General features: G+C 51.0%; 3 protein-coding genes, 1 long non-coding RNA gene and 2 pseudogenes across 5 annotated transcripts; 3 read left to right on the plus strand and 3 right to left on the minus strand.

Annotated features, from left to right (window-relative positions):
• LOC115830473 overlaps positions 1-5,825 on the minus strand; it is a 7,334-nt pseudogene extending 1,509 nt beyond the window's left edge.
• A 7,767-nt stretch (positions 5,826-13,592) lies between these two features.
• Positions 13,593-17,686, plus strand: LOC115834296 (putative POM121-like protein 1). The gene is given in 4 exon segments (XM_030809064.1): positions 13,593-13,812; positions 13,815-14,015; positions 14,018-14,903; positions 17,650-17,686. Coding segments are annotated over 4 exon segments (1,344 nt in total).
• Positions 17,687-19,766: 2,080 nt separating this feature from the next.
• LOC100594425 (breakpoint cluster region protein-like) lies at positions 19,767-30,579 on the minus strand. Its single transcript, XM_030809065.1, has 7 exons — positions 30,341-30,579; positions 27,729-27,838; positions 26,320-26,459; positions 25,129-25,263; positions 24,117-24,222; positions 23,462-23,624; positions 19,767-19,790 (listed from the first exon to the last, which is right to left on the minus strand). Exons 1-7 carry the CDS (start codon positions 30,488-30,490, stop codon positions 19,767-19,769), a joined length of 828 nt encoding a protein of 275 aa, XP_030664925.1. The 5' UTR covers positions 30,491-30,579.
• A 540-nt stretch (positions 30,580-31,119) lies between these two features.
• LOC100584006 lies at positions 31,120-41,319 on the plus strand (annotated as a pseudogene). The gene is made up of 4 exons (XR_004029252.1): positions 31,120-31,128; positions 31,531-31,595; positions 40,531-40,649; positions 40,951-41,319. The product of XR_004029252.1 is annotated as a 40S ribosomal protein S10-like (transcript).
• On the minus strand, positions 34,565-39,894 carry LOC115834295. Its single transcript, XR_004029251.1, has 2 exons — positions 39,728-39,894; positions 34,565-34,732 (listed from the first exon to the last, which is right to left on the minus strand). It is a non-coding gene; the product is annotated as an uncharacterized LOC115834295 (long non-coding RNA).
• A 5,149-nt stretch (positions 41,320-46,468) lies between the features above and the next one.
• Positions 46,469-50,443, plus strand: LOC100594780 (breakpoint cluster region protein-like). The gene is made up of 5 exons (XM_003278353.4): positions 46,469-46,757; positions 47,813-47,947; positions 48,901-49,006; positions 49,473-49,635; positions 50,354-50,443. Exons 1-5 carry the CDS (start codon positions 46,469-46,471, stop codon positions 50,441-50,443), a joined length of 783 nt encoding a protein of 260 aa, XP_003278401.3.
• The last annotated feature ends 6,391 nt before the right edge of the window (positions 50,444-56,834 follow it).

Genomic DNA, 56,834 nt, shown 5'->3' on the forward strand with positions numbered 1-56,834 from the left:
CCCAGACCATGGCAGGTGCAGGCGCCCAGGGTGCAGCCTGACTCCTCTGCAGAGCACCTGCCTGGCGCCCCCACGCCTGAGCCCCGCCCAGGGGCCGCTCCATGATGGGCTCCTGGGCCGCTTCTTCTTTGCAAATGCCCTGCTGTTGAGAGGGCACCGCCTTCAGCTCCCATTCTGTAAGATATTGAAAATGATTTTCTGTCAGGAAGCAGAAATCTGGCCTAGAATTCAGATTTGAGCATTGACCTGGAGATGCAGATACGCCCAGAAAAGAGAGGAGAGGCCACGAGGGCCAAGGCTGGAAGGCGCAGGCAGAGAGAAGGGAGAGCCCAGGATGAGATGGGCAAGCAAGAGCGGGAAGAAGGGAGAGGAGGAACACGGAAGGAGCTACCAGAGAGCGAAGACCAGGAGAGGCGGAGAAGCCAAGGGAATCCCCGAAGGAGCAGCTACAAGCACCAAGGGGGCTGAGAAAGGGGCAAGCTTGGGAGCTGGTGATGAGGATTCCATTCATTCACAGACACGTCGGCTGACCGACTGCTCTGTGTCAATACCATGGCAGGTGCTCGCAATACACAGGACAAATACATGTTTTTTCTTTGTTTGTTTTGAGACCGAATCTCGCTCTGTCGCCCAGGCCGGAGTGCAGTGGCGCGATCTCGGCTCACTGCAAGCTCCGCCTCCCGGGTTCACGCCATTCTCCGGCCTCAGTCTCCCGAGTAGCTAGGACTAATAAATGAATTAAAAATTGTCTGTGGTGCCAAAAGGAAAAAAGGGCCCCCCACACCCCAGCGCTTCCCTTTAGAACACTGGGAATTGCAAATGCTTTCTCCGTCTCAAGGCCCATGCAAACCTTTTCAGAAGCAAAATGAGCCTAGTCCAAGAGTCGAGTCCAAGATGTAACTTCCTGCTTGTCAAAAAGATACAAGAGGCTGGGCGCGGCGGCTCATGCCTGTAATCCCAGCACTTTGGGAGGTCAAGGTGGGCAGATCACTTGAGCCCAGACCAAGACCAGCCTGGGCAACACAGTGAGACCCCTCTACAAAAAATACAAAATTGGCCGGGCGCGGTGGCTCACGCTTGTAATCCCAGCACTTTGGGAGGCCGAGGCGGGTGGATCACGAGGCCAGGAGATCGAAACCACGGTGAAACCCCGTCTCTACTAAAAAAAATACAAAAAATTAGCCGGGCGTGGTGGCGGGCGCCTGTAGTCCCAGCTACTCGGCGAGGCTGAGGCAGGAGAATGGCGTGAACCCGGGAGGCGGAGCTTGCAGTGAGCGGAGATCACACCACTGCACTCCAGCCTGGGTGACAGAGCAAGACTCCGTCTCATAAAAAAAAAAAAACAAAATTAGCCAGGAATGATGGCACCTGTCTATAGTCCCAGCTACTCAGGAGGCTGAGGTGGGAGGATCACCTGAGCCTAGGGAGGTTGAGGCTTCGAGCTATGATCATGCAACCGCACCCCAGCCTGAGCAATAGAGGGAGACCCTGTCTCAAAAAACAAACAAACAAACAAAAAACCCAAAAAGCTGTACTCTTCCTTTAGGTGAAGACAGCTGCCCTGTGTGCTGGGTTGGATCTGTCTCCTCTGTCAAAGGGGGAGGTTTCTTTCTCTCCTGCACGCCACATCTGGTTAAACACTTATTCAATAAGAAGGCTTTCTTTCTTTTCTATCTCTATAGCAAGGTTTTCTGAGCTGGCAGGAGATTTTATTTCTAATTCTGTCCTCCCGAGGCTTAAAAGGGAGCAGTGTAGCGCAGTGGGCAGAGCTGCATGGTGGTGCTGCCTGTGGCCCCAACCCATCCAGAAGAGCAGGGCAAATGGAACTGGCCAAGGCACACATGGCAGGTAGCCAGGTGGAGAGCGAACAGCATGTGCAGAAGCTCAGAGGTGAGACAGTAAGATGAAGACAAGACACGCAGAGGCAGGAAGGCTGAGAAGTGACCCTGGCAAGGTGGATGGGTTCGAGGTGACCAGATGCCTGACTCAGAGGGCAGCTGGGGAAGAAAGGCCTTTTGCACAGAGGCTGACGTGATCATATGGTGTCTTGGTGGGGGGTGGGGGAAGCAGAGGGTGGGGACAGAGTCTCGCTGTGTTGTCCAGGCTGCAGTGCAGGGGTGCAATCACGGCTCACTGCAGCCTCCAACTCCTGGGCTCAAGCGATCCTCCCGCCTTGGCCTCCCAAACTGCTGGGATTAGATGTGTGAGTCCCTGTGCCTGGCATAATGGTTTGTCTTGAAGGTGGCTTTGGTGGTGTGTAAGGAGGTTGGAGCGAGCAGTTAGGGAGGCCAGTTAGGGAGGCCATCTGAATAATTCAGGTGAAAAAATGGCAACTTCAGACAGGAACCAAGGCTATGAAAATGAACAGGAAGCAGCAGATCTGAGAGCCATTTAGGTGCTAAAACTGACGGCCCTAGCTGTTGACTGAAGATGGCAAGAGAGGAAATGGGGGAGAGGATGAGACCTCAGCAAACACCCAAGCCTGGGTGGATGGTGGAAGCTTTTACAAAGACAGGGACGGGAGGAGGAAGGGCCAGTTCCAAGTCTGGCTTTAGACACGCAAGCAGAGGCCCACGAGATGGTCAATGACACAGGGCTGCAGCTCAGCTGGTGTCACTATAGTGTAGACCACGTGCACACCAAGTGAGAGGTAAGAGTCTAGGGAAGGTGCACAGAGCAGAGAGAAGAGGCCCAGGCCAGAAAAAAGTTGTTTTGGCAGCAATAGGGCCAACAACACAGCAGAGCACATTCATCTAAGGGATACTGTGCAATCAGTAAACATCACGTGAGGACACTCACTATGCCATGGCCAGTGCGGTAGCCAGACTCCGGCGTGAGTGCTGTGCTTCCGAGGGTGCATAAGGCTTTATTTATTTATTTTTTTGAGATGGAGTTTAGCTCTGTCACACAGGCTGGAGTGCAATGGTGCAATCATGGCTCACTGCAACCTCTGCCTCCCGGGTTCAAGCAATTCTCCTGCCTAAGCCTCCAGAGTAGCTGGGATGACAGGCACCCACCACTGCGCCCAGCTAATTTTTTTTTTTTTTTTGAGATGGGGTTTTACTCTTGTTACCCAGGCTGGAGTGCAATAGCGTGATCTCAGCTCACCACAACCTCTACCTCCCGGGTTCAAGCGATTCTCCTGCCTTAGCCTCCCAAATAGCTGGGATTACAGGCATGCGCCACCATGCCCAGCTAGTTTTGTAATTTTAGTAGAGACGGGGTTTCTCTATGTTTGGTCAGGCTGGTCTCGAACTCCTGACCTCAGGTGATCTGCCTGCCTTGGCCTCCCAAAGTGTTGGGATTACAGGTGTGAGCCATCACGCCTGGCCACGTGTAGCTTTACAAAAGTCTATCCGCACACAGAGGAAGGGCCCAGAGGAATCAGTGACATGGTCAGTTATTAGAGAACAGTTATCTCTAGGTGGAAAGATTATGCAGGATTTCAATAACCTTTCAGCCTCATTTTCAGTATATTCATCTACGAATCAAACAAAAATAGGAATTTTTTGAAACCTGTAATTTTGTTAAAGAGGACAAAGCAAGCATCAGAGGCTGGGGTGAGAAATACAGACCAGAAAGCTGGGGCTGCAGCCGCTGTTGCAGGTTGGGGCTGGGTGGTGTGTGGCAGCGGAAGGGGATGGAGGAGGGGCTGCCTTCCCCGACCCCCGTGTTCTGTGCTCCACAGCTTATCGGCTGCCTTTCCCACAGAAAGGTGTTTCTCAAGCTTTCTAGACACCTAACATGCTCAGCAGTCACTGTCCAATAAATTAAGCCGAAATAATTTAATTCACTTATTCATCAACCAACTCAGAAGAGAAGTCTACAAAAAGAATGTTGGAGAAGAAAAACAGACTACCTTCTGCTCGAGACCCACCCCAGTCCCCTTTCCCTCATGGAGGGCTGCCATCTTGGCCACAGCCCGGAAGCCCTCGCTGACATTGACCCTGACCCTGACGCTGGCCCCGACCCTGACGCTGATGCTGACCCTGATGCTGATGCTGACTCTGACCCTGACGCTGATGATGGCCCTGACGCTGATGCTGACACTGGCCCTGATGCTGATGATTGCCCTGACCCTGACACTGATCAATGCCAGCTGCCCCTCCCCTGGTGGCCCCCTGCCCCGAATCCCACACCCCCAGCTGCCTAGCCAACACCACTGGCTCAATATTTCTATTCCTGCCTCCCCACCCCCATCAGCAAGTGGCCATTTGGTCCCAGTGGCCAGGTTTGTTCCCTGTTGTATCCCAGAATAGGTCTCAGCACACAGGCAGTGCTCAGTATGTGCTGAAGGGAGGCGGGTGGGAGGGTCTGGCGGGGGACCTGAAAAGGACAGATGGAGCCAGGGCAAACTGAGGGAGGAAAATAGGGGCCATAGGAGGAGGTGCCGCCAGGGGTGCTAGGGCTGGCACCCTTCCACCTGTGCCTCTGCTCACCTGGACAGGGCCCTCCAGGGACTTCCCTCTGCATGCTCCATGGCTCCTCGCCTCGTTCCAGATGAGAGATCACATCTGGCTTGTGCAGTGGAGGTCCTGCTCCTGGAGAGAAAGTGGGCTGGGCATGCTGCGGCTCTCCAGGCCCAGTCGACCTTACAGGCCACCCCCTAACAAGGACCATGCCTGTGAAGTGGACACCCTCTCTGGGAACAGGAGGTCCTCTAGGCCAAAAGCGGTGAGGGTCTCAGATTGGAACCCAAATCCCAGTGTACACTCTGAAGACCCCACGTGTGCTGACGTCCTTACTTCATTGCTGGAGGACCGTTCCAGAGCCAGCTGGGCTCCAGGGTCCCACCTTCTTCTCTTCTCTCCCTGCCCCCATCCCAGGACCAGGGGAAACACCAAGCAAGGATGCTACCAGCTCCCACGCTGTCCCCTGGGGACTTCTGGCGTGGTCGAGGCCCCTGGCCATGAGTGCCCCAAGGCACAGGCCTTGCTTCCCACCCCATGACATATCTGACACCAGGGCCGGCACTGAAGGGATCCTCCTTAATATCTACCATGCAGAAGAAGGCTGACAGCAGACCCCAGCCTGGGGCTGGGGGATTTACCTAGGGCAAGAAGGTTCTGGTGGTTCTCCAACATCACATCCCGGTACAAGGCCCTCTGAGCGGAGTCTAGTTGACCCCACTCCTCCTGGGTGAAGTCCACAGCCACATCCTTGAAACTCACCGATTCCTGAAATGACATATAGGTTCTCACTCACCCAGGACTGATTCTGTGTCCATGGTTCCAAAGGAGCCAGAGATTGATTAAGGATCCTACAAGTAAAGGGTTAACCTCAGGTGACCTTCTCCCATGCCAGAAGGTTGTGCTGTAGACACTGACCATGACTGAATTTGGGGACCAGGGGCAGGGAGGGGGCTGGGAATTGGCATGCATTCCCACACCACCTTCTAGACTGGGAAAGCAGGTCTGAATAGACACCACTGGACCCTGGCAACTTGAGGTGGGACCCAGGGACTGTACATGGCTGTTGTATCAGGCTCTAAGTCCTGGGAGAGAGGCTATGCTTCCTGGGGCCAAGAATTTCAAACTTAAAAATTTGAGAGAATATTAATAGTACAAAAATCCCATCAACTCTATTCAAAGCTCACTAATGCAAAAGGATCCGAACCCAGACTAGAAACGTTATTACACTCTAAGGAAGGAAACCTTGTATATATCAGCAAGTTCTGTGCCCCAAGGGACCAAGAGAGCCTACCTGCAGTCCTCACCTGACTGCCTTCCAATCCTTCCTGCCTGCTCCCCCTGGGCCTGGGCATCCTGGCCACCACCCAACTCCAGACTTGCTTTGATCCTTGAAAGGATCAAATAGATGCCAAGTAATTTCACTACATCCCAGAACAAATCCCAGAAACACGGAATTCCAAAAACCTACTCAACCAAGTAAAATTCACAATGTCCAGCATCCAATCAAATAACTAAAAGGTGAAAAATATTAATGAAATCAGAGGAATTAAGAGTATATTAGAACAGTATGTGTTTACCTCAAAAGAAGTCATTCAGGGAGGAAACGAGAAACAAAAAAGACATAAGACATAGAAAACTAACAGCAAGGCCGGGTGGGGTGGCTCACACCTATAATCCCAGCACTTGGGAGGCCAAGGCAGCAGGTCACCTGAGGTCAGGAGAATTGCTTGAACCCAGGAGGTGGAGGTTGCAGTGAGCCAAGATTGCGCCACTGCACTCCAGCCTGGGTGACAAGAGTGAAACTCTGTCAAAAAAAAAAAAAAGGGACATGTAAATCCAACCATATTAATAATTACACTAAATGCAAATAGTTTAAACACTCTAATTAAAAGGTGGAGATTGTCAAACTGAATTAAAAGAGCAAGCTCCAGAAACCCACTTTACATACAAAGATCGGTTAAAAGTGAAAGGATAGAAAAAGATAAACCCTACAAATACTAATTAAAAAAAAAAAGCTGAAGTGCCTATAGTAATAGCAAAGTAGATTTCAGAGAGAGGACTATCAGAGATAAAGAGAATATTACATAATGATAAAACAGTTAATTCATTAAGAACTCATAGCAATCCTGAATATAAATGTATCTACTCAAAGAGCTTCAAAATACATAATGCAAAAACTGACAGAACAATTAAAAAACACCATCATTCAACTTGACTTAACTGATATTTACATAACACTCTAACCAACAAAGGCAGAATACATATTTTTTCAAGGGCATGTGGAGCATTTACCAAGATAAACCACACTCTGGGAAATAAAATAAATCTTGGTAGGTTTGAAAGACTTTAAATCATACAAAATTCGTTCTTTGACGACAATAGAATTAAATCAGAAATCCATAATAGAAAGTTATCTGGAAAATGCCCTCAATATTAGGAAATGAAACAACACATTCTGAAATAACATATGGCTGAAGAATAAATCACTAGGGAAATCAGAAGCTATTTTGAGCTGAATAAAAGTGAAAATGTAACATAACAAAAGTTGTAGGATATAGATGAGGCAGTGCTTAGAAATTTACAGCGCTGAATGCTATATGAGGAAAAAAAGGTATCAAATCAATATCTATGTTTCAATCTTAAGACACTAAAGTAAGTAAAGTAAGTTTCAATCTTAAGACACCAAGGAGATAATAAGGATCAGAAATCTATGAAATGGAAAACAGAAAATAGAGAAAAATCAACAGAGCAAAAAAATTGTTTTTTGAAAAGATCAATAAAATTGATAAACATATATTTACTATATGGCTCAGCAATTTCACACCTAGGTATTTATGCAAGAGAAATTAAAATGCACAGCCGTACGTGTACTCAAATATTTATAGCGGGTTGATTTGTAATAGCAAAAGCCTACGAGTAACTTAAGTGTCCATCAGCTGATGAATGGATAAGCAAACTGTGGAATATACATCCAATGGCACAATGGGATGAACTGTATACCCCTCACCTCAAATTCCCATGTCTCAACCCTCGGTAACTCCGAGAGAGGTTTTTTTTTTTTTTTTTTTGAGACATGGTCTCAGTCTGTCACCCAGGCTGGAGTACAGCGTTGCAATCTCAGCTCACTGCAACCTCTGCCTCCTGGGTCCAAGAATTCTCCTGCCTCAGCCTCCCAAGTAGCTAGGACTACAGGCATGCACCACTACGCCCAGCTAAAGTTTTGTATTTTTAGTAGAGACAGGGTTTCACCATGTTGGTCAGGCTGGTCTTGAACTCCTGACCTCAAGTGATCCACCCACCTCAGCCTCCCAAAATGCTGGGATTACAGGCGTGAGCCACGGCACCCGGCCTGGAGAGAGGTTCTTTAAAGAAGTAATTCAGTTAAAATGAATTCAATACAGTGGGCCCTGATCCAATATAACTGGTGTCCTCATAAGAAGAGGAAATTTGGACACAGACATAGAGGAGGTAAGACCACGTGAAGATGCGGGGAAAAGGTGGCCATCTACAAGCCAAGGAGAGGCCTCAGAAGAAATCAACCCTGCTGACACCTTGATCTCAGACTTCTTGCCTCTGGAACCGTGAGAAAATACATTTCTGTCGTTTAAGCCCTCCTGCCATACTTTGTATGGCAGCCCTAGCAGACTAATACAAATGGAATATTACTCACCAATCAAAAGGAACAAACTACTGATTCACACAACAACATGGATAAACTCAAAAGCATATGCTAAGCGAAATAAAGCAGAGACAAAAGACCACATAGTATAAATTCCGTATGAAATCCTTAAAGAGGAAAATCTATAGCAAAACTATAGTGGTTACCAAGGGGAGAGGGGAGAGGACTGAATGCACAGGGGCAAGAGGACATTTCTGGGTCATGGAAATGTCCCGTATCATGATAGTGGTGCTGGTTACACAACTGTATACGTTTGCTCCACCTCATCAAATTGTATACTTAAAATTGCACAATTGTGCTGTATATAAATTACACCTCAATAAAACCTTACCCCCCAAAACACTGGATTTCAGATGAGGAGGCAGAGATGAGGACAAATGCTGAGAACACACCCCTAACTGAGGCATGCAGGCATGAAGGATGACGATAGCCGAGGGAAGGAGAAGATGGGCTGAAACAAGGCTCCAAGCCGGGTGTGGGGCACACACCTTGGTTCTCCAACTACTCAGGAGGCTGAGTTGGGGATTTGCTTGAGCCCAGAAGTTGAAGGCTGCAGTGAGCTATGATTGTGCCACTGCACTCCAGCCTGGGCGACAGAGCGAGACTCCGTCTCAAAAAAAAAAAAGAAAAAGAAAAAGAAAGAGAAACAAAAAAATATCTCCAGAGGTATCAGAATATGGTGCTGGCCAGTGAGGCTGTCAGAGGCTTCATGGCTTCAGTGTGGGGAGCATCAGCCAGCAAGAGTAGGTAGGGTCTGAGGCCCGCACAGGCCTTTTTGGTGGGTATTTCTGGCCACTGGGAGAAGTCCATGTCCAATGTGTCATCATTCTGCAGGGAAAGGAAGAAAAAACCCAGACAGTACGCATTGGAATCAGATGCTGATGTGGTAATGACACTAGCAGAGAAGTCAGAACAGACGACACAAGATGTCCCAGGAGACAGAACAACTTGAACTGTGAGTGTGAATGAGACTGTCAAGAGAAAATGCCAAAGGTGACGTGTACTCAGGAGGGTCAACTGGTTATTCAAAGAGCTAACGAGCTAATATTTTAGGAATAGGAATAACACATGCACAAGGGCCCTACCACCTAGAGGGAGCTGCACAGACACATACAGACATACATACATGCACACACATTTTTTTTTGCTGAACCATTTGAAGGTAAGTTGCAGACATCATGATGTCTCACTCTACAGTCTTCAGCTTGCATCTCCTGTGGATATTCTCTTACATAATCACAGTAGTATTATCACACACAATAAATTTCCTATTGATGCAATATGACCTAAGATACAGCCCATTTTCAAATTTCCTCTTGTCCCAAACTGCCTTTATCAATTTTTTGGATCTATCCCCTAAGCAAGGAACATGCATTGCATTTGACTGTCAAGTTTCTTGAGGACTATAAAGCATTGTGACACACTACAGAAGTGAGGCACAGCTCACAATACACGTTTTGCAGCTGTTTCTAGCTGGCTATAATCTGCCGTCACCTCTTTTGAGTGGCAGACTGACAAAATCACAAAATGCTAAAAAAAAAAAAAAAAAAAAAAAAAAAACCAAAGACCCCTTATCCCTCCAGATCTTTCACTCTACTGTGCTCTTTTTGTCAACTGCACCCTTCTAAATACAACCATGGGGTGAGGTGGTTGCGGTAGAAAAACAAAATGAGGAACAGAGTCCACAGTCTGTAAAAGGAGGGATCTGGGTCCCACTTGGCTGCAGAAGTGCCCAGGGCCAATTCCTTGCTGAGCCCCCGGATTCTCTAAATCTCCAGGACTCTCCATGAAGGCCCCATGCCGGGGGCCAGGTACAGAGGAAAGCACACAGGGATGTGTCCCCTACCGCCACTCTTAACCCACTGCTGCAATCCAGCCCTTCCTGAGCTGCTCCACGTGCCCCTGTCTGATTCCATCCCAGTAAACCAACCGTGCAAACATCCTGCACCAACCCCTGGCAGCACGTGGATAGGCAAAGCGACCCCATGTGAGCCGTCACCTACTTTCTCAGGTTCCACTAAAACCACTCCTCTGAGCTCCCAGCACAGCGCTGGGCAGAGGGATCCCCAGCAACTGACCCACTGAATTGGACTGGACAGACATTCAATAGAGTACATCTCGAGGGCACACCTCGGGCAACATCTGGATTCTTCAGTTGGAGCTGTTCCCACTGCCCAGAGCTTCCTGAGGACCAGCCAGCAGGTACCCGGGTGAAGGACTGTGGAAGGCTGACGATCCAGGACTGGGGAGGGAATGTGCCAACCCTCTTCATAAAGAAGGAAGAACACGCAGCCACTCACCTTGGACCTGGCTTCGGGAAGACCCCGAGCTGATATATCCTCGAGATTCTCTTTCAGGAAAAGAGCAGGATCCTGAGAGGAAAGAACTGGGGAAGGAGAAATGAGTCAAGGCCACGGCTACCGGGCTCATGGCTGAGCTTAAAGCCCACCTGGCGTGGCACAAGTGAGAATCAGAGAGGAGGCAGAACCTGCCAGCAAGGCCAGGTGGGGAACGAGCCCCAATAGCTAGCACCAACTGAAACAGCATCGAGGAATAATTCTGCCTGTGTCTCAGACACTCCAATTCATGAAGAAAAGAGCTGCTACCCCCAATCAAGCACGTCCGAGTGGGAACAAATGGGCACAGGGAAGACAGAAGCAGGAGGCCAGGAGCGATGGCTCACGCCTGTAATCCCAGCACTTTGGTAGGCCGAGGCAGGCTGATCATACAAAAAATTAGCCGGGTGTGGTGGCGGGCGCCTGTAGTCCCACCTACTCCAGAGGCTGAGGCGGGAGAATGGCTTGAACCTGGTAGGCGGAGCTTGCGGTGAGCCGAGATCAGGCCACTGGAATCCAGCCTGGGCGACAGAGGGAGACTCCATCTCAAAAAAAAAAAAAAAAAAAAGACAGAATCTGGCTCTGTGTCGAGGCTGGAGTGCAGTGGCGCGATCTCGGCGCATCACAATCCCTGCGAGGCCCAAGGGTTCAAGTGATTCTCCTCTCTCAGCCGCCCGAGTAACTGGTACTACAGGCGGGTGCCACCATGTCTGACTAAATTTGTATTTTTACTAGAGACGGGGTTTCACTATGTTGGCCAGGCTGCTCTCCAACTCCTGATCTCCTGATCCGCCCGCCCCGACCTCCCAAAGTGCTGGGATGCGTGAGCCCCCACTCCTGGCCACTATTTTTTCTTTCTTTCGTGTGTGTGTGTGTGTGTGTGTGTGTGTGTGTGTGTGTGTGTGTGTGACGAAGTTTCGCTCTTGTTGCCCAGGTTGCAGTGCAATGGTGCGATCTCAGCTCACTGCAATCCCCGCCTCAGCAGGAGAACAGGCATCTTCAGTGATCCACTGCGGATCTGCAGCCATTGTGAGCGCCAGGTCTTCCCATGCCTTTTGTGCGCGCGCCTCTCCTTCCAGTACCTATCCCGCGAGCGTCCCCCAGCCTCCCGCCATGGCCAGCAGGTGCCGAGATGGCGCCATTGCACTCCAGCCTGGGAGATAAGAGCGAAACTCCATCTCAAAAAAAAAAAAAGGATGAAAATTTTGGAAAAATATGGAAGAAACCAAATGGATTTCTAACTCAACTAAATCGTAATTATTCAGTGTCTGTTTTTTGCAAGAAACCATATATTTCATGTGCACAATCAGGGCCACAGTCCCAGCTCTCAAGTGTGGGTGTTTCCTAAGCAAATTTTGAAGAACACAGGCAAAAAAGTGCATTAAATTAATAAACCTTTTTCTCTCTGTCTTTCTCTCTCTGTTTTATTTTATTTATTTATTTTATTTATTTATTTTTTTTTTTTTGAGACGGAGGTTCGCACTATCACCCAGGCTGGAGTGCAGTGGTGAGATCTCAGGTCACTGCAAGGTCCGCCTCCCAAGTTCACGCCATTCTCCTGCCTCAGCCTCCGGAGTAGCTGGGACTACAGGTGCCCGCCACCACGTCCAGCTAATTTTTTGTAGTTTTAGTACAGACGGGGTTTCGCTATGTTGGCCAAGCTGGTCTCCAACTGCTGACCTCGTGATCCGCCCGCCTCCACCTCCCAAAGTGCCCCCTCGCCGGCCTTTTTTTTTTGACAGAGTCTCCGCCGGGCGCGGTGGCTCACGCCTTTAATCCCAGCACTTTGGGAGGCCGAGGCGGGCTGATCAAGAGGTCAGGAGATCGAGACCATCCTGGCTAACACTGTGAAACCCCGTCTCTACTAAAAATACAAAAAAATAGCCGGGTGCGGTGGCGAGATCTCAGGTCACTGCAAGCTCCGCCTACCGGCGTGAACCCGGTAGGCGGAGCTTGCGGTGAGCGAGATCAGGCCACTGGAATCCAGCCTGGGCGACAGAGGGAGACTCCGTCTCAAAAAAAAAAAAAAAAAAAAGACAGAGTCTGGCTCTGTTGCCCAGGCTGGAGTGCAGTGGCGCGATCTCGACGCATCACAATCCCTGCCCCGCCCCTGGGTTCAAGTGATTCTCCTGTCTCAGCCGCCCGAGTAGCTGGTACCACAGGCACGTGCCACCATATCTGACTAAATTTGTATTTTTACTAGAGACGGGGTTTCACTCTGTTGGTCAGGCTGCTCTCCAACTCCTGATCTCCTGATCCGCCCACCCCCACCTCCTAAAATGCTAGGAATATAGGCATAAGCCACCACGCCGGGCCTCTTTTTTTCTTTTTCTTTTTTTTCTTTTGAGACGGAGTTTCGCTCTTGTTGCCCAGGCTAGAGTGCAATGGTGCGATCTCAGCTCACTGCAACTCCACCTCAGCAGGAGAGCAGGAATCTTCAGTGATCCACGGGCAGATCTGCAGCCATTGTTGGCACCTGTTCTTCCCGCAAACTTTGTGCCCGGGTCTCTCCTTCCAGTACCTCTTGCATGCCCCCCACCCCCTCCACGTCCGCCGACCACCATTGCCAGCAGGTATCTTGCACAGGTACCTTGCAGCGCTAATTAATCCGTTAAGGTCGCTCTGTCACTCGCGCCATTCTGTGCACGCGCACCCACTGCCTCAGCTTTAAAAGATGCGTTGCCCGGCAAACTTGCCGCGCTAATCCGTTAAGGTCGCTCCGTCCCTCACGCGGGTTCTTTGCACGCGCAGCCACTCCCTCAGGTTTAAAAGGCGCGTTGCCCGGCAACAGAAGAAACTGCTGGCTTAGCGGTTGGCCGAGTTGGCAGCTTGACCTGGACGCTCAGAGCCCAGCTCTGGAGAGTTCAAAAACGACGGTTCCCCACTGCTCCCAGGAGCGGTTACCTGGGCACTCTGTGCCCCTCATTCCTGTCGGGCCCAGGCCGAGGACCTGCAGTAGGGCTCAGTTGCCTGGAGCCCGTTCAGCCCATCCCCCAGTTCACTTTGCTTGTGGGATCTCCCCGTTGCTCCTGCCCCTCGACTGAGTGGCAGGCCATCCTACAAGCACCCGGACACTTGGCATCAGTGCTGTCAAGACAACTGTAAGAAGGCTTTCCGTGATCCTGCAAGCAGTGTGTTCCTTCCTGGTGATCCTGACTTCATTTCATGGCACAGGTACCACAGCAAGCCCGTGCCTTGTGCTCCGAGTTCCAGGGCATCCTCCAGCTCAGCCACTGCACTGAGCACAAGGACTCTCTGTGGGGCCCAGGAGCAGGAAGTCACCCCTTTGGGGCCCACAACACCCGGCCGTCCCCACACTTGTGTCCAGGGAAGATAGTGTTGAGGGCCCTCAAGGAGAGCGGGGCAGGGATGCCTGAGCAGGACAAGGACCTAGAGTCCAAGAGAGTCCTGATTATCAGAGAAGAGTCCCCGAGGTCACCGGGGATGCACGCTCTGAATTTAGGCCCCTGCGGGACAAAGGAGGCCTCTCTCCCATTGTGCCCAGGCCTGGGCCTGTGCAGAGAGACCTCCATGCCCAGAGGTCAGAAGTCAGAAACAATGAGAGATCGCAGACCTCCTGGACGAGCTCGGCACCAAACGCAATGCCATCTCGAGCTCCTACAGCTCCATGGGAGGCTTCCCGTGGCTAAAGCGGAGGAGGGGGTCAGCCTCATCCCACTGCCAGCTGACCATCAGGTCCTCAAAGACAGCGAGTGAGGACAGGCCTCAGGCTGTCTCTTCGGGTCACACCCGGTATGAAAAGGCAGCAGATATAGCACCAGGGCAGACACTCGCCCCCAGGAATGGCTCCCCCAGATCCCAGGCGTCTAGGCCCCGTAGACGCAAGTTTCCCCTGCGGCCACGCAGGCGAGGGGAGCCCCTGATGCTGCCGCCTCCCTTAGAGCTGGGGTTCCGGGTCACTGCTGAAGACCTGGACCGGGAGAAGGAGGCTGCGTTCGAGCGCATCAACAGTGTACTGCGGGGCGAGCCCAAGGCCATCTGGGACTGCAGACCCTCATGGCCTGCCCACACTTTGTCCTCACTTGCAACAGGGGCTTCTGGTCTGCCTGCTGTCTCTAAAGCACCCAGTATGGATGCACAGCAGGAGAGACACAAGTCCCAAGACTGCCTGGGCCCAGTGGCCCCCCTAACATCTGCTGCAGAGGTCCCCTCCACAGCTCCTGTGTCTGGGAGGAAGCGCAGACCATCAGGCTCCCTGTTCTCCTCCTCACATCCCCTTCTTGCCACCTCTTCCCACTCCCGGGACTCAGCCCAGGTCACCTCGCTGATTCCTGTCCCCTTCCTAGCTGCAAGCATGGATGTGGGCATGAGAAGCCCAAGGCCTGGCACTTCTGGAGCCAGTTCTAGCCCTCCAGCCACACCCATGGAAATTGACAGTACAGAGGTGGGCCCAGTCTGCATTCTGGAGCCAGTTCTAGCCCTCCAGCCACACCCATGGAAATTGACAGTACGGAGGTGGGCCCAGGTCTGCATTCCGTCAGAAGAAACCCTTTAAAGAGAAAGGCCCAATGGTAATAGGGCACGGGGGGGTGGGGCCTGAACACCAGGGGGCCCCCAAGGCAGCACACTTCCATGGTGACCGCAGGACCTGGCACGGGGAGCAACTCTGTTGGGTGGCACTTTTGTCTTTACTTTCTATCACACCCCTGGGGGACCATTTAAGCCGATGCCCGCAATTGCAAGTCGGGGATCCAGTGCCACTGCAAACAAGGCAGGCTTCACGTGCAAGTCTGGACCAGCTTCTGACCCTAGCAACCGCACTTCTCGCGTGGGCACAGCAAGGAGGAACCTGGCCTCTAAGGCTCCCTCATGCGCTGTCAGGAGTTCTGCTGGACACAGGTCCAGTGGGCCATCCTCCAGCTCATCCTTCTCCATGTGGAGCTTTTGAGCCCGTCATAAATTCCTTGCTTAGAGTGAGATCCAGAAGAGTTTTCTCTAGGTTTCCTTCCAAGATTTTTGTAGTTTCCTATCTTAACATTCACATTTAAGTCTTGAATCTATCTTGAAGTGATTTGTCTATATGCTGAGAGATAAGGGTCCAGTTTCATTCTTCTGCATGTGGCCATCCAACCCTCCTAGTACCATTCATTGCAGAGGGTGTCCTTTCCCCAGTGTGTGTTTCTGTCGGCTCTGTGAAAGACCAATTGGCTGTGAATATGTGTCTGTCTTTCTGGGTTCTCTCATCTGTCCCATTGATCTAAGTGTCTAGTTTTATGCTAGGATTATACTCTTTTGGTTACTATGCACTTGTCAAAAATTTTGTAGTTCTAATTTGCAGTGAAATGGGATGCCTCCAGTTTTGTTGTTTTTGCTGAGCATGACTTTGGGTCTTTGAACTCTTTTTTGGTTCTTTTTTATGAATTGTAGGACTTTCCAATTCTGTGAGTGATGACATTGGTATTTTGGTAGGGGTTGTATTGAATCTCTAGACTGCTTCGGGCAGTGTGGTCATTTTAATGCTATGAATTCCTTCCATGAGCATGAAATGATTGTCCATTTCTTTCTGTCCTCTTAAACATTTTCATCAGTGTTCTGTAGTTTTCCTTGTAGAAATCTTTCACCTCCTTGGGAAATTTCTTCTGTGGCATACATTTTTCCATGTTGTTGCTATTGTAAATAGGATTGCCTTCTTAATTTCTTTCCCAACCAGACCATTATTGGTGTATAGAAATGCTGCTGATTTTGTTGTTGTTGTTGTTGATTCTGTATTCTGCAAATGACTGTATTAATTTATTTATCAGGTCTAGGGGTTTTCTGGTGGAGCCTTTACATGTTTCTAGATCCAAGATCACATCTTCATCAGACAAGAAGAATTCGATGTCCTCTTTTCCAGTGTGGATGCCTTTTATTGTCTTCTCTTGCCTGATCGTGTGATGTGGAATAGGAGTGGTGAGAACGGGCATCCTCGTCTTGTTCCTGTTTACAGAGGAAATGCTTTCAACTTTTCCCCATTCTGTAGTAGGTTAGCTATGGCTTTGTCGTATCAGGTTTTACTATTTTCAGGTACGTTGTTTTGTTTGTTTGTGTTTTTTGAGACAGAGTCTCGCTCTTGCCGCCCAGGCTGGAGTGCAATGATGTGATTTTGGCTCACTGCTACCTCCGCCTCCTGGGTTCAAGCGATTCTCCTGCCTCAGCCTCCTGAGTAGCTGGGATACCTGGCGCATGCCACCACGCCTGGCTAATTTTCATACTTTTAGTAGAGATGGGGTTTCACCACGTTGGCCAGGCTGGTCTCGAACTCCTGAAATCCGGTGATCCACCCACCTCAGCTTCCCAGAGTGCTGGGATTACACTCGTGAGCCACTGCACCCAGCCCTGCCATTTTCAGATATGTTTCTTCTATATCTAGTTTATTTGTTCCTTTTTTCAAGACATGGTCTCGCTGTGTCTTTCGTGTTGGAATACAGTTTCACGATCATAGCTGCAGCTTTGAACTCCTGGGCTGAATCCACTTCAGCCTTCTGAGCAGCGGAGACTAGCAGTGCATGTCACCAGAGCTGGCTAGTTTTCATTTGTTTGTAGAGATCTATGTTCCTCAGGTTGGCCTTGAACTGTTGATCTCAATTGATCCTCCCAGCTCAGCCTCCCAAAAGCACTGGGTCGACAAGCATGAGCCACTGCCTGGCACAGAGTCACATTTTAACATCACATCCTCATTGCTGGGCTCAAGTTTTGGCAGTGACTGAAAACCCTAAGGGAGAGTTTCTGGTCAGGCCCGGCCCATTCTGTGCATAGGAGGGGAATGGAAAAATGGCCTGTGGATGGTTCTTTTGGAGAACTGGCCAGACGAGCACTGAGATGCCGTTTCCTGGAATACAGGGCCGTGCAATGTCCAGCCCAGCTGCCAGGTCCAGGGCCCTCGGCACCATCTAGTTTGGGAGCTCATTCAGAAGTGGCCTCATTTGCCCAAAGCAGCTGGTCTCCCTTCCAATCTGGTCCCATTTGAGAGATGCAACTGGGCCCTGTCTTCCAGGAAACCATTTCAGTGCGTGTGTGTCTTCGTCCCCGCGCTGGCTAGCCTCTCTGTACCATGAGAACTTGGGTTATGCAAGGCTCAGCCTGTCAGCTGAGCATCATGAAGCAGCTCTCTTCTGTTCCAGTGAGGCCAACCAGGCTCCAACACCCCTGCCCCAGGTCTGACCATTCTCCCCCTCACCCAGAAGTGACCTCCAACCCGATCCTGCTCCCTGTCTTCTGGCAGCTGCTCTGGGGAAGGGCATTTTGGACTCAAGGGCTGAGCGTGTCATTTTCTGTTTTCTGTTTATCTTTCCAGAGCTGTCTGGGATAGCCCACGTGTTAGTCCATGTACTGCTTCTTCAGAAGGCAATCAGGGCTTTCTTTCAGGGGTGGGTATAAAAGTTCTTGTGGCCAGGCACGGTCACTCACGCCTGTAATCCCAGCACTCTGGGAGGCTGAGGCAGGTGGATCACGAGGTCAGGAGATCGAGACTATCCTGCATAACATGGTGAAACCCATCTCTACTAAAAATACAAAAAAATTAGCTGGGCGTGGTGGCTGGCGCCTGTAGTCCCAGCTACTCGGGAGGCAGAGGCAGGAGAATGGCATAAACCCAGGAGGCAGAGCTTGCAGTGAGCCGAGATCGCACCACTGCACTCCAGCCTTAGTGACAGAGGAGACTCCGTCTCAAAACAAAACAAAACAAAAAGTTCTTGTGACATTTGTGTATGAAATCAGCCTTCACAACGTGGATAGGACCAGCACGCTTCCGCGGAACGACTCTGCAATCTTACTACATTTATTTTTTTATTTTGTATTTTATTTATTTATTCCTTTTGAGACAGAGTCTCACTCTGTCACCCAGGCTGAAATGCAGTGGCGAGATCTCAGCTGACTGCAACCTCCACCACCTGGGTTCAAGTAATTCTCCTGTCTCAGCCTCCCGAGTAGCTGGGACTACAGGCACATGTCACAACGCCCGGCTAATTTTTGTATTTTTAGTAGTGGTGGGGTTTCGCTATATTGGTCAGGCTGGGCTCGAACTCCTGACCTCAGGGGATCGATCTGTCTTAGGCTCCCAAAGTGCTGGGATTACAGGTGTACATTTATTTATTTATTTGAGACAGAATCTTGCTCTGTATTTATTAATTTATTTGAGATGGAGTCTTGCTCCATTGCCCAGGCTAGAGTGCAGTGGTGCAATTTCAGCTCACTGCAACCCCTGCCTTCCAGGTTCAAGTGGTTCTCCTGCCTCAGTGTCCCGAGTAGCTGGGATTACAGGTGCCTGCCACCACGCCTGGCTAATTTTTGTATTTTTAGTAGAGACAGTGTTTCACCGTCTTGGCTAGGCTGGTCTCGGACTCCTGACCTCAGGGACCACCTGCCTTGGCCCCCAAAGTGCTGGGATTACGGGCCTAAGGCACCGTGCTTGGCCATATTTATTTATTTAATTATTTAGAGACAAGGTCTTGCTCCGTCACCCAGGCTGGAGTGCAGTGGCGCCATCTCAGCTCACTGCAGCCTCCGCCTCCGAGGTTTAAGCGATTCTAATGCCTCAGCCTCCTGAGTAACTGGGACTACAGGTACACACCACCACGCGGGGATAATTTTTTCTATTTTTTTGTAGAGACACAGTTTCACCACGTTGGCCAGGCTGGTCTCGAACGCCTGACCTTAGGTGATCTGACAGGCTCATCCTGTCAAAGTACTGGGATTACAGTCATGAGCCACCACGCCCGGCCTCTCACTACATTTAAATGATGCAGTGGCTCACACCTGTAATCCTAGCACTTTGGGAGGCCAAGGCAGGTGGATCCCCTGAGGTCAGGAGTTCGACACGAGCCTGGCCAACATGGGGAAACCCCGTCTCTAGTAAAAATACAAAAGTTAGTCAGGCGTGGTTGTACAAGCCTGTAGTCCCAGCTACTTGGAAGGCTGAGGCAGAAGAATCACTTTAACCAGGAGGCAGAGGTTGCAGTGAGCCAATTTCATGCCACTGCACTCCAGCTTGGGCGATAGAGTGAGACACTGTCTCAAAAAAAGAAAAAAATATGATGCCGGGGCATCTCGGCCTGAATACCTGCATAAGCACTGTCATGTCCAGGCCAGGGCTGCCGGTCGACATCCAGCACCATCTCTTTCAGCAGAAAGGGAGGAAGCTTACGGGGCGGCTGAGGGACAAGATCCCAGGATCTCAGCCTCTGCTCATGGATAAGCTCTGACACCCGAGTGAGCTGGGGGTGCTCTGTGCGCATTGGTTTCCCCAGCTGTCAAGTAAAGGGATCGGAGGTGGTGGAATGACCTCAGATTTGGGGCAGCAGTGAATGATCCCGCTCCCTGGGCCATGCCAGTGGCCCAGCCTCAGCTGAACACAGCCCCAACACTCTGGAATGGGGATGAGGGGGCAGTCAGCTCTTGCTCCTAGTAAGAGAGATGCAATAGGGCTCTGTGGCTGAGCTGGGTGCCTTGCCTCACACCTGTAATCCCAACCTTTGAGAGGCCGAGGCAGGAGGATTGCTTGAGGCCGGGAATTTTGAGAATAGCCTGGACAACATAGCCAGACCCCATGTCTATAAAATAAGAATAAAACAGGTGCAATGGCACACAGCTATAGTCCAAGCTACTTGGCAGGCTGAGGCAGGAGGGTCCCTTCAGTCCCGGGATTGGAGGCTGCATTGAGCTATAATCGCACCACTGCACTCCAGCTTGGGTGACAAAGTGGGACCCTGTCTCTGAAAGAAAAAACAAATCGGCCTGTGAGCATGGGTTTCATTTTCAAACAAGACCCGGAGGGTAGGGACAGACAGTGCTGCCACCCTTAGGTGCTGAACACTCAGAAATGGGCCAGTGGCAGCCCTTTCCTCCCCTGCAGACACCAGATTGGGCAAAACAGCACGTGGCACTCGCAGCTCTTGCAGTGAGGGCAGGACCCAGTGTCAACCCTTCTGCCTGTGGGAGGGGTTGCAGAGGCCTGAGGAGAGGCCAGGGTGGAGGCTCGTCCCCTTGTGCAGAACTTGGTGTGGTCTCCACCAGGTCCCCAGCCCACCAGTGCAGGGCACCCCTGAGCCTGCTGCTGTCACGGGCCCTGTCTCTACCCAGGACGTCCCCACACCCTCCCAGTGTCAGGGAAATGATCATGGTGGTGGTGACACTCCACAGGCAGGGCTGCTCAGAGAAGCTGAGAAGGGTCACACTGCAGGTAGGGGTCCCTGTGACAAGCCCCTCTGACCCCGAGAGAGCTGACCAGGCCTCTCACGAGCACAGCCACAACCCGGCAGTCCGACAAAGATCCTGGCTGGGCTCAGCCACCTCATTGACAAAGGCCACAGGCAGCCTTGGTCGTGTGAATTTTGCTCTCCTGGGGAGGCTCAGGCTGACGGCTGATGTGGGCATTGCTGAGGGCAACCTGTGTCCCAGTGGATGTGGCCGGGTCTCCTCATGCTGCATTCCTTAAAGTAGGACCCAGGGTGCGTGCCCATCTCCAGCCCAGGGCAGCTCCCCTGTAAGCTGGGTGAGCTACTGAAGCCAAGGCAGGAGGCAGCTGACAACACCCACGGCCCATGCGGAGGTGGTGGAAAGGCTGGACTCAGCAGCAACACCAAATTCCGGACCAGGCAGAAACCACCCAAGACTGAGGGGCTCGTGCCAGAGCGGTGGCCACAGGTAAGAACCCGGGACCAGGCTGTGTGTGGCGGGAATCCTCCATGTCCCAGGGCTCAGCACAGCAAAGGAAGACCAGCCGGGTCACCCTGGTGGCCATCTGTCCCTGTCCCACCTGCAGAGTCAGAACAGCCTCTCCCCAGTGGAGATCATCTCTCTCTGCCAAAGCAACAGCGGTCCCTGCCCCAACCAGACTACCCGACTCAGTGGAGTTAGGGATACTGCTCCAGCATCCTAACACTGCCCAGCTGGCGCCTGCCTGTGCTCACCCACACCCCCCAGGCCGGCCTTCCCTGCAGCCTGGGCTTGGCCACCGTGGCCTGATTGAGCACTGAGGCCTCCTGGGCACCCAGCCCCATCACTGCACCTGCCACTTCCAGCCCCACCCCACCGGCTCAGGGCTTCTTCCCAGCGGCGCTCATCATGAAATCAACATGCACGCGAGTCGTCTCAGGAAACTTTTTAATGAAAGTGTCAGCAGTTCTTTCCCCCACGGTGGTGTGTAGGTGGCTGAGCTCAGATTGCAGCTGCTAAGACACCAGCCACTTACCGAGAGAAAGCCAGGCTGCTTCAAACCCAGGGCCCGAGGCAAAAAAGCATCACTTCTGGTCAGAGAGTCTGGAAGCCATGCCTTGTGTGAGGTCACACTGGCATCTAGGCCTTTGCCTGCATTGCAGAAGGAGAGCCGGGTCCCCCTCCTGGAGAACGCCGTGTTCCCCAGCCCCGCACCGGCTTTGCCACCACACAGGTTTTTGAGCCAGGAGGTGGGTAAGACGTAGCTGTAGACCCAAAGCAACCATCAGCCCTGGGGCCCTGCGGGAGAGGAGCACTTTTAGAACATGGAAAAGTGTGGTCATCCCATCATTAGGCAGCACACAACCTACATAAATAAAAAGTCATAAGGGGAAGGAGGTTGGAGAGGGAAAAAAAAATGGCAGACATTGATAGACTGGTTTCCAGTTTCAAGGTAACAGATGCACATCATGAGACCAGAGGAGACTGAGACAAGGGCTGCATTTGGCTTTTCTAAGCAACATGTGTTCCTGCGCAGGGCTGGATGGTCGCTGAGACAGAGATGGAAGCCAGGACAGGGGAGCCCACCGGGCCCAGATAGGTACAGAGAGCAGAGGCTTCTGTTCTGTCCTCGCCACCCACGAGGGTGACACTGCTTGTAAATGGTGGCTGTGCTCTCCCAGCAAGAAAAAAGCACAACTAAATCCACACTGCACACAGATGCAGACAGAAAGCCTTCAAGTGGCTCTGTTTTCTGCTCCCTGCCTCGCCAGGTCCACAAGCAGAGAGGAGTGTCACGCGCATGGCCCTGCTGTCAGGCTCCCCAGTGAGCTGCGGGCTCAGCAGGAGCTGCCCACTGACACACAGGGCCACCCACTCCTCCCACCTTGGGAGCGGTCGCCAGAGTCACACTGGGTGCTGGTGTAATCCAGGGACCCCACACACTTCCTTAAATGTGATCCTGCTTCCCTCTGGGCAGCTGCATCCTCTCCTCCTGCAGGACCATCTGGAAACTTGGCTCTCAGTTTGCTCTCCCTTCTCTCCTCTGCCTGCCCCAAGCCCCTCTTTCTAAAAAAGTGATGCAGTGTTCATGGGGTTATTTCTTGAAAATACTTGGCGGCCTCCATGCTTCTGTTTCCTTTAGCCAAGTGGTCAGGAGGGTTTACAAAGAATGCCTGGGCTCCTGGACCTGCCGGGGCAGAGTGGGGAAGAGGAGAGTGGCTCAGAGGGGGGCTCACAGCTGCTGGTGGGAGGTCTTTGGGGCCCAAGCCTCCAAGTCCATCTCAGGTGCTAGAAACCCCTGCTGGTGACATGAACCCCTTACAGTGAGACAAGGCATGACTTGGGGCTGGGGGGATTGTTTATTTTAGAGATGCACAGGGCTTTGCTCTGTCCCCCAGGCTGGAGTACAGTGGCTCCATCATGGGTCACTGCAGCCTCTAACTCCTGGGCTCAAGCAATCCTCCCGTGTCAGCCTCCCAGATACCTAGGATTACAGGTGTGTGCCACGATGCCTGGCTAATTTTTCTTTTTATTTCTTTCTAGAGATGGAGTTTGCCACATTGCCCAGACTGGCCTCAGACACCTGGGATTGGGTATCCTGCCTTGGCCTCCCAAAGTGCTGGGATTACAGGCTTGAGCCACCACACCCAAACACTTGAGGTAGTTTTAAGCCCCCAGCAAAGTGCACTAGCAGGACCAGAAGGTGGCCTGGGCCCCCACTATCACTCTCATCCATGCAGACCTAGGCAAGTCCCTCTCCATGAATGTCGGCCACACCACATACAATGCAAGTAGGAAGATGGGCAGGACTGGGGGTGGGGCAGGCAGAGGCCACCTCTGGCAGGTCAGGGTTGCCAGGGCTGGAGCCTGTCTTCCCATACCTGGGACATGACCTCCAAGGACCAGCTGTCAGTCATGGTGATGGGCTGGCTGGGGTTGGCAGGGAGCTTGCTCTCCTTCTCTGATGGCCGGAGCAGCGTGGGGCCAAAGACAGTGGCGAGGTTGCACAGGGACATCTTATTGACTGCCTCCTTCTCTGCCACCCTGTAGAGGACCGAAGCAGAGGGTGCTGTTTCAATGCCACCACCAGGAGAGAGGAAGAGGGGCTGGGCCGTGCTGGAGTCCTCAGGAAGGCAGTGACCTCGACCCTGGCTGTGCTGCAAGGTGACTCCAGCCCTGGTACTTCTGGGTCTCAGTGGCCCAGGACAAGGGGCCAACTCTGGGCTGGTGAGGGAGTCTCCTCTATGATGTGACTGGGAGGGAAGAAGGGGGTCTAGCGTGCTGCTGGCCATGGCCAAAGCTCTGAGCTCTTTTTTAAGGCCACAGTGCAGGGGGAGGAGGGTGGCAAAGAGGAGAGGCGGGGGCAGGAGTGGCGGGGGCAGGAGTGGCAGTGGCACTAGTCGCAAGAGGCAGTGAGTGACTGCAGACAGGGGTCAGGGGAAAAGGTCCTCGGTGTTGGGGGTCTAGTGGGAGCAGAAAGGCACCCCGCGGCCTGGGGACCTGGAGTCCTGGGCTGCCACGGGAGAGCTGGGCTACCTTTTCAGGTGGTCCGGAAGGAAAAGGAAGGGGAGCAGGTTGGCCTCCGGCAGCGACAGCAGCAGGTTGAGCATGCAGCTCTCCTTTGCAACCGGGTCTGAAAGAGCTGCAGGAGGCGGTGGGTTACTCCTCAGGGTCACAACAAGCCAGAGACCTCTCCCGAGGTGGTCACATGGAGCACCTGGGGCTTGTGTCCCTGCACAGCCCAGGCTCGTCGTCATCCTCAGTCTCACAGCTCTGGCCCCCAGTGAGGACCCTGTGAGGGGCGCTGGTGTGGGGTATGAGCCACCTGAACGCCTTTTCTCTACCTCACACGGGTCAGCAGCACGAGGCAAACAGCAGCAGGACGAGCCGCGGGAGCAGCCGCTCATGGGCAGAGCTGCCCTTGGACAACTCCTGCCACCACCTCCTCCCCAGAGGAGCCCAAGGCAGGGGAGGCTCGGCGTGGAATGAAACAGGGGAGTGACGGACACAAGGAGGTGGGAAGTGGGAGGCCCCAGCCCCACCAAGTACGCAGAGAACCCGTCGTCCTGGACACCACAGGGGCACCTGGAGGCTGGGAGAGCAGGTCCTCTGTGCATGGGCGTGAGAGGCAGACCTGCCCTAAGGGTGATGCGGAGGCTACAGGTGCTGCACGTGCCAGCGCCCACTCTAGACATCAGCCTCCAGGTTGACTAAGGGTCAGACCCGTGGCTAGAGCACCTGGGCAATCTCCTTCAGCCCTGGTCTGCAGAAAGGACAGCAGACTTTAGGACCCCACAGCATGGCAGTGCTGACTATTTCAGCCTCTTGGTCCCCTTGAGGAATAAGGACCGGGAGCCCTCTGGGGATGGGCGAGGGCTTCCAGGACAGGCTCGGTTCTGGTCCCCTGCTTTCTAAGGTTGGGTTAAAATGCCGACCATGGCAGAGGGGGCACAGCTTGGGTTCTCACACCTCACTTTTCACAGCCTCCAAGGGCAGCAGTGCACGTGGAGGAGACGTCTCCCATGAGGCCAAGGCTTCCAGTGCTCACCGATGCCCTCCGTGAAGTTGGGGTAGAACTCGTCAGTGAAGAGGGGCTCCAGCAGCTCACAGAAGTACAGCTTCGGCGTGCCTGTGATGGCGTTCACGTCCATCTTGCTCGTCATCACCGACACATCCTTGTTATCTGGAAAGAGCACGGAAATGCCGCGGCCTCCTTGAGGATCCCGAGTGAGTCACCCGCCATCCCTGCCTTGGCTAAAGCACCGTCCCTGCCATACTGACCATAGTGCGGGACCCTCCCGGGCTTTGAGCAGCTCATCTGACTCCTCCCAAGAGCTGTGCATGGTTCTGTGTCTGCAGAGTTGATGGGGGTGCATGGGCATTCCCATTCCTCTCCCCTGCTTGGCCCCATGTGATGGCCAGGAGGAGGCCAGTGTGGCAGGACACAGTGCCTGCATGGGGATTGGGTGGCTCTGCCCTGTACATAGCAACCACCCCTGCACCAGTGTCTTCTGATAGCAGGAAGGCCATGGGAGAATCTGATTGGTTTCAGTGTTTGAACCTGTGTCTTCCTTTGGACCCAATTGGCCATTGGTGTTTACATCCTCACCACAGGCCAGGTCCATTCTGGGCCCCCAGAGGGAGCTGAAACTACCACAGAGCCCTCCCAGGGATGCTGGGCATTCTAGGGATCCTGGTCAGGGTGGGTGGTGTGTGCCCCAAAGAAGGGTCTGCAGGCACACAATCCTGTTGCTTTGAAGATGCTGGGCAAGGACCCTCTGGGGTCTCAGTGCCCTCCCCTGGCATTTGGGGCAGCTCCAGGTCTTTCACAGCCTCTGAGGGTTGGTGAGATGGAGGCAGAGATGTTAAAGCCCCGGTCTGAGCTGGGTCCCATCAGTGCCTTCTGCCCTCCGCATCCTCAAGCAGGGCAGTGGACAGACTGCACTGAGTCCTGGGCTTCCACCTCCTGTCCACCCCCAAGGCAGGAAGGCCAAGGCCCTGAGGAAGCCCCTGGTGCACCCCAGCAAGCAGCATCTGTAGCTAGGATGGTTTAAAATCTGGCCTCTATGGAAGCTCCTTCTACAACTCTTGTCTTCTCTTTCTTAAAAATAATAAAACAGTAAATGAAGAAAAGACACAGAGAAGGATGTGACATGCCCTGGCCATGGAGCGCTCTGAGATCTCATCGTGGACACCGCCGCCCACACCTCCATCCCATCCTGCGGAGGCCGACACTCACTGACGCCGAAAGCTGCCTTCAGTGCCTGGATGTCCGTGGCAACTCTGGATACGCGATAGATGCCCACCTCCTCCGTGCCGCGGTGCTCGATCTCCTCCATACACTGGCACACGATGTAGGGCACCTTGGACCTCTCTCTCCTGCAGGAGGAGGGAATGTTCTCAGTGTCCTGACAGCCCTGCTTGGGCCACAGCACAGGAGACCTGCCCCCTATCTGTACACCCGGAGGTGGGGTGAGGACGGTGACGAAGGTGCCCAGGTCTGGGGCTGCACACAGAGCCTTGTGCATGCCTGTCCTCCCTCTGCAAGCTCGGTCCTCATTGCAAGTACTTTCTCAGGACTTTTCTAAGAGGCTGAAGCAGCCAGACCCTCTGCAAGTCACACAAGATCTTTGTGGGATGGTCAGGAGGCCTAAGTCAAGTCAGCACAGCAAGGGCATCTGAAAGATTCCAGATCTGGGGTTAGCAACCTGTGCTCCCAGCTGGGAGATCAGGCCCGGTGTTGGTCCTGCCATCCACGTGGTGTGTGAGAGGAGAATCCCCTGACCCCTGCCCCGGGCCCAGGCCTAAATAAACATCCCACGAATAAAGGGTGGCCTCAGCACCAGTGCCCCAAGTCCTGCGATGCTAAGTGCGTTTCTCCTCTGAGTCTTAGCAATGAACAATTCCAATACCTCCACACAGGACACTAGAGAAAGAATACTTCAAAGTCAGAACACAGTGCTGTGCAGAGGCCTTTAGTTCTGTTTTGCAACTGGATTTAGCAGCACATCAAAGCAGCTTCTCAAGCCACCCTCATTAGCTGTGGTTATTTGGAGGGGCTGCTGATGGAGTCCTCGATGCTCATGCCCAGAGCCCTCCCAGAGTGCTACCAAGTGGCTGCCATGCAGTTGGGGGTGGGGAGTGGTGTTTAGACACAGAGAGGAGTCCAGGGTATGACTGATGGAGGCCCTGGCCCACGTGACCAGCAAGGTCCGGGGCCCAGCCAGATTCCATCCTGGGGAAGCAAATGAATTCTCTAAGGAAGTGATGTGTGCCTGCAAGAACTGCTCTCAAACCAACAAACAGGCTTCTCTTGGCAACTGACTCATGACAAAAGGGCGGGGGTTAGTTACAACCATTCAACAGGAACCTGGGACAGTGACAAATTCCAAGCAAGGCCAGAAAACCCTGCACTTGGGCAGTTCCTGGAGCCAGCCTACTGCTTCCAAGCAAGGCAGCAAAGACATTCCTGAGCTGGTTTGGAGGAAACACAGGAGGTAGCTGAACATACCAAGTGTTCTCTGGGGCCTGACCTCACCGTGCAGCGGCCACGCACAGAGAGGAGAGACCCATACATGCTCTTTTCTGCAGAAACAGCTGAAGGGACAGGCACCCTCAGTGCGTGAGCCCAAGTCCCTCTGCACTCACTTGGTGACCACTGCAATCTTGACTCCAAAGACCCCTGTCTGTTTTCGGGACGGCATCCTCTTCAAGCTGAGCTCCCTACTGGTGAACTTGACCAAGGGCTTTACTTCAATCTATAGTGGGGAGAAGGGGCACAGTCCTCTAATGCTCCTGGTCCTCATAGCCCAAGGTCCCAAGGGCCCCTAGAGGACTCATCAAATATTTCTACCCACAAGGCATGCAAAGGTCTCAGGGTGAGGTGAGACTGCCCCTCGGGGAAGCCCCTAGTCTACTTCAGAAAGAGCAAGGATTTTGAATGCCCACCTCGGCCTCCCAAAGTGCTGGGATTACAGGTGTGAGCCATAGTGCCTGGCCTTTCTTGGAGCCTTATACCATTAGGAGGCATCCAAGGATTGGAAAGAAATTTTTATGCAAAATCTGAGGCTTACCCCGATTTGCCTGTCTCTGTTCCTGGATTTTGCCTTTCAACTTAGAAACACTCTGGAGGCCCCAAACTCTAACCTCTGTGTCATCAGCCCATGAAGACTACTGCTTTCTTCCTGAGATCTATTTCTCTGTGCAAGTTTTGAATTTTTATTGGCAAGAGAGTTTGTCTGACACAAACTACTTTGTAATTACTGAAACAGGTTTTTGTTTGTTTGTTTGAGACAAGGTCTTGCTCTGTTCCCCAGGCTGGAGTGCAGTGGCACAATCACGGCTCACCACAGCCTCGACTCCCGGGTTGAAGCCATCCTCCCGCCTCAGTCTCCTCAGTAGCTGAGATTACAGGCACACAACACTATGCCTGGCTAATTTTGTATTTTTAGTACAGACGGGGTTTCTCCATGTTGCCCAGGCTGGTCTCAAGCTCCTGAGCTCAGGCAATCCATCCACCTCATTCTCCCAAAGTGTTGGGATTACAGGCATGAGCCACCACGTCAGGGCTGAAACAGTTATTTAAAATAGTTTTTCAGGTAGGATGCTGTGGCTCACGCCTGTAATCCCAGTACTTTGGGAAGCCAAGGCGGACAGATCCCTTGAACTCATCAGGAGTTTGACGCCAGCCTGGCTAACATGGCGAAACCCCGTCTCTACAAAAAATAACAAAAGTAGCTGGGCATGGTGGCACACCCCTGTGGTCCCAGCTACTCTGGAGGCTGGGGTGGGAAGATCACTTGAGCCAAGGAGGCCAAGGTTGCAGTGAGCCAAGGTCGCACCACTGTACTCCAGCGTGAGTGACAGAGTGAGACTCCAACTCAAAAAACCCCATACGCCGGGCGCGGTGGCTCACGCCTGTAATCCCAGCACTTTGGGAGGCCGAGGTGGGCAGATCACGAGGTCAGGAGTTCGAGACCAGCTGGCCAACATGGTGAAACCCCATCTCTACTAAAAACACAAAAATTAGCTGAGTGTGGTGGCGCGTGCCTGTAATCTCAGCTACTCAGGAGGCTGAGGCAGGAGAACTGCTTGAACCAGGACCCGGGAGGCGGAGGTTGCGGTGAGCCGAGATCACACCATTGCACTCCAGCTTGGGCAGCAAGAGTGAAACTCTGTCTAAAAAAAAACCCACACAAAAATAAAATCTTCCACTTTAAAAATGCTTTTTGTTGATTAAAGTAGGCTGGGCATAGTGGCTTAAGCCTGTAATCCTAATTACTCAGGAGGCTGAGGTGGGAGGATCACTTGAACCCAGGAGGTTGAGGCTGCAGTGATCTGCGATGGCGCCACTGTACTCCAGCCTGGGTGACATAGTGACACCCTGTTTCAAAAAAGAAAAGAAAGAAAAAGGTTAAAACGGTAAATTTTGTTATATATTTTACCACAATAAATAGAATGGGAGTAGAGGCTGAGAGGCTGTTGAATTAGGTACTGTGGAACACTGCAAGGAAGCAAAAATAGCAAAATATTGGCCAGCAAAAGACTGAATGGGCTCCATCCTTTCAGCCTGCAGGGGCTGAGGCCCCCCATGGCCCCCTGGGTTAAGGTTTCAGCATCGACCCTGACATGCCATTTGTTCTTTTCCATTTGAAGAATACGTCAAATCGGGCTGTTAAATGGAGAAACAGAGGGGATAGTCACCCCTTCGCTCAATCCTTGAAGTCCCTGTTTTAATTTATTTTGGGTCATATTAATGATTTTAATGGCTTGGGCAGCTCCTCAGGGTCTCGTCTTGCCAAGACCAACAGTAAGGGACAAAGTGTGGGTTTTATTCCAATTGGAGCATCCGTCCCAGTGATGGAAATTCAAGAGCAGAAACACCTGAGACCACTGGAATATTCTGCAAAGCTATTGCCCCAGTGATCAGGCTAAGGTGGACTTGTTTGCCTTCAATCTTATGCCCCAGGGAACAGAGAGAGTTCCTCCTTTACATTTAGTGGGGTCTCTGGGGAAACAGTGTCAATTAAGGCCATAAAAGTTTGCTTAGTGCATGGGAACCAGTGGACCCCCAAGTTTGTGAGAGCAATTGTCCTCTGTAGTGGCGAGGGTCAAGGAGTATGCTGTGTCCCTAGCAAGGCTGGAGTGGTCACGGGTGCTCTATTTTGGGGGATGTGATGTGGGCTCACATCTTGAGGATTTGGGTTTGGATTCTCTGTATAACTTGTTTTAGAAGTGCCTGGACCTCTTTGGGGTCTTACCGTAAATCTGATTATTGGGGAAGCCCAGGTTGCAAAGTTGCCAATCCCAGGGTTGGGTGGTGGCCATGGAAGTTCTGAAATGGGGGTCCTTTCCTTGTCAGTAGGGTTTGGTGCTTTGGGATGAGAAGACGGGGTCCTGGAATCAATCATTCCAGGCCATCGAGGGCCTCTGTAGGACTAGTCACATGAGGCCGGGCATGGTGGTTCATACCTATACTCCCAGCACTTTGGGAGGCCAAGGTGGGAGGATTGCTTGAGGCGAGGAGTTCAAGACCATTCCGGGCAACACAAGGAGACCTCATCTCTACAAAACTAAAAACAATTACCCAGGCGTGGTGGAGTGTGTCTGTAGTCCCAGCTACTCAGAAGGCTGAGGCAGGATCACTTGAGCCCACAAGTTCGAGGATGCAGTGAGCTGACTGCGGCACCACACTCCAGCCTGGGTGACAGAGGGAGATCCTGTCTCTAAAAAAAAAAACAAAACAAAAGTGTAATCACTTGACTAGTTAGGGGAGCGCCACCATGCCTAATTTTTTTTTTATTTTATTTTCAGTAGAGACAAGGTCTCGCCATGTTGCCCGAGATGGTCTTGAACTCCTGGGCTCAAGCAATCCTCCCTCCTTGGCCTCCCAAAGTGCTGGGATTACAGGTGTGAGCCAGTGCGCCCAGCCTGGAAACAAAAAAATGAATCTCTGTAACTGAAGTCCCAAATAGGAAACTCTGAGCTTTTGGGGATACTTAACTTTTTCATCTCCTAAAATTTAAAGTGGCAAATGAGGATGGTCATGGTGGCTCTGGCCTGTAATCTCAGCACTTTGGGAGGCCAAAGTTAGAAGTTCGAAACCAGCCTGGTCAACATGGTGAAACCCCCATCTCTACTAAAAATATAAAAATTAGCTGGGTGTGGTGGCGCTTGCCTGTGATCCTAGCTACTCAGGAGGCTGAGGCAGGTGAATCACTTGAACCTAGGAGGCGGAGCCTGCAGTGAGCTGAGATCGTGTCACTGCACTCCAGCCTGGGCAACAGAGTGAGACTCCATCTCAAAACATAAATAAATAAAGTGGCAAATGAGAGACGAAGCAGGTTTTGGAAGTGCATAGATGCCTCAAAGGTCAGCATTTGATCTTACTGCCTACGAGTTCCCAGTAAAAGCAGAACATGTGAAAGGACTCTGAGGCACAAAACTACAGTTGGATAGTCCTGGGCAGGCAAGAGGAAAGTTGAGTAAATGTGTGTCTAAAACGTGCATTTCTAGGCTGGGCACAGTGGCTTACACATATAATCCTAGCACTTTAGGAGACTGAGACAGGAGAATCACTCGAGCCCAGGAGTGCGAGATCAGTTTGGGCAACATAGTGAGACCCTGTCTCTACAGAAATAAAAATTAGCTGTGGTGACGAGTACCTGTAGTCCTAACTACTCAGGATGCTGAGGCAGGAAAATCACTTGAGCCCAGGAGGTGGAGGCTGCAGTGAGCTGTGATTGCACCATTGTTGCCCTCCAACCTGGGCAACAGAGCAAGACCTGTTTCTAAAATAATAAAAAAAATAATAAAATGTACATTTCTAACTTCATTTCAAAGTTAAGGCCAGGTGCAGTGGCTCATGCCTGTAATCCCGGCATTTGGGAGGCTGAGGCAAGGGGATCACTTGAGCCCAGGAATTCGAGACCAGCCTGTACAAAATAGTGAAACCTTGTCTCTAAATTAAAATAAAAGTAAACAAAGTCAAACATTTTTTAAGAAATCAGAACAGAAACGTTTAACTGCGTACTTCTAGGCCCAACAGAGTAGGGGTTAGCACAGGCACAACCAGGTTGCATATCTATATACAATCTGCCCTGGCAGGAAGGACAACCTTTTCTTCCAGGCTTAACCACTCTAGGAGACCCAGATTATTTTAAATTATAGCGTCAACAATTTAAAGCAGGTTTTACTGTAAGGCACAATCTCAATAATTAATAGGGCAATATAATAAATACATAAAAGCTCAGACTTTTATGTCTGAGAAAACAAGACTCTTGAATGGGCCTGGAAGTTTTGCCATGTCCCCCAAAGTACTCTCAGTTGCATCCTTCGGAACCTTTCAACACATACACATATACCTCCCTCATCCTTTTGTGAAGAGTGTATTCATCACTAGATTAAGAGGATTTGGATAAAATTTATAAATGTACAAACTTTGCTACCAACGACTCATATATTTACTTTCCTAGCTCATCAGTTTACGTCCTAGAAAAACTCCAGATCCACATTAACCAGCTGTTTCCTATTTTTCATTTTATGATGCTGTTTCCACTTTCACCTGCAAAGTGAGTAATAGTAATACCTATTACAGTAATTTAAGTAACACCATTTAGAGTAATTTCGTCTTTAGTACTGTATACTACTAAGAAAGCCGCCAATGATTCAAGCTGCACTCACTGGTGAAACCCTATGCTATATATGTAATTAATTTATTTCCTAAATTCTTACCTCCCTCCACCCCCTCCATTGGAAAATAAACTCTAAAGAATGCAAAAGTTGTTGTGTGTTTTTGTTCAATACTTAAGAGCAGTGCCTGGCACCTAACAGTCAATATCTGCGAACTTTGACGAATGAATGGTATATTTATATTATGCAATATTACTATGAAGCCATGAAACACAGTGAGTTAGAGTGGTACCAGCTAATTTAATGGAATTTCCAGAAGTATGAAGTTAAGAAAACAAGAAGAAAAGTGTCAAAAATATGATCCCACTTTTTTTTTCTTCCCTGAAACAGAGGCTTGCTCTGACGCCCAGGCTACAGTATAGTGCTGCCATCATGGCTCACTGCCACCTCAAACTGCTGGGCTCAGGGAATCCTTCCACCTCAGCCTCCCATGTAGCTGGGACTATAGGTGTGTGCCACAATGCCCAGCTAATTTATTTTAAATTATTTTTTGTAGAGACAGGGTCTCCCTATGTTGCCCAGGCTGGTCTCAAACTACTGGGCTCAAGTGATCCTCCCAACTCAGCTTCCCAAAGTGTTGGGATTACAGGTGTGACCCACTGTGCCCAGCCTAATCCCATTTTTTAAAAAGTACACCCCAAAATCCATACACTGGTGAGGAAGTGGAGAACGTGGAATCCTCATACACAGAATGTAAAATGGTAGAGCTCTGGAAAACATTTTAGCAGTTTCTCAAAATGTTTAACATAGCTACTACACGACCCAGCGATTCAACTCCTACATATATACCTAAGGTAACTGAAAGGGTTATGTCCACACAAAAATTTGCAGAGGAACTTGTACACACTTGTTCACAGTAGCATTATTCACGATAGCCCAAAGTGGCAAAAACGCAAATGTTCATCAACCGATGAACAAATAAGGTATGAACTATCATTCAGACATATAAGAAATGAAGTACTAATACATGCTACAACAGGGATAGACCTTGATAACATTTTGCTAAATGAAAAAAGCCAAACAAAAGGTCACATGTTGTATGATTCCATTTACATAAAATACCTAGAATAGGCAAATCCATAGAGACACAAAGATCAGTGACTGCCCAGAGCCAGAGGGAGTGGTGAATGTGAAATGACTACTAATGAGTACAGACTTCTTTTTGAGGTATTGAACATATTATGGAATCAGATAGTGGTGATCAATGCATAACTTTGTGAATATACCAAAAACCACTTGAAAGGTACATTTTAAAAGCCTGAACTTTAAGGTATGTAAATTTTATCTCCATAAACCTGTTATTTTGTTAACATATGCTTATTTGCAAATGAATACATGGATAATGAGGAATAATATGAAAGGTTAATGACAACCTTGGTGATAGGGTACACACTGGGAGAGGAAGGTAAGTGTTGAGGTAGAAGAAGACAAAAACTAAAAGACGGAAACAATAATCCAGGGCCAGAGGCCATGAGTTAGGAGATGGAGCAAGACTAAGTGTACAAAGAAATGAGCATAAATCACAAAAATGAGGGAACTAGGGTTGAAAAATCCAGCAAGTAGTTTGTAATGGGGGAGACGAAGCAAACCTAAGTAACTGCAAGGATTCAACGGAGTCTGCAGAAAATGCAGAAGGGAGAGAAAAACAATGAAAAAATGGATCAGAAGATTTAAAATTGGCTCTACCCCACCAAAGTTTTAAAAAGCATGCAAGAAGAAAATTCAATTGCTCCTGGGCAAGAATTCTTGGGCCCAGTGGGGTAGAACCAAACCATGATAAGGAGACACCAGTGTTTTGTAAGCAAGAGAATATATTAAGCAGAGAAAAGCAGCATTTATCGGGAGAAAAGGTCTCACTGTGATTGTTCTGGAATAAAGTAGCCCCATCAGACTGCCTCAGGAACTCATGGTGGAAGAGGTGCCACTGGAAAATGGCTTAGTCGGGATCTTCCCCAAGAACACTAGAAGAGACAGAGAAAGAATAAGAATAGCTTTAAATTTTAGCAGATACTTCTTTTTCTTGCTTAATTAAAATAAATCTTATTGACCTAATATTTTTGAGACTGGGCTCTTGCAATGCTGCCCAAGCTGAACTCAAACTCCTAGGCTCAAGAGATTCTCCCACTTCAGCCTCCTGAAAAGCTGGCACTACAGGTGCGCACCACTGGGCCCAGTATAATGGCTATTTCTTGACAAATCTTGACAATGCCACCAGTATGTTTTTCTTTAGAGACAGAGTCTCGCTTTGTAGCCCAGGCTGGAGAACAGTGGTGTGATCCTAGCTCACTGCAGCCTCAAACACCTGGACTCAGGAGATCCCCCTGCCTCAGCCTCTCAAGTAGCTGAGACTACAGGTGTGCACTACCACACCTGGCTGATTTTATTTTATTTTTTTATTATACTTTAAGTTCTAGGGCACATACACCTGGCTAATTATAAAATGTTTATTTGTACAGACAGGGTCTCGTTATGTTGCCCAGGCTGGTCTCGAACTCTCGGCCTCAAGCAATCCTCTCCTCTTCACCTCCCAAAGCCCTGAAATATGCCCACATCCAGCCTGCCACCAGTTTCTTTGCATACTTCTTTCCTAGGCTTGACCAAGACCTTTACTTTCTTTTGTGTACAGCTCAGCATTTAAAAAAAAAAGTTTAGGCTGGGCACAATGGGTCACGCCTGTAATCCCAACACTTAGGGTGGCCAAGGCGGGAGGTTTGCTTGAACCCAGGAGTTCCACACCAGCCTAGGCAAGATGGCAAGACCACGTCTCTCCAAAACAATTTTTGTAAAATTAGCCAGGTGTGCTGGCGCGGGCCTGCAGTCTCAGCTAGTGAGAAGACTAAGGCAAGAGGAACCCTTAAACCCAGGAGTTCAAGGCTACGGTGAGCTGTGATCACCACTCCAGCCTGGGTGATAGGGTGAGACCCAGTCTCTGAAAACAATTAAAAATAAAAAAAGTTGAATAATGAGTCTTCTTTTTAGAGACAATGTATTTTTCCTCTTTAACTTTTTGTTTTCCTTAGGCTATATGCACAACAGACAAAGTTGAAATTTAATCTTAATCTCTTAAACCCTTACTGTCCAAACACATCAAACTCAAAAAAAAAAAAAAAAAAAAAGGTGAAAGGTGTACAAGAGAAAAAAGGGAAGTAATCTGTGCCAAATGTACATTCCTTCCACAATTTGGGACAAAAATGATGCCTACCTGGTCTCTGGGTGCCAAAATAAGACATTAGAGACACTCCCCTCCTTCAAGAAATAAAACTGGAATCAGACACTAAGATACAATTAAACAGACTTTGAAAGTCGCTATGCTCTACTAGGAGGTGTCTCACAGCTGGCAGGGTCAAGTGCAACTAGAATAAAAGCTCCTAAGGGCAGAAACTAAGTGGCTCACTTCCTCTGTAACGCTACCGTGCCCAGCACTGTACCAGCACCCCAGCAGAGTCAACAACTTTCAGTCAAGCCTCACACTTACAGTCTCATCATCCAGTGGAGGCCGCAGACGAGACACGGTGTGCCAAATCCCAAATGCACAGGGTGCCAGATAAGTCTGCAGGAGGCAGGAGGACTAGGGAAGCCTTCCAGGCAAGGTGATCCCTGAGCTGAGTTGTTTTTCTTTTGAGTTTGGAACATTAATTTAATCGGAGCAAAACAAGGGACATGAAAAGGGCAAGGAAATAAGAAAATGAGCTGAGTTTTGAAGGCAATGATCAGATGAAGTGAGAGAAGAATATTCCAGCAGAGGGAGACGAGACTGCAGAGGTTTCAAGGGGCCGAGAGCTGTTCGGTGCAGCTCAGTGAAGCACCTAAACAGAGGTGGGGTAGGAGAACAGGGGTCAAAGCCCAGTATTGAAGTGTTGTGGATACCAAGCTAAGGAGACCTTATTACGAAGGTAGTGGGGCCGTTGAAGGGTTTAAATGGGAGAGTGATTGTGAACAGATTAATAGTTTGGAAAGATACAGGCAGAAGTAAACCTCTGGATTTAACCAAAAAATAAAGGACAGAACCACAATGAAGATGTTGGAAAAGATCAGGAAAAACACGGTTAAAAGATATTCACTCTTTTCTCTTATTTACAGATTTCCTTTACGGAATTACCAAATTATTCTTTGAAAATAGAAAACTCAGAAGTGGCTGAGAGCAGTCAGTCAGTCTTCAGAATGTAAAAACTACTATTCTGAAGAAGTAGATATTACATTATTAATTTCATTTCAAGATGCTTTAAAAACAAGCCTTTTGATACACACTGCAGGTTTTAAGAGTATGTCACAGTAACTCTAAATCTTATTTGAGATTAACAGAAGAAGAGCACTATAAATTTTAAAGGCTTCACAGACAGGGATCATCTGTTATGTTCACTTTGGAACAGATCATAATTGTCCCTCCCCCTCAACATACCCAAAATACATTGTTTAAGGCTACTTTCTTAATGGTCATGTTATTTCACAGCAAAAGGCTGAGGTCACAATGATTTCTGAGCTGACAGAAAACCCCATGGGGGTTCTTTACCTCGCAGCTAGTCTATTCAGTACTGACAATTCCAACCACCAGAAAGAATTTCCCTGCCTAGGCTTATTTTGTTGGCACACCACAACACAAAAAAATCTCCTGGGGCCGGGTGAGGTGGCCAGTGCCTGTGATCCCAGCACTTTGGGAGGCCAAGGCAGGCGGATCACCTGAGGTCGGGAGTTCCAGACCAGCCTGACCAACATGGAGAAACCCTGTCTCTACTACAAATACAAAATCAGCCAGGGGTGGTGGCACATGCCTGTAATCCCAGCTACTTGGGAGGCGGAGGCAGGAGAATCGCTTGAATCCGGGAGGCGGAGGTTGCGGTGAGCCGAGATCATGCCAATAGACTCCAGCCTGGGCAACAAGAGCGAAACTCTGTCTCAAAACAAAATATCTCCTGACATTTTATATCTAATAAGAAAAGATTTAACAATGATCAGAATAGGAACATCTTTAATATCAGGCAAATTTAACAGCTTTCTCAGTGGATTTCTCAGTAGACTGTGACAAATGACCTTGAAATAAACTCATATTCGCTCTTAAGAAATATTCTATATTTGAATCTTCTTAACAGCAAAAGCCCCAGGAACTTTTTCCTCAACTCCCTAACAACAGCAGCAAAACAAGAGATTCTCGGCTCTCTTTATTTTTAAAAATCACAATAACTACCCTTGTATTTACTATTTACGTTTACCATATATCACCATTTACTATCACCATCATTTCATAAAAGACGCTTTATTTTAACACCAAGAAAGCAGACCTTTTTTAAAGAAAGGATAGTCCTTCAATCGAATAAACTGAATTATATAAAAGACTCCCAATATTGTCCTTTTTTTCTTATTTCTGTTCCCTTACTGAGCTGAGCAGTTTGCATAATACCACACACAGGTTAGTCATGTGATTTAAATATGTATACGATAGCAATTTTGATACTATCACTTAAGTCATTTGAAATATCAGATGCACTGTGTGTCAAGTCAGTTATAGAGAACCACTGCTTCAGAGAAATCGCATCTGAGGAGGAAACACCGCAGATACACCCCCTAAAAGTTCACCTTTGAAACAGAAATTTTGATACAAACTTCGCTTTAACTACAACTGTAATTGTAATTATTACACTTATTCTCCACTCACTAGATACTGTACTTGACACTCACGTTATTTGGTTGGCTACCAACGGGCACCAGTGAGAAAGCTTTCCTATGGCACAACATTCACTTTCTTACTGAAAATGTCAAGAAAACCCCTACACACCTGCAAACATTAGGAAGCATTCTCCAGCTATCTAAAAAGCCACACTGAGTCGGCTAAGCGACTCTGTGTGGTGTACACTAAATCAAAGGAGAAAAGGTGTTTCTATGGAGGAAAAAAATACTGGACCAGCCATTTATTCATAGAAACAATTTTACCCACAACAATACTTGTCCTTTCACTATATACCCTTCTATATTGGTTTGGTTATTTTATAACATACTTGTATATTGTAATGGCTGTTTTTTGTTTGTTTTTTTGAGACAGAGTCTCATTCTGTGGCCCAGGCCCAGGACAGCAGTGGCGAGACCTTGGTTCACTGCACCCTCCGCCTCCTAAGCAATTCTCCTGCCTCGGCCTCCCGAGCCGCTGGGATCACAAGCGTGTGCCACCACGCCCGGGGCTAATTTTTATATTTTTTGTAGAGACGGGGTTTCACTATGTTGGCCAGGCTGGTATCAAACTCCTGACCTCAGGTGATCCGCCCGCCTCGGCCTCCCAAACTACTGAGATTACAGGCATCAGCCAGGGCGCTCGGCCTTACTATGTCTGGTTTTTGTTTTTTTGAGACGGAGCCTGGCTCTGTCGCCCAGGCTGGAGTACAGTGGCGCGAACTTGGCTCACTGCAACCTGATGCAACTAACCACGTCTCAAGAAGAAAGGACGATCCGTCGGCCTGGGGCGCCGGCCACAGCAGAAGCAGCACCAGCAGCAGGCCTGGGGTCCACCGCCCGTTGGCCCCTGCTCCTCCGCGCTGCGCCCTCCGGGCCACTAAACAACGCTGTCCCCGCCCCAGGAAAGGGACCCGGGCGATGGGGCGGCAGCCCCAGCCTCTCCCGGAACGCCGGAAAGGCAAGCACGAGGGTCGCACCCGGCCTGTCTGCACACAGACAAGCCGCAAGCGGGGTCCCAGAACCAGCTGAACCCCAACACCAAGGGACGCAAGCCCGTGGGTCTCGGCGGCGAAGCCTGCGGGTTGTCCCAGGAGCCCCGAAGCCCAGAACGAGGACCGCGCGGGAAGGGAAAGGCGCAGGCGCGGGACACACTGGAGGGGCCCAGGAGCAGGGACGGCGCAGGCGCTGGGCCTCCCGGGGTCTGCGCGGACGTCCGGGCGCGGTCGCGCGGGCGGCGCTGAGGCGATAAACCAACCCCCCAGCGAACACTGCGGGAACCCAGCCGTAACTCTTACCGCGCGGCACCGCATCGCTCCCTCGCAATCTCCTGGTTGGGGCTGGGCGGTGAGCTCACCCGGTGGTTCAGCCGAGACCCGTTGAGTCCGGCCTCAGGGAAGCAGCCAACCCCGCGGCGCCGCTTGCGGGGCCCGCCCTGCCTCCCTGTGGCCCCCGCCCTTGGCCAGCTCCTTCGCGCCCAGCAGGGCTGCAGCCGTCTGCGCAGGCGCTGTGGAGGCCCCGCCTACATTCCTTCACTGCGCAGGCGCCGCTGTCCACCACCACCATCCCCTCCCCTGACCCCGTCTCCAGCTGGCGTCCGTCTCGGCACTGGGTCGCGCAGGCGCCCTGCCACTTGGCCGGTCAAGAAAAAAAGTAGCCGGCCAGCCGGTGCGCATGCGTCAGGTCTTGGGCTGGAGCCTGGCAAGGCGGATCCATTCAGAGGCCCCACTGGGCCCACCGGAATGATGCTCAGAGTCCGCTAGTCCCAGAGGTTCTCCTCAATGTGTTTACCGTGTGCCAAGGACTGTGCTATGCATGAGCCGGACAGTGGTGAGGATCGCTTCTCGGCCTTTTGGCTAAGATCAAGTGCAGACAGTGGTGAGGAAAACACAAAGCCCTGTCCTCCTGGCACTCCCGGTACATAAGGGAACAGGCAAAAAAATAAGCGAGCAACATATATATATATATGTATATATACACACACACATATTTACATATATATGTATGTATATATATAATATTAAAGAAATTCTGGTGGAGTTCGAGTTCCATCGGCCCCCATCCGGGCCACCCTGCCGCCTTAGTGGCTGCTCCTCCCCAGAACGCTGATGCCTAAGAAGAACCGGATTGCCATTTATGAAACTCCTTTTTAAAGAGGAAGTCACGGTGGTCAAGAAGGATGTCCACATGCCTAAGCACCTGGAGCTGGCAGACAAGAATGTGCCCGGCCGGGTGCGGTGGCTCACGCCTGTAATCCCAGCACTTTGGGAGGCCGAGGCGGGCGGATCACGAGGTCAGGAGTTCAAGACCAGCCTGGCCAAGATGGTGAAACCCCGTGTCTACTAAAAATACAAAAATATTAGCCGGGCGCGGTGGCAGACACCTGTAATCCCAACTAGTCGGGAGGCCGAGGCAGGAGAATTGCTTGAACCCAGGGGGCGGAGGTTGCAGTGAGCTGAGATCGCGCCCCTGCACTCCAGCCTGGGAGACAGAGTGAGACTCGGCTCAAAAAAAAAAAAAGAATGTGCCCAACCTTCACGTCATGTGGTCCCGAGGCTACTACGTGAAGGAACAGTTTGCCTGGAGACATTTCTACTGGTACCTTACCAATGAGGGTATCCAGTATCTCCGTGATTACCTTCATCTGCCCCTGGAGATTGTGCCTCCCACCCTACGCCGCAGCCGTCCAGGGACTGGCAGGCCTGGGTCTAAAGTTCTGGAGGGTGAGCGACCTGCAAGACTCACAAGAGGGGAAGCCGACAGAGATACCTACAGAGGGAGTGCTGTGCCCCCTGGTGCCGACAAGAAAGCCGAGGCTGGGGCTGGGTCAGCAACCGAATTCCAGTTTAGAGGCGGATTTGGTCGTGGACGCCGTCAGCCACCTCAGTAAAACTGGAGAGGATTATTTTGCATTGAATAAACTTACAGCCAAAAAGACTTAAAAAAAAAAAGAAAAAAGAAAAAAATTGTATTATGTCGCAAATGAACCCGTTGCAATGATCATACAGGTTTTTTCCTTTGATAGTTTGTACTACTTTAATAGTTTTATCTTTTATTACATCATCTTAGTTTCCTAGGAAAACCCCAACTTGGTCGTGATACATGTTTAATCCATTGCTGGATTATTTGCTAATATTTTATTTAGCATTTTTGCATATATGTCCATAAGAAGTTAGTCTATACTTTTGCCTCCTTGTACTATTTATGTCTGGTTTGGTTTTAAGCCTATACTAAATTCACAATGAGTTGGGAAGAATTCCATTTGCTTCTTTTTCTGAAAGATTATGTAGGCTGGGCACTGTGGCTTACACTTGTAAAACTAGCACTTGGGGAGGCCGAGGCGGGTGGACTACCTGAGGTCGGGAGTTCAAGAACAGCCTGGCCAGCATGGTGAAATCCCATCTCTATTAAAATACAAAAAATTAGCCGGGCGCACCTGTAATCCCAGCTACTCTGGAGGCTGAGGCAGGAGAATTGCTTGAACCTGGGAGGCGGAGGTTGCACTGAGCGGAGATCACGCCGCTGCACTCCAGTCTGGGCTACAAAGCCAGACTTCCCTCAAAAATAAATTAATTAATTAATTTTAAAAAATTATGTAGAAGATAAAAACTTTATGTTCTTTTTAATGTTTACTGTCTATAAAATCATCTGGGCCAGGTGCTTTTCTTTGGTTTTGTCTTTTTGTGAGATTTCTGAGGGGATGGGATACAGATTTTAAAATAAACATTCAATTCCTTTAATGGTTCTAGATCTAGACAAACTTTTCTGTTTCTCCCCACTTCATTTTTATGCAGTTATATTTTTCTTTTGAGACAGAGTTTCTCTGTTGCAGTCACGCGATCCTGGCTCACTGCAACCTCTGCCTCCCAGGTTCAAGTGATTCTCCCGCCTCAGCCTCCCGCGTAGCTGGGGTTACAAGCATGTGCCACCACGCCCAGCTAATTTTTGTATTTTTAGTAGAGTTGGGGTTTTACTATGTTGGCCAGGCTGGTCTTGAACTCCTGAGGTCAGGTGATCTGCCAACCTCGGCCTCCCAAAGTGCTGGGATTACAAGCATTAGCCACCCCACCTGGCCTGGAGTTATATTTTTCTATAAAACTGCCTGTTTTGATATTTTAAAAAATCACTGGCATAACGTGGTTTATGTAATGTCCTTATGATTTTTGTCTTAATATTATTTATTTATTTATTTATTTATTTATTTAATATATTTATTTAGAGATGGAGTCTTACTCTATTGCCCAGGCTGGAGTGCAGTGGCCTGATCTTGGCTCACCGTGACCTCCGCCTCTCAGGTTCAAGCAATTCTCCTGCCTCAGCCTCCTGAGTAGATGGGATTATAGGCACCCACCAGCACCCCCAGCTATTTTTGTGTGTGGTTTTTTGTTGTTGTTGTTGTTGTTGTTTCTTTTTGTGAGACAAAGTTTCGCTGTTGTTGCCCAGGCTGGAGTACAATGGCGCAATCTTGGCTCAGGACTACCTCCATCTCCCGGGTTCAAGCAGTTCTCCTGCCTCAGCCTCCTGAGTGGCTGGGATTACAGGCATGTGCCACTATACCAGGCTAATTTTATATTTTTAGTAGAGATGGGGTTTCTCCATGTTGGTCACGCTGTTCCCGAACTCCTGACCTCAGGTGATCCGCCCGCCTCAGCCTCCCAAAGTGCTGGGATTACAAGGGTGAGCCACAGCACCTGGCCATTTTCATATTTTTAGTAAAGATGGAGTTTCACCATGTTGGCCACGCTGGTCTCAAACTCCTGACCTCAAGTGATCTGCCAGTCTTGGCCTCCCAAAGTGCTAGGATTACAGGTGAGAGCCACCGCACCAGGCCTAGCCACCACGCCTGGCCCATTTATTTCTAAATAGACAATACATTTGTATATTTCAAAATTCAGAAGGCACCATCTCAACCCCGTCCCTATTCCTGTAGTTTCTCAGATGCAACCAAACAGATTCAGTTTCTTGGTATCTTTCTAGAGGTAGTTTATGAATATAAACAAATATCCAAATAAACAAATGTTCTTTTGCTTTTTTTATACAAATGTTACTTTATTGTACCTATTGATTTGTTCTTTTCTCTTTCTTTCTTTTTATTATTTTATTTTATTTTTTGAGACAAGGTCTTGCTCTGTGGCCTAAGCTGGAGTATAGTTGTGCAATCTGGGCTCACTGCAGGCTTGACCTCCCAGGCTCAAGCGATCCTCCCACCTCAGCCTCCTGAATAGCTGGGACTACAGGGATATGCCACCAAGCCCGGCTAACTTTTTTTATGTATTGTAAAGGCAGAGTTTCACCGTGTTGCCCAGGCTGGTCTCAAACTCTTGGGCTCCCGTGATCTGCACAGGTAGGCCTCCCAAAGTGCTGGGATTACAGGCATGAGCCACCATGCCCAGCCTCCACCTCTTACAGTGGACCTGATATTATAATGCCCACTTCCTATGATGAAAAGGAACTGAATGAGTGTGGAATCTCTAGGACCGCGCTGGCATATAATGGGCCCTTGGGGTTTAGTTTAGTAGCAAATTAAAAGGTGCCCATTCCTCAAAACCTTCTATAGACATCTTTCAGGAAACTGCCATGGATAAATATCTGCAAATCAAAGCAAAACTTTAGGGACAAACTACATGAGTCTTCACCTGTGAATTTTGCATCTATGATGCAAATGACACCCCCTCTAAGGTGTTACTCTTCTGCAGTGCACTACCTGTGCAACTGTCCTCAGCAAAGATAGAGTAATCTGCAGTAACTGAGTGGTGGCTGCCCCCTTTACAGAGGCATAAGTTCTCAACTTGCCACAGTCTGCACCATTCCACTTTGTGCTGTGCCTGGTCCATTTTACTCACTGATATTACCCAATCTCTGAAGGTGTTTAAGTTTGACCATTGACCTCTCATTTCATAGTGAACATCAGAGAAGTGAAAGGATTCACCCGAGATCACTCAGCAAGTGTGCAGTGTCAGCAAGTTAGCAGTAAGTCAAAACTAGGCCTTAAGGCTCTTGTCACTTCAGAGCAGGACTCTTACTGCCATGCAGCTACCTCTCTCACCAGGTGGTCCAAGGCATTTGGTTGTCTCTGGCTTTGGTGGTTGTGGGGAGGGGTGGATCAGAGATGCCCTGGGCCACGTTGGCTCTAGGCCACATGCAAGCAAGCTGGAAACTGAATTGCCTCTGCAGCTGCAGAAGACTAATTTCTATATTGATATTTGGAAAAACTAACAGCTGGAAAACGCCAAACTCATTTTTAAAAATATGATCATATTAAATGACGTTAGATGCATCATTTATATATTGCTCGCAGCGCCAGTATCCTCAAATATGGTTTTAATTTTGGTAGATATCTTGCTAGGGGAAGCACATTTCTAAGTTATCCAGATATAGGGCCCTCTTTCCTTCTCTTTCTGTCCACACGCAACCAGATTCTTTGTGGAGTTAAAGTTGACATTTATTTAAATGCGTCTTGGTGTCTGGTTTTTTCACCTTTAATTTAGGGTTTTCTATCTGGGATGTAAAAGAATCACTTGGAGGGATTTTTCAAAATACCAATGGCCAGGCCACTATCCAGTCAATCAGAAGCAAAATCTCCTTGGATGGGACCTAGAAGTCTTTACAGTTTTCCAGCATTTTAATGAACATCCCTGATTAAGACCCATCGGGTCTTAAGAGTGTGGCATATGCATTATTCAAGTTCCTAGAGGCTCTCTAAAACAAAAAAAAAATCTGCTTTATTCTCTGCCTGGTGTTGATGGGTCAGTCTCTTTAGCCGTTAGTCTGATCCTAGAAATTTATGGTCATAATTTGATGAGCAATGTTGGGAATGGCTTCACCTTCTTTTTTGTTTGTTTGTTTTTGTTTTGAGACAGAGTCTCACTCTGTCAACCAGGCTGGAGTGTAGTGGCACAATCTCCGCTCACTGCAACCTCCACCCCAATACTTTCATTTTTAAATATTATTTATGGCATCCAGATTTGCATAAGATGGACTGGGTCAATGGCCATGCCCTTTATAAATCAATATTCTTAAGTTCTGCAAATTCAGTTTCCTAAAGAGCCAAATCACATCCTACTCATCAGCAAGGCGGGTAGACATCATTTTCACAATCACTTCTAATTTTCCACCATTGTAAAAAAAAAAAAAAATGTAATCAATTTCTTATTGTAAAATAAACAATTTACTTTTCCAGGACCCACTGCCTCCCCGCTCCCTTTTTTTTTTCAAACGACCTTGAACCCTTTGTCACGAGTCAGTTGCCAAGAGAAGCCTGTTTGTTGGTTTCAGAGCAGTTCATGCAGACACAGATCACTTCCTCTGAGAATTCATTTGCTTCCCCAGGATGGAATCTGGCTAGGCCCCGACCTTGCTGGTCACATGGGCCGGGGCATCCATCAGTCATACCCTGGACTCCTATCTGTGTCTGAACACCACACCTCACCCCCAACTGCACGGCAGCCACTTGCATAGCACTCTGGGAGGGCTCTGGGCATGAGCAGCGAGGACTCCATCAACAGCTCCCCCAAATAAGCCCTGCTAATGAGGGTGGCTTGAGAAGCAGCTTTGATGTGCTCCTAGATCCAGTTGCAAAACAGAACTAAAGTTAAGGCCTCTGCACAGCACTGTGTTCTAACTTTGAAGTATTCTTACTCTAGTGTCCTGTGTGGTGGTATTGGAATTGTCCATTGCTAAGACTCAGAGGAGAAAAGCACTTAGCATCGCAGGACTTGGAGCACTGGTGCTGAGGCAACCCTTCATTCATTCCTCGGATGTGTGTTAAGGCCCAGGCCCAGGGCAGGGGTCGGGGATTCTCCTCTCACACAGCACGTGGGTGGCAGGACCAACACCGGGTCTGATCTCCCAGCTGGGGGCACAGGCTGCTAACCCCAGGCCTGGAATCTGTCAGATGCCCTTCCTGTGCTGACTTTACTTAGACAGGCCTCCTGACCTTCCCGCAAAGATCATGTGTGATTTGCAGGGATTCTGGCCGCTTGAAAGGTTCCTGAGAAAGTACATGCAATGAGGACAGAGCTTGCAGAGGGAGGACAGGCATGCAGAAGGCTCTAAGTGCAGCCCCAGACCTGGGTACCTTCGTCACCATCCTCATCCCGCCTCTGGGTGTGCAGATAGGGAGCAGCTCTCCTGTGTTATGGCCCAAGCAGGGCTGTCAGGACACTGAGAACATTCCCTCCTCCCGCAGGAGAGAGAGGTCCAAGGTGCCCTACATCAGGTGCCAGGGTGTGGAGGAGATCAAGCACCGAGGGATGGAGGAGGTGGGCATCTACCACGTGTCTGGAGTGGCCGCAGACATCCAGGCACTGAAGGCAGCCTTCAACGTCAGTGAGTGTCGGCCTGCGCAGGGCGGGATGGAGGTGTGGGCAGTGGTGTCCGCGATGAGATCTCAGAGTGCTCCATGGCCCAGGCATGTCACATCCTTCTCTCTGTCTTTTCTTCATTTACTGTGTTATTATTTTTAAAAAAGAGAAAACAAGAGTTGTACAAACAGCTTCTATAGAAGTCAGTTTTTACACCATCGTACCCACTCATGCCACTTGGTGGGGTGGACCAGGGGCTTCTGTGGGGCCTTGGCCTTCCTGCCGTGGGGGTGGACAGGAGGTGGAAGCCCAGGACTCGGTGCAGTCTGTCCACTGCCCTGTGTGAGGATGCGGCGGGCAGAGGGCACTGATGAAATTCAGCTCAGGCCGGGGCTGCAGCATCTCCGCCTCCATCTCATCAACCCTCACAGGCTTTGAAGGACCCGGACCTGCCTCAAATGCCAGGGGAGGGCACTGAGACCCCAGAGGGTCCTTTCCAGTATCTTCGAAGCAACGGGATTTTGTGCCTGCAGACCCTTCTTTGCAGCACACACCACCCACCCTGACCAGGACCCCTAGAATGCCCAGCATCCCTGGGAGGGCCCTGTGGTAGTTTCAGCTCCCTCTGGGGGCCCAGAATGGACCTGGCCTGTGGTGAGGATGTAAGCACCAATGGCCAATTGGGTCCAAAGGAAGACACAGGTTCAAACACTGAAACCAATCAGATTCTCCCATGGCCTTCCTGCTATCAGAAGACACTGGTGCAGGGGTGGTTGCTATGTACACGGCAGAGCCACCCAATCCCCATGCAGGCACTGTGTCCTGCCACACTGGCCTCCTCCTGGCCATCACATGGGGCCAAGCAGGGGAGAGGAATGGGAATGCCCACGCACCCCCATCAACTCTGCAGACACAGAACCACGTGCAGCTCTTGGGAGGAGTCAGATGAGCTGCTCAAAGCCTGGGAGGTACCCGCACAGTGGTCAGCGTGGCAGGGACGGTGCTTTAGCCAAGGCAGGGATAGCGGGTGACTCACTCGGGATCCTCAAGGAGGCTGCTGCATTTCCGTGCTCTTTCCAGATAACAAGGACGTGTCGGTGATGATGAGCGAGATGGACGTGAACGCCATTGCAGGCACGCTGAAGCTGTACTTCCGTGAGCTGCCCGAGCCCCTCTTCACTGATGAGTTCTACCCCAACTTCGCAGAGGGCATCGGTGAGCACTAGAGGCCTTGGCCTCATGGGAGACGTCTCCTCCACGTGCACTGCTGCCCTTGGAGGCTGTGAAAAGTGAGGTGTGGGAACCTGAGCTGTGTCTCCTCTGCCATGGTCGGCATTTTAACCCAACCTCAAAAAGCAGGGGACCAGAACTGAGCCTGTCCTGGAAGGCCTTGCCCATCCCCAGAGGGCTCCCCATCCGTATTTCTCAAGGAGGCCAAGTGGGTGAAATGGTCAGCACTGCCATGCTGTGGGGTCCTGAAGTCTGCTGTCCTTCCTGCAGACCAGGGCTGAACACTGGTGCCCAGGTGCTCTTGCCATGGGTCCTGGTCCAGCCAAGCATGGTTTCAAACATGACCTGACCCTTAGTCAACCTGGAGGCTGATGTCTAGAGTGGGCGCTGGCGCCTGCAGCACCTGTAGCCTCTGCATCACCCTTAGGGCAGGTCTTTCTCCCAGGCCCATGCACAGAGGACCTGGTCTCCCAGCCTCCAGGTGCCCCTGTGGTGTCCAGGACGACAAGCGGGTCTCTGCGTACTTGGTGGGGCTGGGACCCTCCCACTTCCCACCTCCTTGTGTCCCTCACTCCCCTGTTTCATTCCATGCTGAGCCTCCCCTGCCTTGGGCTCCCCTGGGGAGGGGGTGGTGGCAGGAGCTGCCCAAGGGCAGCTCTGCCCATGAGCAGCTGCTCTAGCGGCTCCTCCTGCTGCTGTTTGCCGGGTGCTGCTGACCCCTGCGAGGTAGAGAAAGGCGTTCAGGTGGTTCACACCCCACACAGGTGCCCCTCACAGGGTCCTCACTGGTGGCCAGCGCTGTGTGTGATGATGATGACAAGCCTAAACTGCGCAAGCACTCATGTCCCGGGCGCTCCATGTGACCACCTCGGGAGAGGTCTCTGGCTTTTTGTAACATGGAGGAGTAACCCGGAGGAGTAACCCACCGCCTCCTGCAGCTCTTTCAGACCCAGTTGCAAAGAAGAGCTGCATGCTCAATGTGCTGCTGTCCCTGCCGGAGGCCAACCTGCTCACCTTCCTTTTCCTTCTAGACCACCTGGAAAGGTAGCCCAGCTCTCCCGTGGCTGCCTGGGGCTCCAAGTCCCCATGCCGCGGGGTGCCCCTCTGCTCCCACCAGACCCCCAACACCGAGGACCTTTTCCCCTGACCCCTGTCTGCAATCTCTCACTGCCTCTGGCGACTAGTGCCACTGCCACCCCCGCCCCTGCCTCTCCTCTTTGCCACCCTCCTCCCTCTGCACTGTGGCCTTAACAAAGATCTCAGAGCTTTGGCCATGGCCAGCAGTGCACTTGGATCCCCCTCTTCCCTCCCAACCACATCATGAAGACCTCCCCGAGCTGGCCCCTTGTCCTGGGCCACTGGGACCCAGAAGTACCAGGGCTGGAGTCAGCTTGCAGCACAGACAGGGTCGAGGTCACTCCCTCCCTGAGGACTCCAGCACAGCACAGCCCCTCTGCCTCTCTCCTGGTGGTGGCGTTGAAACAGCACCCTCTGCTTCAGTCCTCTACAGGGTGGCAGAGAAGGAGGCAGTCAATAAGATGTCCCTGCACAACCTCGCCACTGTCTTTGGCCCCACGCTGCTCCAGCCCTCCGAGAAGGAGAGCAAGCTCCCTGCCAACCCCAGCCAGCCCATCACCATGACCGACAGCTGGTCCTTGGAGGTCATGTCCCAGGTGTGGGAAGACAGTCTCGAGCCCATGCCACCCCAGCCTGACGGAGATGGCCTCTGCCTGCCCCACCCCCAGTCCTGCCCATCTTCCTACTTGCATCGTATGTGGTGGTGGCTGAGATTCAGAGAGAGGGACTTGCCTAGGTCTGCATGGATGGGAGTGATAGGGGGTGCCCAGGCCACCTCCTGGTCCTGCTGGTGCACCTTGCTGGGGGCTTAAACCACCCCAAGTGTTTGGGTGTGGTGGCTCATGCCTGTAATCCCAGCACTTTGGGAGGTCGAGGCAGGACAACCGAACCCAGGTGTTTGAGACCAGTCTGGGCAATGTAGCAAACCCCGTCTCTAGAAAAAATACAAAGAAAAATTAGCCAGGCATCGTGGCACACATCTGTAATCCTAGGTATCTGGGAGGCTGACACAGGAGGATTGCTTGAGCCCAGGAGTTAGAGGCTGCAGTGATCCATGATGGAGCCGCTGTACTCCAGCCTGGGGGACAGAGCAAGGCCCTGTGCATCTCTAAAATAAACAACCACCCCCCCCCAACAAGTTATGCCTTGTCAGGACCCCACCCTACCCCCGTCTCACTGTAAGGGATTCATGACACCAGCAGGGGTTTCTAGCACCTGAGGTGGACTTGGAGGCTTGGGCCCCAAAGACCTCCCCACCAGCAGCTGTGAGCCCCTCTCTGAGCCACTCTCCTCTTCCCCACTCTGCCCGGGCAGGTCCAGGTGCTGCTGTACTTCCTGCGGCTGGAGGCCATCCCTGCCCCGGATAGCAAGAGACAGAGTATCCTGTTCTCCACCGATGTCTAAAGGTCCCAGTCCATCTGCTGGAGGCGGACAGATGGCCTGGAAAACTCTGTCTAATCAAGGCCATCTGTAGAGTGGGAGTCAAGATTTTCTGAGGCATCCTTGGGACGTCCCCAAGTGTCAGGCCATCTGCCAAGAGACAGCGGCCCAAAGCAGGACAGGTGGCCTGGGCAGATCCCGCCCAGGTCTGAGAGCCCCAGGCTGGCCTCAGACTGTGGGTTTTTTATGTGGCCACCCGAGGGCGCCCCAAGCCAGTTCATCTCGGAGGCCAGGCCTGGCCCTGGGAGACAGGGTGAAAGGAGTGGTTTTTATGGACTTAACAGAGTTTAAAAGATTTCTACTGGATCACGTGTCAAGATGCGCCCTCTCTGGGGAGAAGGGAACGTGACCGGATTCCCTCACTGTTGTATCTGGAATAAATGCTCCTGCTTCATCCTGTGGGGCCATGGCCTGTGTGGGTGGGGCCTCTTCCATTTCCCTGACTTAGAAACCACACTCCACTTAGAACAGGGTTGGAGAGGCTTAGTCAGCACTGGGGAGCGTTTGGACTCCATTCTTGCCTTTCTTCTTTTTCTTTCCAGAAGGATTTTTGTGCAGAAATGGGTCTTTTGTTGCCACGTTTGTCCTCATTGGAAGGCAGCTCCAGGAGGCCCGTGAAATGTCGGGGGACAGGACCCCCAGGGAGGGAATCCCAGGCTACGCACTTCAGGGTTCGTTCTCCAGGGAGAGCTACCTCGTCCCCCGATCCTGACCGCCCTTCCGGCCCACGCTCTCCTATTTGGCTTCCACAGGCCTGGACTTCTCTGGCTTCTCTGCCCACACACTCCCTGCCCCAAGTGTCCCTGCCCCTGCCCCAGCACAGGTGACTTCATTTCTGTCCTCTCAGCTCAGTGGACTCACTCAACTTTTGTAAAAGTCTCCACCTGGTGGTAGCAGCTTGCTGATGACTTGTTTTAAAACTTTCATCCTAAATAACCTTTTGATACTTGAATATTTTTAAGTTTTATATGTAGTTTCTAATTTTTTTTCCTAACAGATTCAGATACCTAATAAGATGCTGGAATGTAATCCCTGGACAATCCGTGTCCTGGCAGCATTTGCTCTTCCTCTAAGTGCCTGGCTTCACTGTTCTCAGGAGGGGGTTCTGGTCTCTGGGGAACAGGATACGTGGAGGGTTAGGAAGGGGCAAGGCCTAGAGACGGGAGACTCCCTCCCAGATCAGGTGGAGGCACAGGACCATTTGCTACCCCATCTGCCGGCACCTGCGGGGGAGCCCAGGCATTCTTTGTAAACCCTCCTGACCACCTGGCTAAAGAAAACAGAAGCATGGAGGCTGCCAAGTGTTTTCAAGAAATAACCCCATGAACATTGCATCACTTTTTTAGAAAGAGGGGCTTGGGGCAGGCAGAGGAGAGAAGGGAGAGCAAACTGAAAGCCAAGTTTCCAGATGGTCCTGCAAGAGGAGAGGATGCAGCTGCCCAGAGGGAGCAGGATCACATTTAAGGAAGTGTGTGGGGTCCCTGGATGACACCAGCACCCAGTGCGACTCTGGGGACCGCTCCCAAGGTGGGAGGAGTGGGTGCCCCTGTGTGTCAGTGGGCAGCTCCTGCTGAGCCCGCAGCTCACTGGGGAGCCTGACAGCCGGGCCATGCGCCTGACACTCCTCTCTGCTTATGGATCTGGCGAGGCAGGGAGCAGAAAACAGAGCCACTTGAAGGCTTTCTGTCTGCATCTGTGTGCAGTGTGGATTTAGTTGTGCTTTTTTCTTGCTGGGAGAGCACAGCCACCATTTACAAGCAGTGTCACCCTCGTGGGTGGCGAGGACAGAACAGAAGCCTCTGCTCTCTGTACTTATCTGGGCCCGGTGGCCTCCCCTGTCCTGGCTTCCATCTCTGTCTCAGCGACCATCCAGCCCTGCGCAGGAACACATGTTGCTTAGAAAAGCCAAATCCAGACCTTGTCTCAGTCTCCTCTGGTCTCATGATGTGCATCTGTTACCTTGAAATGGAAACCAGTCTATCAATGTCTGTGCCAATTTTTGTTCCCTCCCCAACCTCCTTCCCCATACGACTTTTTATTTACGTAGGATGTGTGCTGTCTAATGATGGGATGACCACACTTTTCCATGTTCTAAAAGTGCTCCTCTCCCGCAGGGCCCCAGGCCTGATGGTTGCTTTGGGTCTACAGCTACGTCTTACCCGCCTCCTGGCTCGAAAGCCTGTGTGGTGGCAAAGCCGGTGCGGGGCTGGGGAACGCGGCGTTCTCCAGGACGGGGACCCGGCTCTCCTTCTGCAATGCAGGCAAAGGCCTAGATGCCAGTGTGACCTCCCACAAGGCATGGCTTCCAGACTCCCCGACCAGAAGTGATGCTTTTTTGCCTCGGGCCCTGGGTTTGAAGCAGCCTGGCTTTCTCTCGGTAAGTGGCTGGTGTCTTAGCAGCTGCAATCTGAGCTCAGCCACCTACACACCACCATGAGGGAAAGAACTGCTGACACTTTCATTGAAAAGTTTCCTGAGACGACTTGCGTGCATGTTGATTTCATGATCAGCGCCACTGGGAAGAAGCCCTGAGCCGGTGGGGTGGGGCTGGAATTGGCAGGTGCAGTGATGGGGCTCGGTGCCCAGGGGGCCTCAGTGCTCAATCAGGCCACGGTGGCCAAGCCAAGGCTGCAGGAAAGGCCGGCCTGGGAGGTGTGGGTGAGCACAGGCAGGCGCCAGCTGGGCAGTGTTAGGATGCTGGAGCAGCATCTGTAACTCTGCTGAGTCGGGTAGTCTGGTTGGGGCAGGGACCGCTGTTGCTTTGGCAGAGAGAGATGATCCCCACCTTGGAGAGGCTGTTCTGACTCTGCAGGTGGGACAGGGACAGATGGCCGCCAGCGTGACCCGGCTGGTCTTCCTTTGCTGTGCTGAGCCCTGGGACATGGAGGATGCCCGCCACACACAGCCTGGGCCCGGGTTCTTACCTGTGGCCACCGCTCTGGCACGAGCCCCTCAGTCTTGGGTGGTGTCTGCCTGGTCTGGGATTCGGTGTTTCTGCTGAGTCCAGCCTTTCCACCACCTCCGCATGGGCCGTGGGTGTTGTCAGCTGCCTCCCGCCTTGGCTTCAGTAGCTCACCCAGCTTACAGGGGAGCTGCCCTGGGCTGGAGATGGGCACGAACCCTGGGTCCTACTTGAATGCAGCTTGCGGAGACCCGGCCACATCCACTGGGCCACAGGTTGCCCTCGGCAATGCCCACATGAGCCGTCAGCCTGAGCCTCCCTAGGACAGCAAGGCTCACACGACAAAGGCTGCCCGTGGCCTTTCTCAATGAGGTGGCTGAGCCCAGCCAGGACCTTTCTCGGACTCCCGGGATGTGGCTCTGCTCGTGAGCGGCCTGGTCAGCTCTCTCGGGGTGAGAGGGGCTTGTCACACAGGCCCCTGCCTGCGGTGTGACCCTTCTCAGCTTTTCTCAGCAGCCCTGCCTGCGGAGTGTCACTGCCACCATGATCATTTCCCTGACACTGGGAGGGTGTGGGGACGTCCTGGGTAGAGACAGGGCCCGTGGCAGCAGCAGGCTCAGGGGCGCCCTGCACTGGTGGGCTGGGGACCTGGTGGAGACCACACCAAGGGCTGGACAAGGGGACGAGCCTCCACCCTGGCCTCTCCTCAGGCCTCAGCAGCCCCTCCCACAGGCAGAAGGGTTCACACTGGGTTCTGCCCTCACTGCAAGAGCTACGAGTGCCACGTGCTGTTTTGTCCAATCTGGTGTCTGCAGGGCAGGAAAGGGCTGTCGCTGGCCCATTTCTGAGTGTTCAGCACCTAAGGGTGACAGCACTGTCTGTCCCTACCCTCCGGGTCCTGTTTGAAAATCAAACCCATGCTCACAGACTGATTTGTTTTTTCTTTCAGAGACAGGGTCCCACTTTGTCACCCAAGCTGGAGTGCAGTGGTGCGATTATAGCTCAATGCAGCCTCCAATCCCCGGACTCAAGGGACCCTCCTGCCTCAGCCTGCCAAGTAGCTTGGACTATAGCTGTGTGCCATTGCACCTGTTTTATTCTTATTTTGTAGACATGGGGTCTGGCTATGTTGTCCAGGCTATTCTCAAAATTCCCGGCCTCAAGCAATCCTCCTGCCTCAGCCTCTCAAAGGTTGGGATTACAGGTGTGAGGCAAGGCACCCAGCTCAGCCACAGAGCCCTATTGCATCTCTCTTACTGGGAGCAAGAGCTGACTGCCCCCTCATCCCCATTCCAGAGTGTTGGGGCTGTGTTCAGCCCAGGCCGGGCCACTGACGTTGCCCAGGGAGCGGGATCATTCACTGCTGCCCCAAATCTGAGATCATTCCACCTCGACAAGACTTCCTCATCCAATCCCTTTACTTGACAGCTGGGGAAACCAATGTGCACAGAGCACCCCCAGCTCACTCGGGTGTCAGAGCTGATCCACGAGCAGAGGCTGAGATCCTTGGATCTTGTCCCCCAGCCTCCCCGTAAGCTTGCTCCCTTTCTGCTGGAAGAGATGGGGCTGGACCTCGACCGGCAGCCCTGGCCTGGACATGACTGTGCTCGTGCAGGTATTCAGGCCGAGACGCCCCGGCATCATATTTTTTTCTGTTTTTGAGATGGTGTCTCACTCTATCGCCCAAGCTGGAGAGCAGTGGCATGAAATTGGCTCACTGCAACCTCTGCCTCCTGGTTAAAGTGATTCTTCTGCCTCAGCCTTCCAAATAGCTGGGACTACAGGCTTGTACAACCACGCCTGACTAATTTTTGTATTTTTACTAGAGACGGGGTTTCCCCATGTTGGCCAGGCTCGTGTCTAACTCCTGACCTCAGGTGATCCACCTGCCTTGGCCTCCCAAAGTGCTAGGATTACAGGTGGGAGCCACTGCATCATTTAAATGTAGTGAGGGACCGGGTGCGGTGGCTCATGCCTGTAATCGCAGTACTTTGAGAGGACGAGGCTGTCAGATCGCCTAAGGTCAGGCGTTCGAGACCAGCCCGGACAATGTGGTGAAACTGTGTCTCTACAAAAAAATAGAAAAAAAATTATCCCTGCGTGGTGGTGCGTACCTGTAGTCCCAGTTACTCAGGAGGCTGAGGCATTAGAATCCTTAAACCTCGAGGCGGAGGCTGCAGTGAGCTGAGATGGCGCCACTGCACTCCAGCCTGGGTGACAGAGTAAAACCTTGTCTCTAAATAATTAAATAAATAAATATGGCCATGCACGGTGCCTTAGGCCTGTAATCCCAACACATTGGGGGCCAATGCAGGTGGTCCCTGAGGTCAGGAGTCCGAGATCAGCCTGGCCAAGACGGTGAAACACTGTCTCTACTAAAAATACAAAAATTAGCCAGGCATAGTGGCAGGCACCTGTAATCCCAGCTACTCAGGACACTGAGGCAGGAGAACCACTTGAACCTGGAAGGCAGAGGTTGCAGTGAGCTGAGATTGCACCACTGCACTCTAGCCTGGGCAATGGAGCAAGACTCCATCTCAAATAAATTAATAAATACAGAGCAAGATTCTCTCTCAAACAAATAAATAAATGTACATCTGTAATCCTAGCACTTTGGGAGGCTAAGACAGGTCGATCACCTGAGGTCAGGAGTTCGAGACCAGCCTGACCAATATAGCGAAACCCCATCTGAAATACTAAAAATACAAAAATTAGCTGGGAGTTGTGACATGTGCCTGTAGTCCCAGCTACTCGGGAGGCTGAGACAGGAGAATTACTTGAACCAGGATGTGGAGGTTGCAGTCAGCCGAGATCTCGCCACTGCACTTCAGCCTGGGTGACAGAGTGAGACTCTGTCTCAAAAGGAATAAATAAATAAAATACAAAATAAAAAAATAAATGTAGTAAAATTGCAGAGTCGTGCTGCGGAAGCGTGCTGGTCCTATCCATGGAGTGAAGGCTGATTTCATACACAAATGTCACAAGAACTTTTTTTTGTTTTGTTTTCTTTTATTTTGAGACGGATTCTTGCTCTGTCACCCAGGCTGGAGTGCAGTGGTGCGATCTCGGCTCACTGCAAGCTCTGCCTCCCGGGTTTATGCCATTCTCCTGCCTCAGCCTCCCGAGTAGCTGGGACTACAGGCGCCCGCCACCACACCCAGCTATTTTTTTTGCATTTTTAGTAGAGATGGGGTTTCACCATGTTATCCAGGATAGTCTCGATCTCCTGACCTCGTGATCCACCCGCCTCAGCCTCCCAAAGTGCTGGGATTACAGGCGTGAGCCACCGTGCCTGGCCACAAGAACTTTTATACCCACCCCTGAAAGAAAGCCCTGATTGCCTTCTGAAGAAGCAGTACAGGGACTAACACGTGGGCTATCCCAGACAGCTCTGGAAAAATAAACAGAAAACAGAAAATGACACGCTAAGCCCTTGAGGCCAAAATGCCCTTC

This window comes from Nomascus leucogenys, unplaced genomic scaffold (assembly GCF_006542625.1).
Source record: "Nomascus leucogenys isolate Asia unplaced genomic scaffold, Asia_NLE_v1 000717F_115961_qpd_obj, whole genome shotgun sequence".
Taxonomy (NCBI): Eukaryota; Metazoa; Chordata; class Mammalia; order Primates; family Hylobatidae; genus Nomascus; species Nomascus leucogenys.

Excerpts from the sequence above, each read along its gene's own strand:
- LOC100594425 (XM_030809065.1), bottom strand. The coding sequence starts at position 30,490 with ATGATTGATTCCAGGACCCCGTCTTCTCATCCCAAAGCACCAAACCCT. Across the intron at positions 23,625-24,116 it reads CTTCCGGACCACCTGAAAAG|GGTGGCAGAGAAGGAGGCAG; the intron begins GTAGCCCAGCTC and ends GGTCCTCTACAG. Across the intron at positions 19,791-23,461 it reads CCTTGGAGGTCATGTCCCAG|AGTGTTGGGGCTGTGTTCAG; the intron begins GTATGGGAAGAC and ends TCCCCATTCCAG.
- LOC100594780 (XM_003278353.4), top strand. The coding sequence starts at position 46,469 with ATGCAGAAGGCTCTAAGTGCAGCCCCAGACCTGGGTACCTTCGTCACC. Across the intron at positions 47,948-48,900 it reads CAACTTCGCAGAGGGCATCG|CTCTTTCAGACCCAGTTGCA; the intron begins GTGAGCACTAGA and ends CGCCTCCTGCAG. Across the intron at positions 49,636-50,353 it reads CCTTGGAGGTCATGTCCCAG|GTCCAGGTGCTGCTGTACTT; the intron begins GTGTGGGAAGAC and ends CTGCCCGGGCAG.